Genomic DNA, 71868 nt, shown 5'->3' on the forward strand with positions numbered 1-71868 from the left:
AACCCCCCCCCCCGTTCGGCGCGAGACAACCCCGATGCAGGGGTTAAAAAAACAAACCGGAGAGTGCTTACCTGAATCCCGGCGGTCCGGCGTCTTCATACTCACCTGCTGAAGATGGCCGCCGGGGTCTGCTCCCTCCGTGGACCGCAGCTCTTCTGTGCGGTCCATTGCCGATTCCAGCCTCCTGATTGGCTGGAATCGGCACGTGACGGGGCGGAGCTACATGGAGTCGGCATTCTGCACGAGCGGCCCCATTGAAGACAGCAGAAGACCCGGACTGCGCAAGCGCGGCTAATTTGGCCATCGGAGGCCGAAAATTAGTCGGCACCATGGAGACGAGGACGCCAGCAACGGAGCAGGTAAGTATAAAACTTTTGATAACTTCTGTATGGCTCATAATTAATGCACAATGTACATTACAAAGTGCATTAATATGGCCATACAGAAGTGTATAGACCCACTTGCTGCCGCGGGACAACCCCTTTAACACAAGGACCTACACCGTTCAAAACTTCTGACATGTCACTATGATATGTCAAAAGTTTGTAAAAAGTTTAGTTCCCCTTTAACTGTACATGCTATTGATAAGATAACAACAATGTGAATATATTTAAAATCAGTTGCTTCTTTGTGAATATATCAGACCATTCGTAATGTTCCAAATAATGTCATCAATTACTGTTGCAAGTAAAAGTAAGTGAACCCTCTGAAATTATCTGGATTTCTGCATTAATAATATGTGATCTGATTGTTATATGAGACAGTTACAGACAAACACATTGTAACTAATAAGAGACAAACAGCTGTAATGTTTATATCCTTTATTGAGCACACTAAGTAATTATCCACAGTGCAGAGGGAAAAAGTAAGTGAAATCCTGTGTTAATGACTTCTCTAAGTGCTAATTGGCAAAAGGCGTTTCAATTAGGAGATTGTAAGAGCAGGTTTCACAGGTGCTTTGCCCATTAAATAAAGACACAAAAAGCCTAGTTACTAAAAAATCTGTTGCTCTTAAGAAAGATTGATTAGTGTGAACTGTGCCTTGATGGAAGCAACTTTGTATGTACGACAGTCATTTGCTACACTACGACAGTCATTTGCTACATCCATTGCTGACTAAATATGACAGTCTCTGATTTATATTATAAGTAATCCCAAGAATTTTTATTTACAGATTTTATAGCTAATGAATGCAACAAATCACACAGTGTTGACCTTCTTCATTATTAATGGATTTTCTGATTTTCCAAACCTTGAAGTTCCAATCTTCCTTATGGTTCTCCTTATTTATCTTATTACTGTTGGTGGTAATATGACCATCCTCCTACTAGTGTGTGTAAACCCTCATCTCCATAGTCCCATGTACTTCTTCTTGTGTAACCTGTCCGTCTTGGACTTGTCCTACAGCACAGTCACTCTTCATAAGATCCTTATTAGCTTTTTATCTGGTGACAAGACAGTTTCTTTACAATCGTGTTTGACTCAAATGTTCATATACACATCTCTAGTGTGCAATGAACTGTTAATACTTACAGCCATGAGCTATGACCGCTATGTCGCTATCTGTAACCCATTGCACTATTCCACCATCATGAGTCATGGTGTGTGTTCTTCACTGGCTGCCGTCTGTTGGGGGTTGGGCTTTGTAGAATCTTTACCTCACATTATTCTTATATCCAGATTCACCTGTTATAAATCAAACATAATAAATCACTTCTTCTGTGACATAGTCCCTCTGCTGAAACTTTCCTGTAACGATACCTCCCTGTCTGACTTTTTGATGTTTATCTGCGGACTCTTCCTCGCCACCTTCCCCTTTTTACTCACATTTATCCCTTATATCTTTATTATCCGTACCATATTGAGAATCAAGTCTTCCACTGGAAAGCATAAAGCTTTCTACACGTGTTCTTCACACTTCACTGTGGTCATACTTCTTTATGTGACACTTGTCTACCAGTACCTTAGACCAACTTCAATGGACACTCTGGAAACCAACAAGATTTTCTCTGTGTTCAACACCGCGGCAGTCCCCATGCTTAACCCACTGATCTACAGCCTGAAAAATAAGGATGTCAAATCTGCACTGAGACGTAAATTGTTTCAGATGACTGTGTAACTGTACAATCTGGTAGCTCTATGAGGACCATGTATATAATGTATATCTTCATGACTGTACTAATAATGTAAACAGTAAAAGCGTTCATCAGGTTGCACTCTAGAAGTCACTAACTTTTGAGAAGTTACATTTTCACTGCCTCCTTGCAGTCCTCTCTGCACAGGTTGAGAATAGTACGTATGGGATGTGGTTCTTTAATGCTTAAAGATCTTGTTCTTAGTTAAAGGACACTTGAAATATATTGTATTTGGAAGCAATTCAAACAGACGTGCCAATATCACATCCCAACGAGAAACATGTTGCTGTCATCTATCCACAATCTAGGGGATAAATTTATGACTGTTCGATGAGGCGTCACTGTTGGAACCCCCACTGATCAATAGAATGGGTTCCAAACCTCTGTTCTGGAGGAATCCTCAATGACTTGCCGTTCTGAGTGACGACAGGAAGCCATGCACTCTGAAACGGATGGTGCATCACTGACAGAAGAAGGATGAGGGCGAACAGGATTACCTAACTAGGTGCCCAACCACTGGAATGGCAGCAAGTATGTTACCAGCGCTCCATTGAGTCTCCTCACTGCAGGGGTGCAGTAACACCGCAGTGCAGAGGACGGGCGACATGGGACCCTCATTCTCGATATTGGGAGGGGTCTTAATGGTGAGACACTCACCGATCAGCAAGTTATCCACTATCCTGTGAATAGCGGATAACTTGTAATCTTGGTATAACCCCTTCAAGTGACAGAACCCAATCTCCACATTATTGTAAAATGAGGTTTGATGTCCAAACCTACTTCAGTGATGTCTAGGAAGAACAGGATATAAAAAAATTATGGTGTCTAGGAAACATAGGACACCCTAATATTAATAACCCTTATGTTAAACTATATTTTTATAGGCATGTTTATACAGGCAGATACATTGTTGGCTCTTTCAAACGAGAAATCATTCAGTCGTTCACATTCATTGTACATGTGAATGAGAACAACCGAACGATTGGTATTTAAACCGAACGATAGGTAATGAGCCAACCATGATTTATATGCCTGCAGAAAATGAGATATGAACGAAAAGTGTACGATTTATCGTTTATTGTTCAATCATTGGCTGCGTTTATTGTTCATTTCTGCTAGTGTAAACAATTTTTTGAACGGTAAGGCCCCCGATCCACGGGCGAGGTGGAATATCGCTAGCGATATTCCGTTGCCCGAGAGCAGTGGAGAGAACTGACAGTTCTCTGCGGTAAGCCTATCTGACAGATATCTGCTGCGATTTGAGTCCTGCTTCTCCGCTCATGAACAGGGGGCTGCACTTTTCATAGCAACGATATGGAAAGCGTGCACTGCGTTACTCGTGGACGGATTATCGACGCGAGTAACGCAATGCAAGATGGCCCGTGGACAGGAGCCCTAACACTGCCGAAGGATGATTTTGTTGAGGGCTCAAAATTAGTGTATTCTTATGTTTTTCCATCTGCTGAATTCAAAATTCACCATGAAAATGACAGATTAGCTCTTGCTTTGGAGATACACTGACATGTCATATTTTAGAGTTTAGATTTTTATTTTGTGGGAATCTTTTTGTGGGGGAGTTGTCACACCTCTCAACTGACATAATACAACGTTCCCCATAAGTTTGTAGGTTATAAACATAATAAATGTTGCTATGACTGAGTTTCATATTGTTTCTGTTTTTCTTTTTTTCAGAATTTCTGTTTTGGAGTGCTTTTGAAGTATAAAAGTTGCTCTATCAAAATGCCACAAAAATGTGTAAATTTAGTGAATAATTTTTGTTACATTTGTGGTGAAGTAGCATTTTCATCAGAGAAATGCAATCTAACACCTCTTGTGAAGACTGCCTATCATCATTTTTTAGTGTAAAGGTAGGGGACCAGGATAGGTCATGGGCTTAACATATATGTTGCAACTCTTGATCAGTTAAACTACGAGAATGGCAGAAAAATAAAAAACAATCTATGGCCTCTGCTGTGCCTACGGTTTGGCAGGAGCCTACAAACCATACAGATGACTGCTATTACTGCTTGACTCCGCCTAGACAGGATTGTCAATGAAGAAAACAGGAGCAGTTCAATACCAAATCTTCCATCTGCTATTCGACCTATTCCACAATCAGATAGTTTACCAGTTCCTACTCCACCCCAACATTATCAGCTTGAAGTAGAAAATGAAGAAAGTGTGGAAAAAGAAGAACCCAATAAGCTTTCCACATCCCATGACCCTGATTTAGAGGTAAAATGCACTGTACAGACGGAGTCAAGCGGAATTGAGTGATCTCATTCGAGACCTTGACTTGTCAAAGGAGAAGGCGGAACTTCTAGGGTCAAGACTACAGCAATGGAATCTTCTCCAACGTGATGTCAGGGTCTCACAGTACAGAGAACGTCAGAGGGATCGGCTTCTTTTTTTTGAGAAGGAAAACAATCTGGTTGTTTGCTGCGATGTTAATGGCTTGATGAAATGTTTGAATTTGAACCATGATCCAACTGATTCATGAACTAATCAGTAATTAAAATGTATCATTTTCTTTTAATCTGTTAACATAACATACTTCCACCTATTGTATATTACAGAAACTAGAGCGAATAAAAAAATTTTCTTTGTCATATTCGTTTTTTCGCACCCCAAAATTACTAAGATTTTACTCGTGAAGTTAAGGAAACATTCCAAATTATTTTTTTTTGTTGGCCAGTGTCCTTCCGTGTAGAAGGGCCTTAAGCAGAGGTGTAACTTCAAGAATCGGGGTCCCGATGCAAAATCTGTAACAGGGCCCCCAACAATAATACTTTATTCATACTAGTAGGCTCTGTTTATGCAGAAGATACACCTTATGGGCTCCCTAAGGGTCCTGGGCCCGGGTGCAAACACATGCCCTATTTTTACGCACCTGGCCTTAAGTAGTGCCGTGTATTATGTAAGCAATTAATGGATTGCTTCTTCAAGTTGCCTTGTAGGACTAATATTGTAAAAGATTTTAAAAGTTTCGAAGTATTAAAAAAATGCCCTTTTCTACAATGAAAGGTGCTTTATTATGAGGGGGAAAAAACTGTATAAAATTGATCTGTAGTGATCTGTAACTTAAAATTTTTTGTGCATACTACTGTTGTTCCCGAGCTAGGAGTTGGAAAATTTGCACAACTCAATAAAACTTGTACGTTTAAAAAAAAACAAAAAAAAACAAAACTTTTTGCTCATCCTGCCTTGGATATTGCCAAAATACATGAGCTCACATGCCGCGTCAAGGCTCCTTGTGTGTTGTGAGTCCCTACACTAATATAACGTGGTGTGAGAGCTCATGTATTTTGGCCAAAATCCAACTAGTACCTTGCATTTATTATAAATTATTCACATGCAGAGCGGTTTTTAAATGCCTGGTGGGGCCCAGGGTGACAGTACCAATGTGATTCACTTATTGAAGTGCAGGGCAGCCCGCCAAACTATTATGGTGTCTTTAATAGGTTGCTGGTGTGCATGGTGCACTACATGTATCAGAATGGTCTGTCACTTTGTATCCACTCTGTGCAGGAGTATATACCAAGCAGCCACCCCTCTCTATATTAAGAGGCTGTGTGAGTGGCTGTTTCATCGGTGTCCCTCACAGGTGTAAATAGCTCCCTCCATTTGGCATTAGCTACCTGCACGCTGAGGTGGTGCACGTTTTCCCTCCGGAGTCAGTAAGTATATGGCCATTTTCAGTTATTGTCCGATGAAAATTACAGCTCATCCTGCAAAAACACATGCTCTCAAAGGAAAATAAGAAAGTTACGTTTGTGAAATGGATATGACTCAATTTTACTTATTCATTTTATACTATGCTCCTTCCATTTTGTATGATATAGTCTGTGTTAATGTTTTGGACTTTTCCAAGATTTGCTCAAATGTATGGAAGAATAAAAAGGGACCTCGGTAATTAGAACATTCCAAGGTCTTAGAGTGAATGGACCCCAGAAAGCATATTGTATAGCAAATTCATTCAGCTCTGAGAATATGACTAAATTAAAAAAACTGTATTTTTCTAATGGCAGAAAAAGTAAATCACAAAAGGTATATAAATTTAGTAATCCCTGTAATTGTATTTATAAAGTTAAAGCAATCCTCAGGTCTTGGACAAACAAGGATGGGTGCAGCGCTTCTCCGACTACATGACGCACACTTTGCATTAATATGCATCAGTAGACTAAGACACTACATGCTGATCTGACTGGCCACAAATGCTTACATAGGCAACACTGGTCAATCAAAGCAGCGTATAATATCCTAGAGTACCAATGCATAGTGTTCATGAGGTAGTTACAGAAGCAGTGCGGCCATCTTTGTGCGGGATCAGAGGGTTCTGGAACAAGATTTGTCCCGGGAACAAAGGGGAGAGCTATAGCACCTGGAGTCATCCTTTTCCCGGTCTGGCCGTCAAGGTGTGTGTTCCTGGAGCACCTTTGCATTCTTCCAATATGGCTGCGGTGCTCTTGTTACTACTCGAAGCACACTGTGTATTTGTAGTCAGACACTACATGCAGCTTTTGGATTGACCAGAGAGCAGTGCCAATCAGAGTATTGGTTAAAGGGGTTGCGTGATTAAAAGAAATTTGTTTTAATGGCTGCGCAGGTGATACCCATGTCTTCAACCCTCCGAGACCAAGTTGAGCGGCTCCTGCTGCCACATCCCCCAAGTAAGTCAGGTGACAGCTCTGGTTGGCCGCAGCGGTGACCTGATTTCCAGCAGCCATCCACACCAAGGGACGGGACAGCGGAAGCCGTGCATCTGGGTTCCAGATGACAGGTGAGTATTATTTTATTTCATTACCTGTCCAACTGTTATATTTTTTTTCTTTTAATCACACAACCCCTTTAATGTCTTACACTATCAATGTACTACCACGGTACAATGTGCAAGAATCGCTGTGGCCATCTTGGGGATTTAAAAAAGGAACAGGCAATTTGGTGGCCAAACCAGGGAAAATCTAATTCCAAATTTTGTACAAACACAGTAGGTTCAAGTTAACCCCTTGGTGACACCCGCCATACATGTAGGACATATGTGCATGGATTGTATCAAGCAGGTATGGGAGCCAAGGTACCTTAATATGCAGCGAGTAATGGCTGTCTTTGACACCCAACATCCAATCACAGCGGTTAACCATTTAAATTTTGCTGCCAATTGTGCCAGTGACATTTAAATGGGTCCAAAACAGACCCTCTTGCAATGAGATTGTGGGGTGTTGTTCAGGTGTCATGGAAGCTGGGGCCTTGTGAAGCACCCCAGAGCTGCCATGTATTGCTGCCTGTTAAGATGTGCAACAATCACGTCTTAATCGGATGCCTGCAGAAAGAAAAATTTACTGCAGTATTGGGGCAGAGATGGATTTTTCTTTAGCTTCACTCTCAAGACACTTTTACACGGTATGATCATCATGCAAACAGCTCATTAGATCGTGCAGTTTGCACTATAATTGTGCAGTGTAAACACATGCAGTGAAAGAACAATCAGCAATAAATGTACACCATAAAATCATTGTTGGTCTGCTGCTGCATCTGTCTGTGTTAGTAGGCAGTCTTTCATCTATTAACGACTGCCTGTTTACTGTGAATGAAGCTGGGAGGGCTGGAATGATCTCTAGCCCGCCCTGCATCCATTCACAGAAAGCACAGGAGCGACCATCACTGGGACAGCTGTCAGGAAGGTTACTGACCAAAAGTTGTCTAATATGGAAAGGGCTTTAATGAGACGTGATGTCACAGGGTGCCGTGCTATCAGGGTGATTTATTTATACTTTGAATTACTTTGCAATGGGTTTTGTTGTGATAAGATAAGAGAATAACTTTCTAGTGGGTTAAGATAACTTTCTGCACCATGCTATCGCAATCAAGGTAAGATGTGTTGCATCTGTACCGCAGGCAATTGTATAAAGACTAGTAATTATTAAGACATTATAGTACCAGTGTTCTGGTGGGACATCACACACACACACAGTAGCTTGATTACCACACAAGACAAAAACAGCTTGGCTCCTCCCACAGCAGTGACATCACCACTGGTCCTTTAGCCCACCGGATCTCTGTGGTGGTGGTAGGTTAGTGTGTTCTATCAGGAGGTACTGTTGTACCTTAATGCCACCAGAAGCTAGGGGTTGAACAGGGCTTGCATGGAGGAACGCCCCTGTCACGCCCCTAGCTCCCATTTGGCTGATTTGCTGACGGTCCTAGCAGCGTCTGTAGTGATTTTTGGCTGTAACATGGAAGCATGTTTGTTACAGCTGTAACATGGAAGCATTTAGAGCTAATAATGTAAGCCTAACAGGAAAACAAACCCTGACCCTCCAGGCCAGGCAAAAATCAATACAGATGCTGCAGCTATTACTCTCCACGGAGCAGGCGTTCCCCTTTCATCTCCCCTGAGCAACCGCTACCTGCCACCTCCACTGACAGTGTGCATCGTGGTGGTGCTGGAGGAATCCCCCTGCTGTTACTGATCCTGCTCCCTCACTGATCCGTACGCCGACCTTTTTTCACCCGGTGTGCAAGACACCGCAGGTGGACGGAGGACGAAGGGCGAGACCAAGACTGGGGTTGGCTTGTGGGCTGGTGGGAACACACAAACAGCAGGGTGGCCTACATGCAGCCCAGCGGTAAACACTCAGAGCGCAGGACGGGAGGCCACGTAGACGCACGCTCACACTGACACCGTGGACGCCCAGGGATGCCAGGGCCAAGCGTGACAGTGGGCAACATGGCAGAGAGCCCGCACAGACGTCGGGCCTGACAGTGACAGCGCCGAGGCCGCACACACTGCGGGGCCGACACTGACAGCAGGGAGCATGCCACGGAGGCTGCATACACGCTGGCCCCAAGAGTTACTGCGGGGACAATTGCAGGGAGGCCACACGCACGCTGGCGCTTACAGTATCACCAGAGGACATTGCAGGGAGGCCGCCTGCCGTTGACAGTCATAAGTCCGCAAGGGAGTGCCAAAAAGCCAGGCGGAAGCTAGGGGCTTGACGGGGCGTAAACCCCAGCAACACCAGGTCAGCCCCTAGCTTCCGGTGGCGTCAATATATAACAGTACCCTGTCAGGACTGCCGAGTTGTGTAGGAAATTGTAGTACCAGTGTTTCTGGTAGCGCAATGCGCCACACACTTCGCTACATGACACATGCATTACGATCCCCACACATCACACACAGCTGTGCTACATGGTACATGCATTATGATACACACACCAGCCTGATTACCACACAAGACAAACACAGCTTGGCTCCTCCCACAGTAGTGACATCACCACAGGTCCTTCAGCCCGCCGGATCTCTGTGGTAGAGGTAGGTCAGTGTGTTCTGTCAGGACCGCTGAGTTGTGTCTGACATAATAGCGGTTTAGTTGTATTCTCATTTTGTTATTTTTGTCCTCCCCTTCCAAGAGCCCTAACTGTGTTGTTCTTCTGTCGGTCAGATTGTGTTTTATTTATGTTGTAGGACCTTCAATGATGGCACCAGGGGGTGGAGCAATGACATCACCAGGGGTGGAGCATAAGAATCACTCACATACATACAGACAAGTGGTCGTTAGTAGTTTAATCCCTTTACACGAGACAATTGTCAGGTGAACAAGAACTTAACAGCGGACCTACGGACTATCACTCAACTATGTTACTAACTATCCACAGGAGCGATAGTTGTTTAAGTGAATAGAGGGGAAGTGGGCCAGGGATCGCTTTGTCTGCCCACCTCCATTCACAATAAAGACACTTTCACACGGGTGTCAGCGTTTTTACATGCGCCCGCCGGCGACGTAAAAAAGCATAAATGGGCTCACATATCTAACTTTTGTGCGCCTGTTCAGTCGGCCCGAGCCCAGTGCATATACACCGAGCCCGCAATGCCGTTGGGCGGGGGAAGCCAGTTTAAGTCTGCTAAACTGTCTCCCCCTCGCGACTCTCAGCAAGGGGAGGAGGCAGGACAGGGTGGGAGCTAGTGTGCTAAGCTTCTGCCCCTTGTCGGCAGCCAGCAATGGGAGGGGGCGGAAGCTTAGCAACTAGCTCCGCCCCTGTCCCACCTCTCAAATTGAAAACAGACAGCAAGGGGCGGAGAGAAGAGGGATGGAGTTTAGCAGTCACGCTGCTAAACTCCCTCCCACTTCTCTGCTTTGGCAGCTGTCATAGGCTCCTATAGGAGTCTATGCAGCGGCCACCGTATTCCGGCCAGGAAGGTAGTTCCAGGACTATCTTTGGTGCCTGGCGCTTTTACGCTGCGGGAATATGTCCGTCTGATCTGATGCATTGGAATCCAATGCATCAGATGGTAGCGTATATTAGCCGGCCGTGTAAATAAAGCATAAATAAACAGTCGCTGAAAGGCTGAGCTCTTGCTAAAAACCAAGCGACTCTGACAAGTGAGCGATGTCAGCGTGTACACGGGCAGATCATCGCCCAGATTCGCTATTTCCAGCAAAAATCGCCCCTTGTAAAGATAATTTTAGCGATCAAATGATCACAAGTGTAAGTTAAATAAAGTTTTTAAAATTATTTTAAAAAATATGCAAGTTTAAAATATTTTCTCATATTTGTAATAAAAACATCAAAACAAAAAAAACATAAGGGTGGGTTCACACAGGGCGGAATTACCGCGGAAATATTGCGGTTTTTCCGCTGCGGATTTGCCGCAACCTAGCCGCATCAGCGGCAAATCCGCACCAAAAGTGAAACGTGAACTGCGGTTTTCACTGCGTATTTCTCAGCGGATCTACATCAGCGGAATTTTCATGTTGTCGCAGTTTTAGGTGCGGATTGGCGTGCGTATTTTAGGTGCAGATTCTAGCCTTGGGGGAAAAAAAACAAAAACCTGTTTCCTGTGATGTCATTGTCCCTGCCCATTTCAGCACAGGGAAGGGAGGATCCGTGGCCGTTTTGTCTATCACCAGCAGCATGGAAGCACGTCGACTGAGGCTCCGCCGTGCTTACCGGCGCAAATTCCTCCTGCTTGTTGTGTTGATGCAGGCAGAAAAATAAAAATAAAAAAAGGTGAGCAATTTCTCCTTACATTGTTGTTGAAAGTGTTTGTTGAAACAGTGTGCACTAAGGCGTGATTGAGGCCATGTCTTTTAATAATTATTGCCAATTTTCTACTACAGACCGATCGTGTTTCACGACGCCACCGTCGTTTTTCTGGGACCACCCGTTGCTCATGGAAAGTGGGACCAAGGGTCATTTTGCTAGTCTCTTCCAGGATTTAAAAAAGTAATCCCAGTATTGCACGTGAATTGGTTTGATGTTTTTACAGAGAATAGTTATTTAATTTTGCTCGCTCTCTTTCTCTCTCTCTCTGCAGCCATCCTGAGAAGTTCGTATCTTTTTGTCGCCTGCCCATGGAGGCCTTTGAGCGCCTTCTGGAGCTGGTGCGCCCGGACCTCACCTTCCAAGATACGCGGATGAGGAAGGCGATCACTGCAGAAGAAAGGCTGCTCATCACCCTTCGGTAAGTAACATTTGTTATTCCAATCACTTAATTCTGTCTTGTATTTTGTGAATGCACACCATGGACGTCCGTATAGGACTGCGCTTATTATGCAATCCTATTTCAGCGGCTATGTTAACGCCCGGCCCGCTTTTTTCACAGTCCTTTTCGTGTTTTTTGAAACAGTCCCGTACAGACCACCACCGATTCTTGACGTCTTTAACTGCAAAATAAAAGATGCGTTTTCAAAGACGTCTGCAAAACAATGTAATCCACCTACCGCTGCAATAAAGAGTGTGGTTAAATACAGGACAGCGTAAGTACATCAAAGAAATGGCACCGAAAACGTGACGACTAGCCGGGTCAACTTACGGATCTCACTTTGCAGGGCAGCACTTGCAGAGTCCCAATCGGGATACATTCCTGAACAGACCGCAATCCAGGCGTCCGCCTTTATGTCCCGGTCGCTGTAGCCCGGCTATGAGGCTTGCTTTCAACCTACAAGGAAGAGTCAAAACAACAAGTTAGATTGCATTCCCAGTGGCAGCAGACAATTTACTCACCAAGAGTATCATCCTGCCGACGTTGATCCCCATCCTTTGGTACCACGCCATAGCACGGAAAGAGGGATGACTGTCCGATTGGAATAGACTTGCCGGCTGGAGATAGTGTATGTCCTGCTGTGAAAAATCAGAAAATAATTCAATTTCAGCGGATACACGACATGCTAATGGGGCACTAGCGCGCAATAGGAAGTCGCCAAAAAGAACGACGACGCTCACATGCAAACGAGTGCCATGCCAAAGGGTGAGCAATTTAATAAAAGCCAAAGTGCTAAAAATGTTGGCAGCGTCATCAATGCGACACGGGGAGCAATGCCAAACCGGAAATAGTGCGACTAAACGGGGGCCTCGTCCGTGCAAAGGAAGGCCATGCAACAGGGGAGCAGTGCAAGGGAGGAAATTAGCAACTACACGGGGTATTGATACAAAAAAAAAAAAAAAAAAAGGAGCAAGCTATGAGCGCGATGCTGCACGTAGGGCTCACAAAAAGCCTGGGTGGAGCAGAGCGCTTGCCGCGCACAACGAAGATTGGGGATGTGGTGCGTTACCTTATTTGGCCGAGGTGGAAGATTGTGCCGCTGCTGGTGGTTCAGCTGCCGGTGGTGGTAGCGGTGGTCCAGCTGGTGGTCCCGCTGGGTGTTGTTATGCCGCTGCCGGTGGGCAAGCTGCTGGTGGTTGTGGTGCTAGCCCTGCTGTCGGTGGTGGTAGGCAAGCTGCTGTTGCGGCTTGTGGTGGCGCCGCTGCCGACGTTGGTGACGCTGGCGGTAGCGGTGGTGGGCCAGCTGGTGGTTCCGCTGTGGGTGGTGCCACTGCCGGTGGTGGGCCAGCTACCAGTCCCTTTGCGGGATGTGGTGCCGCTAGTGGTTGTGCTGCCGCTGCTGGCGGTGGTGGGCCAGCTGTTGGTTCCGAACACGCTCGGGGTTGTGGTGCTGCTGGGGGTTCTGGTGCCGCCACTGGGCGTGGTCCCGCTGTCGGTGGTGGTAGGGACGGTGGGCAAGCAAATTGTTCTGCTGGGGGTTGTGGTGGACCCGCTGGGGGTTGTAGTGCCACCACTACTGTCGGTGGTTTTCCCGCCACTGGCCATAGTCCCGCTGGGGGTTGTACTGCCGCTGGGCAAGCGAGTTGTTCCGCTGGGGGTTGAGGTGCCGCCGCTGCTGGCAGTGGTTTTCCCGCCACTGGGCGTAGTCCCGCTGGGGGTTGTAGTGCCGCTGTCGGTGGTGGTAGTGGCGGTGGGCAAATTGTTCTGCTGGGGGTTGTGGTGGACCCGCTGGGGGTTGTGCTTCCACCGCTGCTGGCGGTGGTTTTCCCGCCACTGGGCGTAGTCCCGCTGGGGGTTGTAGTGCCGCTGCCGGTGGTGGTAGTGGCGGTGGGCAAGCAAATTGTTCCACTGTAGGTTGTGGTGCTGCTGGGAGTTGTGGTGCTGCCGGTTTTTCCACCACTGGGCATAGTCCCGCTGGGGGTTGTAGTGCCGCTGCCGGTGGTGGTAGTGGCGGTGGGCAAGCAAATTGTTCCGCTGGGGGTTGTGGTGCTGCTTGGAGTTGTGGTGCCGCCGATGCAGGCGATGGTTTTCCCGCCACTGGCGGGGTGGGGATGTGGCCGGCTCTGACCCAGTATTTTCCCCTGGGCGTCGATGGTGTCCCTACCGGTGGTGGTGGTGTTCCTGGTGCTGCCAATGGGGGGGTTCTGGTGCCGCTGTTGGTTCTGGTGCTGCTGCTGCTGGAGGAGCTGCTGCTCCCTGCTTCCTCTCTGCACGATGTCCCAGGCTGAAATGGCGCCAAGCGCCTAAAATGGCCACTGTACCACTTCCTGTGAACAAACTTTATTGCCTCTCTTTTTTCATGCGAACATTCTGCTGCGGAACCGCTTTGAAAAACCGCGACAAAAAAAAAAAAAAAAGCAATTGCGGATTTCATAGCGGTTTTAGCTGCGTTCATGGGGGCCTATGGAAAAAAAAAAAAAAAGCACTGCGGAAAGGTCGAGAGAATGCACATGCTGCATCTTTCAAAACCGCGACGCAGTTGCTTATCCACACTGCGGCTCTGCGGAAAATTTTACGCCCTGTGAGAACGGCATTTTGGCCAAACACATTTGCACTGCATTACACTGCAAACGCAACGGAATGGCCGCAATGCGGATATGCAACAGCAATCCGCGACAAATAAGCAGTAAATCCGCCCTGTGTGAACCCAGGGTATCACCACATTTGTACGTGAAAAAAAAGATTTCCAATACATTAAATAGTACCACTAAAAAAATACAACGCAGCCCACAAAAAACAAGCCCTCATGTAATAATGTCACTGGAAAAATTGAAAGAAAGTTATAATTTTTTAAAAGTTGGAAAGAGCACAAAAATGAAGAAAAACAAAACGAAAGGGGTTTCAATAAGAATGGATTAAGACAGTTTTTAACAGCCTAGAGCAATTCCATTGTAAAACCCTGGTTGTTGTCACACCTAGCTTTACAGCTGTCCAGAACTACAAGTCCCAGCATTCCCTGTTAAACGCCAACCACGCACACTACCGCAAGTATAATGCTTTGCAGTGGTGTAGGGGCTTATCATATCATCGCTGTAGATAAGACATCTGTGTAGAAGCCCCACCAGCCCCATCATCACAGGAAGTGTTATTTAACAGCACCAGAAAAGTTTCATTGGTAGAAGTGTTGTCTCACCAACCCAATGGCATTATGTGAATTGTAGTCCTCCCACCATGAGCGTACGTAGAGTCCAAAAGCAACATAAACTACATATCCCAGAAGCCTCTATTCTCCGCCCTGTGCTGTCGCCTGGAGGTTAACCAATGAACCTGCACAGAGTATAATATCCCTCCGCCTCGCAGCACGTATCCCTCCGCCCACCTCACAGCCTCAATCCTTGATTACAAAAAGGTAGGCAATGGATTGTATGTTGGGGTGAATGTGGACGGAATGTGTCACGCGGGGGGAAGTGTAACCACAGCACAGCAGGGGTGTTGTTACTTTGGACAAGCCGGAGTAAGAGCAGCAGCCATGTTGTATGTAGGCAGCAGAGTTGAAGTTACAGACATTGCAACTTGTTTTTATGGCACAAATAAACCCCAATTCTATAGGAAGTGATTATTTATAATCGTAGGTTCGTGTCGGCTGCGATCACACCGGCGCTCGCGCTCCCTTCAGCGTCTCCGTCCCTCTGCGCCGTTTTTGGAAGAGAGAAACTGAAACAAAGAAAAAAGCGACTTGTTTCTGCGTTGAGCAGAACTCCGTCCCGCTGTCACTAACTTGGTGCGCTCCAGTAGTGCGCCGCCGGCGACCCTCAGGCCGGTCTGACATTAACGACAAAATCGCGTGATGCGAGAGTGCGTGAAAACGCTGAATTATGAAACCCATCCTTTTCGGTGGTTTCCTTCACATTTGTGATCTTTTCACTCATTCGATGCTGCATGAAAATAAAATGGCGGCGTGTCCTATGTTTCTGCGTTGTTGCTGGGAGCCGTCACATTTTGCTCTGGACGCGGTACCAAACCTCGGCCATCTTTCTGTGTTTTGCTTTTTTGTTAATCTCATGTTCCCTATGTCGCCTGCCTTGAACTTGTGATTTTCGCGCAATCCCTTTTCAGCATTAGAAACTCCTGTTCTCTTTCGCGTGAGAAAATTGCAAGCGGCAGCGATATTCTTGTGAGAAAAAGCAGCGCTGACGCCCACAAATCGCAGGAAGAAATGGGATTTATTTTATTTTTTATTGATTTCTATTCCCTGATTTTTCTCAGGCCCCTTCATATGAACGTATGCGTATTTGCGTGTGCATGAGCTTAGCAACTTTTACAGAATAACCTTTTTTTTTTCACGCACAAGGCGTGTGCATTTATGTATGGGGGGGGGGGAATTAGCTAATTAGTCTGAGTTCCAGATGTGTTCTTTTGCGTAGTTTTGCACTGTTTAATGCGTCTTTTAGTGTATTTTGCGCATCCACCATTAATATCTATGGGGACTGCGTTTTTTTTTGTTTGTGACTGCGCATGTGAACGAACTTGATGAAATCAATGGGTTCTACTCTCTGCATATTGAGCACGTGTGCGCCAATACGCCGGTGTGAAGCCGCACTGCGGGTTGTTTCACACATGTTGTCTTTTGTAGCATTTTAACTGGTGGTTTATTTTTGCACCTAGAAAAAAACCTATGGCCAGCATGCTGCGCTAGTTTGTCTGCCAGATCCGCGGTGGAGGCTATAAACAGAGATGTGAACAGGCCCTTCTTGAAAAAAATTGGACAGAGGCAGGAAATGTTTCAAAATAAGCAGTCTATTATCACTGCCCCTCAGGTCTTTGCTTACTTGGTGTCCGCAGTGTTGGTTTATATACACATCTGACCCTTGCAGCCAATCACTGGCCTCGGCGGTATATGGCTCAAGATTGTTAAGGCCAGTCATTGGCTGCAGTGGATGCGGACAGGTCCCCGCTACAGTATGTAAACCTATGCTGGCGGTGGGGAACTATGATTATGGCCTTTGTATTTTTAAAGGGACTTGTGAGATATAGTTTATAGGCTTAGGGTGTATTCAGATGTCCGTATATCAGCCAGGTTTTCACGCCCGGCCGATATACGGCGTCCCTTTCCGCAGGGGGAGGAGGAGGACTGGACGAGGAGCAGTGCTCTGAGCTCCCACCCCCTCTCCTCCCCTCTCTACTGTTTGCAATTGGAGAGGCGGGACTGGGCGGAGCTAAGTTCAGCCCCATCCCACCCCTCCTATTGCACTTAGCAGAGAAGGGGTGGAAGCTCAGAGCACTGCTCCTGGCCCGCCTCCTCCCCCTGCAGAAAGGGAAGCTGTATATTGACTGGGTGTGAAAACCCGACTGATATCCGGACATGTGAATAAGCCCTTAGAGAGGTTGTGCCAGGATCACGAGTTATCCCCCTATCCACAGAATAGGGGATAACTTGCTGATCAGTTGGGGTTTGACTTTTAAGACCACTACCGATCCTCTGCCTATCACTGCAGGGGTTGCTTCACCTGCCACAGTGTTCGTGGCCACCACTCCATTTATTTCAGTAGGGCTGAAAGTAATGCCCAAGTGCTTCCCGCTTGGCTATTTCCAGCAGTCCCACTGAAAATGAATGGAGAAGCAGCGACCAGGCCTTTATCCAGTCTCCTCCTTACTGCAGGGGGTGTAGTAAGCCCGCAGTGTCATGCAGAGGGAGGACACGGGACCTATAATTTTGGGATCTCATCTTTTGGCCCCCATCGGCAGCTCCTATGCTGTTGTGGCACTTCATTAACCATTGCAGTTGTTCTACTTTTGACTTATGCATATTACTTCAGAAAGTCTGCCATCATAATTATGGTCAATCTTCTCTCCAGGGCAAACACCATGACAAAGTGTATTGTGAAGAACTGCCACAGTGATTCTACGTGTGACAGTAGCGTCACATTTCATAGCTTTCCAAGCTCCACCCAGTTGACTAAACTATGGCTCCAGCAGACGGGTAACGCCCTCAGCGACATAGATACGTCAGCGCAGAATCTTCTACAGTCCAACAGAACTGGGGGTCATCACATCTGTTCCAAGCATTTCTCTCCAAAGTGTTACATGTTCAACGGCACAACAATGGTTCTGAAACCGGACGCCGTCCCTACTGTATTCCAAGATGTGCCAAACGTCTCCGAGATACAAGATGACTCCAAGACTCCATCCTGCACCAAAGTACAAAGGGAAAACCTTTCTAATGTCATCTCCTCCCTTCCCCAGTCTTTTGCACAAGTCTTTTCCCCACAAATGGGACCAACCTGCAAAGGTCTGATCAAAGGAAACCGAGAGCTATCGGAGTCTGGAGACCTGAAACCTGATTTAATGTTGACTGGTAAACCTATGGTGGATAAATCGGTCGGCACAGATCCGCACTGTGGTAAGAAGGATGGCCGTGCGCAGCAGTCTTATTGTTGGGCCACAAACCGGTTTAAATTGTTTCTATTCAATCTTTTTCTTTAGATTTCGCTGAAAACAAGAATGAGAATTTAATGAATAAAAGACTTTTAAAACTGGCCATGGAAATCATCTCCTTGCTGACCGGAGAGGTGGGTGCTGCTGAGTGTTATAGTCTGTTCCTAGACCCTCCAACATCCCAGCAGATGACTCGTAGCGCTGTATTATGGATCCATAATATGACCTGTGCATGACTCTTTAGGGTCGTCCTCCAACCTTGTGAAGCAAATGACCCCTCTGAGCAAATCTACATATTTTTGATAGCATACCCTTTTTCCGGTATTGGGGATGGATGCTTCCTCTCTGGTGCTGGCGTCACTAACCCTTCAGCTGAGTGTGGACTCAACCAGTTTCACAGTTTTGATAACTAAGACCCATTCTTCCATATTTGCTTGTGCCCAGTTATAATCTTTTCACATTGGTGCCTCCATCATGGATTTCTGCATAGATCTTCTCATCGGTGGTGTTTAAAATGCAACTCATGAACTGATGCATTATCTCTGTTGTAAATTGTTTGAGCAGGGCCTTAGGTTGACATGATGATTACACGGGTAGAATTAGGCCCCCTGTCCATGGACGTGATTTCACCGGTGGTAAATCGCCGGCGAATCACGCCGTCTGAAGCTGTCCATGAGTGGAGAATCATTGCCACGATTCTCTGCGGTCAGCCTATCTGTCAGATAGGCTGACCGGCGGAGATTTGTCTGCGGCTCCTGCTCCCGGGATACTGCATCACCTGTGGACAGGGGGTCTTAGTGCTGGTATGATGATGATAGGGTGGTTTCGCATCTGCACTGGGGATTCCACTTCCTTGCTCCATTCCGAAAGCAGGAAAGGGGAATCCCCGTGGCCAAACAATTCTGTCTCTGCACAGAAACAAACAGCACTGGCGGGACCCCATTGACTATACTGGGGTACGCCCACTTTTCACACAGCTGCCCGGTTTTGGGGCAGAAGAAAAATCGCTGAATGCAGCGCTTTTTCTTTTGGTATTTGCAGCCAGATCTGTGACGGAACCTCTGACTGACTGGAGGTTCTGACGCAGATGTGAACCCGTCCCTAAACAATTTATTTCTGTGCTAGCAATCGGCTGTTATGATCTGACATAAAGTTACATGAAAGGCTGCAAATGACTGCATCTGACGTTACTGGAGATGTTTTCGATCTCTACACTCGTGGATATACACTTGTAATTTGCTGTATGTACTCCAATCCACTATATGAGCTTCATGTATGAAAATCCGTGCAGGCCAGGACTGGAATCAGAATTCTGACTATATAAAAATTTTTATTTATTATTTGCTTCTCCCCCCCCCCCCCCCCAAGACGGTTTGAAAATAGCAGATCAGATTGGTCACTGTGGGTAATGCCCCCAAGAATTGTCTGTTCTAGTTTACATGCATGAGGCTAAGTGTGCGATCACTTGATCATCAGAATAATACTAAAACATATCCACTTTTTACTTTGTAGGAATATGTGATGGTAAAAAAAAATCTGACTCCACCGAGCGATATACAAAATGGGGAGGTGAGTACTGATGTGTTATACTGACTACTGGACAAGTGGCAACCTGGAAATATGTAAGAAGGCTGCAGTACCCACTGTTATATTGGACAAAATACAGCCACTGTCCATGATAATTAACTTCTATAAACGCAAAGGATGCTACATTAAACCCTTTCCTACCCTAGACCACCAGTAGAGTATTAAAGGGGTTGTCCCACTTCTAGCTGTTTTGCTGAAGGAAGTAGATGGCATCATAGATTGTGCAGTGGTCCAGATTGGTACTGCAGGCTGAGTCCCAATCAATAGGACTCAGCTTGTAGTAGCAGCTTTGGCCACCGCGCAATGTACAGAATTGTCTGCTCCTTGCAGCAAAACAGCTAGAAGTTGGACAACCCCCTTAAAGTGGTTGTTAGGACAGCTACAAATATAGATGCGTGTGTGTCTGGGCCATAAGTGATACACTTACAGTTAGATGAATGTTTGGGCCACTATCACATAGGCACTTGAGAAAACACAGAGGTTTTTTTTTTTAATGCAGCGACTACTCCATTGATGTATTTTTTTAATTTTTTTTTTACAGCGTTTAACTGCGTTTTCAGCACAGTTATAAATGCAGCGACACAAGCTGATAATGCCAGAACTGAAAAAACGCAGTAACCATATTCTACCTCTCCTCATTCATTTCAATAGGCAAAGCATCGCGTTTTAAATCGCAGAAACGCATGAAAATAGAACAGACGGCGCTTGAAAAATGCTGCGTTTTAACGCTTGTCTGAGAAGCCCCATTGAAATGAATGGTTCATAAACCCATCTTTATTTTAGCTGACTGGACGATCCCCTCTGAAGGGGTATTCCCAGGATTGACTTTTATCACCTATTCGCAGGCCAGAGAGACCTCCACCAAACTTGAGCACGGGGGGTCCATTGTCCCCCTCTCCTCCTCACTGCTGGGGGTGCAGGTGCCTGAACAGAGCGGCAGCCGAACATGCACGGTGCTGCTGAATTCATCTTGGGGGGGGGGGGGGGGGGATTGATAGAGGTGATAAGGCGCTTGTACTCGGCTATTTCTGTCAACCACATTGCAATGACCGGAGTGAACCGCACATTCTTGGCGGACACTCCATTGAATCTTCACGTCACTACGGGTGGGGTGGAGGGGGAGTAAGCCTGCACTGAGGAAAATGGGGGGGGGGCATGGGACCACCATTCTTGGGATAGGTGATAAACGTCCATCTTGGGAATACCCCTTTTAACTAGCTAGTTACCATTAACCCCTAAATCTTCACAGGCCACGGCAGAGTCTAAAGCTTCCCTTTTGTTAGAAAGTCCAGAAATATTGATTTCATTGCATTCAGCATCCAGATAAATGTTTGTTTGGATGCTGTGCAGGACTATTTACCTGCACGCTGTACAGCAGGGTTTACCTGGCAGATGCTACTAATCCATTTCAACCCTTTAGTGACGAGCCTATAGTGTTTTTACGTCCGACACCCAGTCGTGTGTCAACTATGACATTGGGATTTAAATCCCTGGAACGATGTGCGATGAGATTGCAAGGAGTCATGTGGGTCTCATGGCAGTCGAGGGCCTTCTGAAAGGCTCCAGGGCTGTCTTGGCAGTATGCCTATCAAGCCATGCCTGGGTGAGGTGGCTTGATAGACCGCCTGCTTGATCGCAATATGAAGTAATGCTATGGCAGTACATCATACTGCAGGAATGATCAAAGTCTCGCAAGTCAAAATAAGATCAAAAAAAGTTTTTTACTAATTAAAAAAAAGTAATAAAAGTTAAAAAAACAAAAACCTTTTTGCCATATTTAGAATAAAAGCATCTAAATAATAAAACAAAAATACATATATGGTATCACTGTGTCTGTAAAAGTCTGATCTATCAAAGAAATTCATTATTTATACCACACGATGCTCCTTGTCAGAAAAAAAAAAAAGCACACCAGAAATGCGCTTTTTGGTCACCCTGTCTCCAAGAAAAAATGCAATTAAAAAAGCGATCAAAAAGTTGCATGCATTTCAAAATAGTATGCAAACTACAGGATGTCCCGTAGAAAATGAGCCCTCGCACAACTATGTCGGCAGAAATAAAAAGGCTATTGTGTGCAGAAGATGACCGCAGAAAATAATTTAAAAAATTAAATACCTTTGAAAAAAAAATACAAATATTACAACAGCAAAAAAAACTGTTTGGTATCGTAATTCTACTGACACATAGAATAAAGTTATCATGTCATTTTTGTTGCATTTTGTGCGCTGTATAAACAAGACGTACCGAAAGATGGCCGAATTTAGCTTTTTTTCCATTTCACTCCACTTAAACCTTTTAAAAAAAGTTTTTCGGTACATTAAATAGTACCATTAAAAAATACAACTCGTTCCGCAAAAAACAAGCCCTCGTACAGCTACATTGATGGATCGATAAAGGAGTTACGATTTTTTTTTTCTTTTAAAGGGGGGGGGGGGGGGACAAAAGGGCCTAGTTATTAACCCTTTGCAATCCAATTTTAGATTCAGGGTTTTCTAGGGAGTTTTCTCTTTCTGCCATTATACAACTGCGCCTTCTGCTGGCTAGAGCCAGTACTGTGGAATGGGACCTGCTGGAGAGGCCCCCAACAACTGAGCGGCCAGTAATATACAGTAAGAATACCCTGCCGGACGTCTTCTGACATCGGAGCTGTACAGCCTTCAATCAGAATGTCTTCAGATGTCAGACAGTGGATTGGAAAGGGTTAAAGGGGTTAAGTACTAGACAGCAGTACATATCTGGTGACATTTTTGACTGTTTAGCTTGGAGACCACAACACCCAGTCCTTAACTGTCCTGCTCACTACCTACAAAGGGAACATTAAATGCATCCCATTAATGCTGGTTTCCCAGATATGCTGACAGTGGAACTATTGCAGTATTTTGCACAAACAGACTGGGAGGGGGACGTCATTTTGAACCATGATTGTTTTTAGTCCCAGGTACCTATAAAATGTGGTGACGTCTCAGTCTATTTCACCATGGAGGAGTGGGACTATATAGAGGAGCACAGAGACCTTTACCAGAAGGTGGTCATGGAAAATCATCAGAGATCCTGCAGTCCTGTCCTAGAAGAACCCGGTAGGAATTGGTCAGATTTGGACTTCTAAAACCTTGTATAGGTTTCTATGTGATAAATGTAAAAAAAAATTCTGTTTCACATATCAGAGATTTGCACTGAAGATATAAACACCGTTTTGGTCACTGAGGAGGAGGACGATGGTAGCCAAAGCCAAACCGAGACCGAAGTGGTGGATCTGTCAACCAGCACTTACGCAGGCGAGTGATTTTTGTATTTTCATACCAGTAATCTGTGATATTACACTGGCCCAAGGAAAAATGTTATTTTACAGACTGATGGCCCATCACGGTGTTTGTTGGTTTTTACAGGTGAATTCGGCACAGACTCAGTATCACTTAGTCAAGCAGTAGAGGAGACCTATGTGTTGAACTCTTGGGAAACCTCTGTTGTCCATGAGGCCACCTGTGCAGGTGAGTAATTAGAATATATTGGTGTGTCAGGCATTATAATATTCCACATAAAGCCTATGGAAAGATCTACATAAAACACTCATTTATACTCTGTCCTTCTTATAATTTAAGCCATCTTAGAGTGATTCTCCAGACTAGTTTACTATGTAAATACACTCATTGTAAAAGGAAAAATCAAGCACTGAGAAGGAGTTGTCGGAATCTAATGAAACTTTACATATATGATTGTAACGTTGATATTAAGTAAGTGATTACAGTTTCAGAGCAAAAGATTCATTTGTGGGAAACTGACCTCTTGAAGGGAGGCTCTAGTACCCTGCTGTGCTGCCTCTAGCTTGGATACAAGATGTGATACTGGTGGGCATGGAGGCTCTAGTACCCTGTTATACCACCTCTAGCTTGAATGTACAATGTGATATGCGCTGGCATGGAGGCTCCAGTACCCTGTTGTACCACCTCTGGCTTGGATATACGATGTGGTATGGGCAGGCATGGAGGCATACAGGTTTTGTATGGTATCTTGTAGAGTATCGCTCCACATTTGCTGTAACCGCTTTTAGATTGTGCAAACTCATAGGTAGTCAAAGTAGGCATCTAAGATTGTCCCATACATGTTCTTTTGATGATAAATCTGGGAACCAGATAGGCTACAGAAGTGTAACAATGTTGTGGAAACGTTCCTGTGACCCCCTTGCTGTGTACGGCCGAGCATTATCCCACTGGGCGCCTCTTGGAAGCCGCCATCTGAGGAACACATGTGGCTGTCATTGTTCCTCGTACCACTACAAGGGGAATCGACTGTCGTATGAGATGGTCCCACCACAGACCATCGCACCAGCAGTGGGGGGCAGTGTCCACAGCAAAGGCAGGATTGTGGCGCTCACCCCTTGGTCTCCAGACATGAACACATTTGTCATTAGTGCCCAAACTAAACCTTTGGTTTGTTTCTGAAGACAACCTGGTTCCACTCCGCAGCAGTCCAGTTTCGTCATTCATGACACCTCTGCAAACTGAGGCGATGGCTGTCAAACGCCGTACTCTTATTGGGCACCGTGAAGCCAAATGTCCTTCAGCCAAGTGCCTGGAAATGGTTCCTACAGACACAAGGGCCTGTAACAATGGTGCTACTTGTCTCTCGATAGGGGACCACGAAACAGTTTGTCGAGCGCATCCTGAGTCTGGTCGCTTTGTGTGCCTTCACACATCCACTGATCCCAACCCCTGCTAACAGTCTGGTCATAACGACCCAGCTGGCGGGCAGTTCGTGAATATGAGCATCCAGCTTCTCGCATTCTTATAATGCGACCCTCTCAAATTCTGTTGACTGGGTGAAATCTCTTCTCTGCGTCGTAGAGGCATCTAGTGGTCAACAAGTTCCACACAAGTGGGAAAAAGAGGTCACTACACACAAGGAGCCTGTGGAAGTTTTTTTTATAGACCAAGGGTTGGACTAATTGTAGGGTCTCAGGTGACAAGACTGTTCATCTAATCACACCACAACTCTAATCCTTGACATATATGCCTGAGATGGAACTGCATGCCGAGTTTTGCAGTAACACGACAACTTCTAGGTGCTTGATTTAAACAAAAAAAAGTATGTAGTAGTTACCAAATGTTCTTTTCTTTACTTCTGCTTTATATTGTTTGTAGTTTTTAATCATTCTATCCTTGATTTCTCCTTGAATATCGATCGATTTAAGTCAGTTAGTGCTACTTTAAAGGGCCTTTTACTTAAGCTGCATAGGGATTATTAATATGATGGCTCAGGCTCCATACAGTTTGCACACACCCTCTAGTTTCACAGGAAGACTTTGTCCCATTTGGCACGGTCTTTCAGCCAATTATCTGCCCATGTAAAAGGCCTTTTAGTGTTTAGAGTTCTGATATCCAGTATAGTGTCTGTTGTCGACATTGGCAAGAATTCATCAAGGCATTTGCACCAGTTTAGTGCAAGTAAGTCATAAATTCTGGCACACATTATGTTTGTCCAAAACGTACGAATTTGTGCCCCACTCGGCACTTTTCTGAAAGTAAGTAGGGCATGGTCACACAGGCCCATTAGACTTACTAAAATTTTGCTCCAGAAACTGGCGTAAATCATAGCTGAAGTCTAGCTGTCTCATAGCTGGCATAGACACAGAGGGGTTGCCCAAGTTTTACTTTCGGTCTGTGCTAAAATTGGGATCGTTACCAGAGCTGCTCCAATGTTTCCTGGGGAGAGAAGAGAGGTAACTATTGCCATTTTTTTAACAACCCCTTTAAGTCTGGCACATGGGACACTTCGAACATGCGCAAAGCTTATTGTGCATAGCATTCAGTCTATGACCGGCCTCACATGAGTGTGTCGGTACAGCATATTCTGTGCATGGGTAATATGCTGTACTAATCTGCCATAGGCGGTCATGTTGTGAGCACAACAAAAATCTCAGCATGTTCTATTTTGGCGTGTATTATGCACCCATACATGCCAAGATAGTAGATGATTATGGGCATCACGCAGCCAGTACACAATGTCATTGGATACTGGCTGCATGCCGCAGGCGTATAATTCGGAGACTGCATGCTGCCAGGTACGCGCGTTTAAGCCCTGCCTAAGGGCCCTTTTTATATGAGCTGATGCTCGTGAATGGACACTCATCCGATCTTTGTCCCATGTAAGCAGTGATCATCTAAACAATGATGGAGCAAAGGCTAGTTTGTTGGCTAATCGCATCTTTAGTGAAGACTGAAGAATCCACATTTTTGACAGCACATCTCGCCATTTAAATAAGAGACGTGCTGCCAACAGCAATGAAGGTGAATGGGGGGGACTAATGATTGTATGAATGATTCTTCGTCCTCCATCGTCTGAATCTGCCTGTGTAATGGCCAGCCAAACAATCACTGATCCCAATGATCAGCACTTGTCAAATGCCAAATAACTATTGTGTAAAAGGGCCCTTAAGAAGCAGAGCTGCATTTTATAGTATGAGGAGGGCCACGAACCAATTGAGTCTCTTATTGGTCATATTGGCCAAAATTTCCATCTTTCAAAATAGAAATATGTGATGCATTTTATGTAATATAAAATATATATTAATATTCTAATATATTAATTCTTATGGCTCTCTTTTCAGAGGATGACCTGCAAGAAGATTCCTATGCCTTGTCTTCATCCTCTAGCAACCTAGCAAAACATAACACCTCATCCTTTCATGGATCTCAGCTAGAAGACTGTGGAGAAAATTTTTCTATTGCGTCCCCTAGGCATACCATGGACAACCTGGCGTATACATCTACATCAGAGCAATGCGAAGACCAAGGATGGACTGCTTACAGTAGATATGTCAGTGATGCCGATTACACATCAACCGAACACCTGCAAATCAAAGAAGAAACCAGTCAATATAATTACATGTATGATGAAGAACCCACGTATGCCGATCATAACCCCGTCCGTGTTTGTGAAGAACAAAATCAGTTGTTTGAGACCATGAACAATCTCCTCATTCACCAAATGGCCCACGGCCAGTCATCTTCAGTAGATAAGCCGTACGCTTGCAACCACTGTGACAAACGATTTGCCAAAAGGTCTCATCTTGGAATGCATCTAAAGACGCACACAGGAGAAAAGCCATATGCCTGCCCCGACTGCGGGAAGAGATTTAGTCGGAGATCAAATATGGCAACCCACTACAGAACACACACTGGGGAGAAGCCATTTGCTTGCCCTAAGTGTGGTAAACGCTTCACCCAGAGTTCGCACATGGTGACGCACCAAAGGACTCACTCTACAGATAAGCTCTTCACTTGTCCTGAGTGTAAGAAATGCTTTACAAAGTGGTCATATCTCAACTTCCACTTACGAACTCATGGAATAGAAAAACTGAGCGTACCTTGATGGTGGATTGACCTGTTGACACCTTCATCTACCCCCGTGTAGACCTTAAGACTAACTTATCCTGAAGTGCCAGGCTGGTTGTGCTCCAGAAGATGCAGAGAGAGTTGGTGGTGGGACGTGACTTTAAGTCCCTTTTATGTGACTGTCCTTTTGACAAATATGACTTTGATGGAAGCCAGGATGGCTATATTTGCAAAAAATGTGGGTCTCTTTGAACATTACATGTTTGAACCTTTGAAACCGTTTTTTAAGCACATGAGCAGGCCGCTCCATGTCCATATGAAGATTACCTTTGGGTATCTGCAACTCGCACTGCACAAGTTATTTGTTTGTTGCTGTACTATTTTACATTAGTAATACAGTTCTCCATTGTGGTCTTGTTTGTTTGATGGTTTTTATATTATACTTTTTGCTTGTTGTTTCAGCATTACAGAATGCAGCATGTCCCTTACTCCTCTCTCACCATTGCCCTATGGAAGAGGCTGGACACTTATCATCCACCTCTAGTTGACAGCAACATATTAATTTCCATAAGGCTCAAAAGCAGCAGAAGGGACTTAACATATGCTACAGCGTTGTGGAATATGTTGTCATATATGTCAAATAAAACTGATATGAAAAAAAGAAATCTGTAGGTTCTGCCTTACTGATCCCTGCGTAAAGGTCTTAAGGTGCAAAGCTTTACATGGGATGGCTATCGTCCAAAAGACTGAATCTAAACGATACTTGTCTAATAGCAAGACTGTCCTTTATTACAACCAATCAGAGCTAAGCTTTTATTTATTAAAGGAAACCTGTCACTAGTTGCAGGATAAGCGAGTGGCACTTGGAAAACAAAAAAGTAGAGCTCATTCCATAGCCTTATATTTGATGTGGTTAAACTGCATTGGAAAAATGAAAGCTGATTGGTTGCTGTGGGCAACATGGACAGTTTAATTATTGGTTTTGATAAAACAAGGCCCAATATGCTAGATGCAATGGGGCAGATCTATTAATCCTGTCTAATAGTGTAAACCAAGAGCAGCAAGTCTAAAAAAAAAATACCAAATTTATCACTGTAGCTCATGCTAGATGGTAATTTCGATGCATCTTTAGACTTTTTAGTCTGTTTATACCAGATGCACTAAACTTACCATCTAGCATGAGCTACTGTTTGTGACACCCTAAGCATAAGGGAAGCGTGGCTCTCCCCCGTATTTCAGTGAATAAAGCTGGCACTACCACTTCCTGCGGTGAACGTTGATGACTACTTCCAGCCCGCTGCATTGACAACGGGCTGGGCAATCAGCTGATGAATAGTGGTCCCTTTATAAATAATGAGGGGAAGATTGTAAAGTGTGATGAAAAAGCAAATCTATTAAATAGTTTTTTTTTCTCCAGTGTATTCACAGAGGAAAATGAAATGTCAGATGAGATGCAGAGTGCTAGAGTAAACTCTCCACTAAATGTCACCAGTTTAACCCCAGAAGAAGTGCAGAGCCATCTTAAAAATGTTTTAAATAGACACCCATGGGTTCTAAGAGAATTGAGAAATGTGTTTCTTATATTTAAGGACTCTATATAGTAACTTTTGTGAATAAAATGTTTGAAGGGTTTCTAAGAGATGCTATCATGGAGTACTTCAAGGAAATAAATGTCACCATTACACACTAAATGGGAAACCACTGGGCAAAGCTGACATGGAAAAGGACTTGGGGATTTTAGTTAACTTGTAAGCTTTAGGCTACATTCATATGGGCGAGCCAACGTGCGTTTTTCACGCCGATGTGAGATGTTTTTCGTTCAAAAATGCATCGTTTCTGTGCAATTGCGATCCCCAGACACATGTTTCATGCATGTCAGGATCGCAATTGTTTGCTATTGATTTAAATAGGAAATATCACACTCGCATGTACATCGCACAGCATGTGGGTGCCAAGCGATGTCTTGTCATTTGAAAACAATGGGTGAGGCGTTCCTATAGAATGCCAAAAGATAGAATATGCTGCAATTTTTTTTTATCCTCGCAGCATCTCTGTGGGGGAAAGAAATTGCTAATGTGATTAAGTCCATTCAAAAGAATACAGTGTGAATGTAGCCTAACTGGAGCAACGAATGGGAGTTAGCTGCTGCCAAGGCAAATAGAATCATGGGGTGCATCAAAAGAGCTCTAGGGGCAGATGCAAGGACATTGTTCTTCCTCTTTACAAGTCACTGGTCAGACCACACATGGAATATTGTGGACAGTTTGGGCACCGGTACTCAAGAAGGACATATCAGAGCTTGAGTGGGTAGAAAGGCAGGCAACTAAAGTAATAAACGGAATGGGCGGACTACAATACCCAGAGAGGTTATCAAAATTGGGGTTATTTAGTTTAGAAATAAGACGGCTGAGGGGCGACCTAATAACTATGTATAAATATCTCAGGGGACAATACAGAGATCTCTCCCATCATCTATTTATACCCAGGACTGTGACTGTAACAAGGGGGCGCCCTCTACGTCTAGAGGAAAGGATGTTTCTACACCGACATAGAAGGGGGTTCTTTACTCTAAGGGCTCCTACTGATTGTCAATGGGACTTTCTAATGTTAAAAACGCATTGCAAGTTTTGCGGTTTTTAACATTTCGAAAGTCCCATTGACAATCATGTTAAAAAAAAACGCAGGTGGGTAGGAGCCCTAAGAGCGGTAAGACTGTGGAACTCTCTGTCTGAAGACGTGGTGATGGCAAACTTGATAAAAATTCAAAAGGGTCCTGGTTGCCTTTCTTGAAGATTACAATATTATGTTATAATCTCTAATTACTTCAGAAGGGTCGGTGATTCTGAAATTATTCCGATTGTAGTCGGGAAGAAATTTTTTTTTTCCCTGGCATTTACCTCCATTGTTTTTTTATTTTTGTTTTTTTTTCTTTGCCTTCCTCTGGATCAACATAGGGCTGGGGGAGGGGGTGGTAATAGGTTAAACTGGATGGACGTATGTCTTATTTCGGCCTAGCATACTATGTTACTACCTATCTGCATTATAGCATGTGTCCATGTTGTACTGCTGTGTGCTGCTGAAGGACTCTGTATCTGGGATAAATGCTGTATTAGCAGGCCAAGAGAATACAGTATCTAATGGAAATACCATGAAGCAGCACACAGAGTACCTAGGGGAATTTTCACATAGACGCAAATTGTTCCACAGAATGCTGTGAAATTTGCGGTCATGGAAATCTGCACCAAAAATCCATCTAAATGTAGATTTTAATACCGGATTGCTGGCAGAAGTCGCCCATTTTGAATTTGGCATATGTATGAATATATATTAGCCATGCAAATTTTGGTGCAGAATATTCCACAGGTCAACAAACTCCTCTGCGTCCTGCGGAACAATTCTGCCTGCCTGAAAGTCGCGAAGGCTCAGTAATATGAGCTCCATAACCGCCATCATTGGAAATACACAGAATTGTGAATGGATACCAGTAAAGACCGCCATAACCTTTACAAGGTCCATATCACGCAGAGTGACTTTAGATCTCCCTCTAGGACACAGTGTTTTTTTTTGGAGTTTTGATCTTTTTTGGGTTTGAGCAGCCTCTATGTTCTAGTCATGATAGGCTTAGGCTGTTTCCACATGAGCGAAATGATTGATATCACGATTTTGTGTCACAAACTTTGTAGCACCACGTACGAGAATTTTTGGGGAGGGAGGTTGGAGAGTTTTAAATATATGCCCTGCCCAAAAATAAACCCTAGCAGCATGAAAAAACAAAACGCATACATCACCTAAGATGCGCTGTCAGCTCCACCGCGTCTTCTCCCCGGTACTTGTCTTCATGGATCTCTTGCTGGTCAGGGATTTGAAAATCCCCGCCTCCAGGAAACGTTGCCTCTTATTGGCTGAGCGCCGCGGCACTGAGCCAATCACAGCCAGCGCTCCATGAACCAATCACAGCCATTCCCCGATCCAATGAATGAATGTGATTGGTTCATCGAATACTGGCTCTGATTGGCAGTGCTTCCTCGAGGTAGGGATTTTCAAACCCCTGACCAGGGAAAGATGCCTGAAGACAAGTGCTGGGGATCAAGGAGAAGACGCAGCGGAGCCGGACAATGCTTCTTAGGTGATGTATATGTTTTTTAATGCGGCTAGGGCTTATTTTAGGGCTCAAACAGTAGTATTCTCTACTGTAAAAGTTGCATTGAAACACATGGGGAAGGCTCCCTAAGGTAACATGGACTACAAAAAAATCGAAAATCGTGGCTGTTTAGAGCATGCCACGATTTTGTATTCTCCCAGTGTTGCAGAACCCATAGGAAAGCATACATACATGCGATTTGTAGCACTGTCGCATAGCAACAAAATTGCGCGACTTTGTCGCCCGTGTGGAAGCGGCCTAAGGGCGCCCACCCACTGGCGATTTTTTTTCCCTGCGAAATTCGCAGCATTTTTTTCTCTGCAGGGGTCTATGGGACTTGTAATGTTAAAATCGCGATCGCGCAAAGTCGCAATTTACCGCGAAATCGCGATTTTGCGCGATCGCGATTTTAACATTACAAGTCCCATAGACCCCTGCAGAGAAAAAAATGCTGCGAATTTCGCAGGGAAAAAAAAACCCCAGTGGGTGGGCGTCCTAAAGCAGAAGTAATTATACCATATCTCTATACTAGTGGGGCAGAGGTACTAATCCTGGCCAAGGGTACTTTTACACTGAGCGATTTATAGTCCGTACGGGTGAATGATGACCGGGCTCGCCATGCAGCCTGTTTGTATAGGCAGATGAATCATTTGCTAGTTTGTTCACAAGTCGTTCAGTCGCTCACATTCAGGCTGGGTTCACACAGGGTGGATTTGCTGCGGTTTTGTGCGGTTCTCCCGTTGCGGTTTTGCTGCAAAAGAAATGCTTCTGCGGCAAAACCGCTTCAAAGGTTAATTTTGGCTTGCAGATTTTCCTGCGGAAAAATCAGCGTTTTTTTCCGCAGCGTTTTTTACTTTTTGCCGCGGATTTTGCTGCGTCCATAGAGGTCTATGAACAAAAAAGCACTGCGGAAAAGACAGAAGAATGGACATGCTGCATCTTTGAAAACCGTGCCGCAGTTGCATCTCCGCACTGCAGCTGTGCGGAAAAAATCCGCACTGTGAGAACAGCTTTTTTGCAAAACTCATTTGTGCTGCATTGCACTGCAAACGCAGCGGTTTTGCCGCAGTGCAGATATGCAACGTCACTCCGCAGCAAATCCGCCCTGTGTGACCCCAGGCTCACTGTACCGGTGAATGCGCACGACTAAATGATCGCTGTTTACAAGCAACGGTATGTAAGCAAGTGAATGATTATTTTTATGTCTGCATAAAATGAATGACGGACGGACGAATGCATTCTCATTCAATCGTTGGTCAAACATCATCGTTCAATTTTGAGCAATCCAGCGATTTTTACATTTTTTAAAATAATTGTTGCATATAAAAGCACCGTAAGGGCTGCGGTCAGCTGAATGCACAATTGCGCACACTTCAGCGCAAGGGAACGAGGTTTGATGATGTGATTTGCGTGTGTATCGTTGCTTAGTACTGTACTTTCTGCACACGCAGGGCCGGTTCACACGCACGTATGACACATCCCTTCCGTGATCTGAAAGGCTACTGAGCCTAATGAGGTCCAGATGGGTTCTACGTTTAATGGAATTGCGCGTATAATAAGTATGCATTTGCGCTTCTATAGATTTCTATAGGGGCCTTAGTGCGCAGATACGCAGGAAAATATGTAAAACACGTTCATGAGAACGGACCCATTAACAGCGACGGGTTCTGCTCTCTGCGCGTGTATATCTTACGCACACAAATACAGTTGTCTGAAGCCGCCCTTAAACTGTATTTACACGGACAAGCATGATATTGCGCTTTTTACGTGAGACCTATAGAAAAATAGGACATGCAACAATTTTCAAAACTCAGACCATCAGTCGAAGTTAAAAATTGCTTGTGTGCATTTATGCCAGTTTCATACGGGCGATACAACCGCGCGATTATTGTGCGGTGCGAGAAAACACAGATTTATGAAACCCCACGCTTTTCACTGATGCGATGTGGCGAGATTTAATAATCGCAGCATGTTCTATCTTTCTTTGTCATCGCCCATGTTTCCCCACGGAGCCTTCGTTTTATCTCATCGCAATGCACGAACTCGCGCCTTTCATGTGATGCGATGCGTTTTTAAAACTGGAAAGTCCTATTGTCTTTCGCACAAGAAAATCGCAAGTGGCAGCGATGTTTTTGCGAGAAAAAGTAGCGCCGACGCTCAGACATCTCATGAGTAAAATTGCGATATTGCCGCGATTTTCCTCGCTCAATAGACTTTCACCGCCTGCGTGTTATGCACGGAAAATACGCCCGTGTGAATGGGCCCTAATGTAGACATAAAAATCGTTGGCTCGTTCACTAATTATTCAGTTCACACTGCGCCCGTTCAGTCGTTCACTTATACAGCGAATGTCACCGATTTCTGCCTGTCTAAACACGCTGCACGGGTGGACTCAGACGCCATTTGCTCGTTCAAATGATAATCGTTTGGTTTCAACGAACCCCTATCCAGATGCGGGCGTCCCCAAACATCATCTGAGGTAACGCCATTTATGATCAATTCACGTGCTGCTATCCCATGACTTCTGGCATGTCAGTGTGTACTTATTACTCTTAGGCTACCGTCACACAGGCGAGCGCAGTACCCCGATCCGTTATCGCGCTTGTCCAGGTGCGCTTTACCCGCGTATGCGGGGTGTTTTTCATGTAAAAACGCCTCGCATCACTTCTGTGTAATTCCGATCCCCGGCCTTTGTTTGACGCGCATCAGAGATTCGTCAAGTGTTTTCCGTACATCACATCGCGTGCGCGCAAATGTCTTTGTCCCATTGCAAACAATAGGCGGTGTGCTCCGAGGGATGCGAAAAAATAGGGCAGGCAGTGGTTTTTTACCTCATAGCATCGCTGTGAGGTAAAAAATCACTGATGTGTGTTCATATGCACTGGAGTTTTGTCAGGTTTTGTCCTGTGACTGAGGGGCCATTACAGTAACAGTGAGGAGCTATGCCATTATCTGCTGTCAGCTGGCCACATGACATGGGAGAAGTGATAACGTGGCCTGCACTGTCCCCACACAATAATGTCGGCTGAGCGCCTGAGGAGGACAGGATGCGGGTCAGTGTGGGTAGGAAGTAGACGCGTCGGGGGCAGCAGAGTCCTCCGCGCATGCGCAGTGCAGGTTCCTGGCCCCCGTTACATCTCTTGCACTACATGACCCATGATCCTCTGCGAGGTGCAGCAGCTGCTTCTTGTTGTGTTGAAGTTTAGGTGGCGTGGAGGGGCAATGTCTCCGCTGAGGATGGTTTGTACATGTAAGTGCTGCTTCTTAGTGCATGGAAGGCTGCAGGGACTGCTTGGACATGTGTGCATGGCTGTAGATGGGGATGGGCACTGCTGGATGGATGGATGGCACTGTGGGCAGCAGGACCTTCTCCTTATATAGGGGTGGGCATTGGCTGTGTGTTAGCTCCTCCATTTATTACTATTTCTCTAGTGATGCCCCAGTAGCGCCAGGATTGGATACACTTACGGTATTTGCACACATTACCGAAATGTCCTGGAAGTAATTCCGCACCAAATCCGTAATAAAATCCGTATTCTACTTTGTTGTATATTTTGGGGCGAATGAAGCCACGGATTTTTCTGATTGCAACGCAGCGAATGAAATCTGAGATGAAAGTCATCAGCGCTTCCGTGACGGATCGCGGTTAGGTTTTGAAAATTCGCAGCAGGACGAGAATCCATTGTCAGTAAGCGCTTATTCACATGGGCGTAAATACGCAGTGAATAAAGCCCATTGGTTAGGGTTAGTCACATGTGTGTATTTACGCAGCGTATTTCAGTCGTATTACGCACCAATTAGCTCATATTAAATCAATGGGAGCATGCTTCAGTATTTTTTTTTTGCGTGCTCAGAAAAATACGCACACACGAGCGTGCACAAACACATTGCAAACCATGCAGCGCCAATTAATCCAGCCTAGGCCTCATGTCCCAAAGACGGATTTGATTCGCAGCATCCGTGCGGAAGATCCGCATTCCAACAAATCGCCCATAGGAAGTCAGGGAGCGTCCGCACCTCCGTGCACGCATGAGGATTTTTTGTGCGGAGAAAAAAATCGCAGCATGCTCCGTTTTACCGCTGATTCCGCGCAGATGGACGCCATTGATCTCTATATAGGCAAGCGATCCTCAATGCAATTGCGGATTTGTATGCAGATACCTATCTGGTTGCTTGGAGACCAAGCGGGGAGGAGGGGGAAGGTGTTCCCTTTTTTTTTTTTTTTTCCTGCGCAGAAAAAAAAAGTTGCATCCGCGATCGCCGGCGAGCATTTAAAACTCATTTCCACACTGACTCGCAGGACTTTCGCTGCAGAAATCCGCGCATGCCGTGGACATGAGCCTAAGGCTGGTTTCACACAGCCGAGCAGGATATCCGGCTGTGAAGCTCAGCCTGATATTACGCGCCTGCAGTGATCCCTGCGATCACTGCGAGGCGTTTTAGTGGCAGGTATTTCCCATTGTTTTTAATTAAAAAATCTCGCATCGCACACACGTTGCACGCCGTGTGATGTGTTTTCCGGCTCTGTTGAAAACAATGAGCGAGGTGTTCGAGGGAACGGCCAAAGATGGCACATGGGTTTTAAATTTTTTTTCATTGCCCCGCGATGCGGGGGGGAATCGCTCATGTATATTATCTTATTCAAAAGCTTGGGATTCATATTCATCCAAGATTTGTACGTCATGCTACGCACAAATCTTGCGCAATTTACTCAGGTTTGTGAAAGCTGCCTAAGAGGATGCGCACACGTAGCAGAAATGATGCAAAAATTACACAGCATTTCTGCATAAAAAAGGTCAAAGTCGGCAGCACCCAGCAGCGTCCAATGAGCGCTGAGCCGCTGGTCAGGTGGTACCACTTCCGAATCGTGATCAGTGGCCCGGCGCTCGCTGCAGGCTGGCGTGTGATGAGGCGCAATGTATTGCGAGGTGAGGGGGAGCGCTGTAGCTGCTAATATACGGAGCTGATTCCTGGGCAAATTCAGGAATGTGGATTTTCAATGGGTGATTAGCATTAATAGTCCTGTATCTGGAGCTGTCCACGGTTCCCGTCAGGGGTCCGATTAAAATCTTGAGAATGGAACCCCTGGGCGGAACATATCTTGGCCATTATAGAAAACATATCTTGGCCATTATAGAAAACTGCAGGTTCCCGTTTATTTCTGGGCATTCTGTGGTGGACTGCTCTTTTCTTTCCAGTATAGAATGCCGGAAATGAACGGAAACCTGAAAAAACGGAGATTTGCTGGTCTCCATTTCAGCAGTTTTCTAGGACGACCAAGATAGGTTCCGTCCAGAGGCTCCGTTATCAAGATTTTAAGTGGACACCCTGACCGGGACCCATTGACGGGGTTGAAAAGAGATGTGACTGAAGCCTAATTCACTTACAACCACTTCCTACTACAAATCCACTATTTTCTAGTCAGGGGTTTAAAAACCTCCCCTCCAGGCAGCGCTGGCTCTGATTGGCTGGGCTGCAGCAATTGAGAACCAATCACTGCAGCACTCGAACCAATCACAGCCACTCTAATGAGTAGGTAAAGTCTACATAAAAATCCAAATCTGTGTGTTAAGCCACATGCACATGAACAATATTCACACACGCGTTGTGTGCAATGTGCACAAAAGTCACGCAACTATAAAATGCATTATTTTGAATGGATTCATTCACACGAGCTCCCTCGCCTCGCTCAGTGTTTTCAATGGGACCTTTAAAGACATCGCCTGGCACTCTCATGCCATGTGATGTGCATGCAAGCGTAATGCGATGTTTCCCATTGAAGTCAGTGGGAAATACTTGCGCTCCTAACACGCACATGAAACACGAGTGAGGATTGCCATTTCACAGAAAGCATGTGATTTCTAACAAAAAAAATGCTTCACGTTGCTGTTAAAATCACACGTTGGCAAGTGCAATATTGTGCTCACCTGTATGAATGTAGCCTAACCTGTAGGTTTTGTAGGATAATCTGAAAAAAAGGCTTGGTGCCTGGTTAGCCAGTAGAGTAAAGTGTGATTGTTCCCAGCAAGAGAAACCAAGCAATCTTGTAGATATGATGCCTTTTAATGTTTAACAAAAATACATGATGTTTCAGAAAGCTTTCAGGTTCTTCTTATCGACCCTTCATCAGGTCACCTGATGAAGCCAAAGATGGGAAATGAACGTACATAAATTTTACCACTCATCAGCTTATTTAAAAAGGGCCATAAGGAGTTGTGCCAAGTTTAGAACTTGTTCCCTATCCGGAGCCACAGAATAGAGAATATATGAATGATTGGTGTGGGTCTAATCGCCATGAACAACAGGAGTCCCTTGGATGAATGGACTGACAGTTTAGCATGCTGCACTCTATTTATTTCTTCTCTGCAGCCCTATAAAGAACAAGCATTGCTTTTAGGGAAGAACGTCTTCAACATCCATCGCTACACAAGCGATGGATGTTGAATAGAGATGAGCGAGCGTACTCGGAAAAGCACTACTCGCTCGAGTAATTTGCTTTATCCGAGTATCGCTGTGCTCGTCCCTGAAGATTCGGGTGCCGGCACGGAGCGGGGAGCTGCAGGGGAGAGCGGGGAGGAACGGAGGTAAGATCTTTCTCTCCCTCTCTCCCGCCCGCTCTCCCCTGCTCCCCGCTGCGACTCACCTGTCAGCCGCAGCGGCACCCGAATCTTCAGGGACAAGCACAGCGATACTCGGATAAAGCAAATAACTCGAGCGAGTAGTGCTTTGCCGAGTACGCTCGCTCATCTCTAATGTTGAAGTCTCGAAAAAAGCAGGTTTCATCACCGACACAGAAGGGGGGTTCTTTACTGTAAGAGCAGTGAGACTGTGTAACTCTCTGCCTGAGGACGTGGTGATGGCAAAATACATAGAGGAGTTTAAGATGGGACTAGATGTCTCTTTAGAGTGCTATGATATTACAGGATATAGGCATTAGGTGACCAGCGGGGTTGTTGATCCGGTTCTTGGGGTTAGGTCGAAACTCAAACATTGATCCAGGGATTATTCTGGCTGCCATATGGAGTCGGGAAGAAATTTTTTTTCCTCCAAATGAGCTGAATTGGCTCGTTATTATTTTTTTTTTTTTGCCTTCCTCTAGACCAACAAGGGGTGGGGGGGGTGTGACAGACTGAACTAGATGGACATTGTCTTCATTAAGGCCTCCTTCACACGGGCGACACCACATCGCTGTGAGAAAATCGTAGCGATATCGCATCGCTGCACCGTGTGATATCGCTGCGATTTTGTAGCAGCAATACTGCGATTTTGTAGCACTACAAAGTCGCATGTGACGCTACAAAATGGCGCCACTTTGTAGCATTAAGTGCGAGAATTTTTTTTGGGGGGGCTTGATATATAAGCCCTACCCCGAAAATAAGCTGTAACTAAAGGAGAAAAAAGTATACATCACCTCTCCTGTGCTGTCCGAGGCGCCGCCGCAGTTTCTCCCCAGGTCCCACCACTGATTATCTTCATCTTCTGGCTGGGGATTCAAAAATCCCGGCTACTGGGAGCGCTGGCTGTGATTGGCTGACACTTAGCCAATCATAGCCAGTGCTCGAAGAATGACTGTGATTGGTTCAATCACTGCCATTCATCGAACACTTGCTGTGATTGGCTAAGTGTCAGCCAATCACAGCCAGCGCTCCCAGTAGCCGGGATTTTTGAATCCCCAGCCAGAAGAGAAGAAGATGATCAGTGCCAGGACCAGGGGAGAAAATGCAGCTGGGCTGACAGCGCGGGACAGGTGATGTATGTGTGTGGTTTTTTTGTTTTTTTTTTCCAGTAGTTAGGGCTTACATTATAGCTTTGACAGTAGCATTTGCTACTGTCAAAGTTGCATCGCATGCAAACCGCGTTTTCATGCGATGCAACAGAGAGGAAGGCTCCATAGAGAAACATGGGCTACAAAACCTTGCATGTCGCAGGCATATCACCGGACCTGCGGGGTTTGTGTGTCGTTTTGTAGCATGCTACAAAACATCTTGTGTGAAGGAACCCATAGGAAACCATGGGCTTCTCATACATGCGATTTGTAGCATTGCTACAAAATCACGCAACTTTGTCGCCTGTGTGAAGCAGGCCTAAGCCTAACATACTATGTTACAAGGTTTTCCAAAGCTCCATAGTGCAGAGTCGACATACACCTCCATATGGACTCCACACATATGACTGCGGAGTGCATGAGACCTTATTGTGCCCCTTTATTCCCCCAGTCATCGCAGTAGGCACCCTATACATTTGGTATATACATAAAATATGCTCATGTTTTTAACTTTTTTTGTTTCTACTAGATTGAAGATGGTCCAGTTGTTCATCCAGTGGATCCCTTTTTTCTTCTCATCGGCAAAAATTTTAATTGTAAATGGACGATTGATCCCCTAAGTGACGTTGTTACGGTCATCAAAACATTCAATTAAAAAAATATTTGAATCCATCAAAAATGACTGAAAACTCAATTCCAGCCCCCCTAAACCTGACATCACACAAATATCATTGTCACATTTGTGGTGAGAGCTTTAAAAGTGAATCTGCCTATAGATCCCATGAACCGATACACACCATAAAAACAGAAGAAGAGTCTCCGACACATGTTATCGATTATGACGATTCATCCCTGCTCCTGCCGAAAACAGAACCAGTACAGTGTTCAGAATGTGGAGATTATTTTTCTTCTATTTTCCAACTTCACGTCCATTTTAAAACCCATGTAAAGGAGCGACCGTTTTCTTGTATGAAATGCGGGAAATGTTTTAGCTGGAAGTCAAATCTTAAAAGACATTTGAAGATTCATATGAAGGAAGACTTTGTGATCACAAGATGTGTTAATGGAGAGACATGGCAGGAAATCCAGACCGAACTGAGACCATTTCCCTGTTCTCAGTGTGGAAAGACGTATACGTGTATTACGTCACTGAAGAAGCATGAGAAGCTCCACACGTCACAGGGAGCATTTTCCTGTCCTGAATGTGGAAAACAGTTCTCATCAAGTTCTAAGGTGAAGAGTCACCTAAAAACACATTCTGGTGAGAAACCGTTTCAATGCATGAAATGCGGTAAACGTTTCGGCTGGAATTCTAATCTGAAGAGGCATCAAAGGGTCCATATCGGAGGAAAGGGTTGCAAACCATTTAATGGACCTTCAAGCTCTAACATGGACCCCCAAACGCTCAACGAATGCGCGGAGCTATTCACTAAGAATGTCTACTACGTGAGTAACGATGAGATCCACACGGTGGTGAAGCTCTTTCCATGTTTAGAGTGTGGAAATTATTTCAACAGTTGCTTACAGCTAAAAAAGCACCAACGAGTCCACAAAAGGCGGAAGGCTTTTATTTGCGATGAATGTGGGGTAACATTTTCTTGTAAATTTAAGTTCCGCAGTCATCAAAAAGTTCACACGAAGGAGAAGCCGTTCAAATGTCTTACATGTGGAAGATGCTTCGGGTGGAAATCGAACCTTACGAGACACCTGAAGATTCACGCCAATGAAAAACCTTTAGTCTGTCAAGAATGTGGTAGAAAATTTTTGTGGAGCTCAAATTTCAGAAGACACGTAAAAATTCACTTAGGGCAAAAGAGCTCCGTGTGCCATCAGAGTAGGTCAAATCTGACCTACAAGAAGATTAGTCCCATCGCAACCAAAATGGTTCAGACCAGATATAGAGAAATCCCGCATTCTGGTCAGGACGGTTATTTTATATCCATTTCTGGAAAGCCGCATAAAATTTATTCAGGAAAAAAATTGTACGGATGCATTAAGTGTGGTAGAAGATTCCGGTCGTATTTTAATCTTTTTCTTCACAGAAGGATTCATATAAGATCAAAACAGTTTTCATGTTTTCAGTGTGGTAAAATGTTTTCGGCTAAAAGACATCTTCTTCGTCACGAGATCATTCATAATGGGGAGAGTATCGTCATTTTATGAGGAGAAAAAACACTTTTCGAATTCTTTTACGTTTCCTTCGACAACGTTCATGATCATGCTAGGAAAAATTCACATAGAACTTGTTTTAAAAGACCAAAAACTTAAATTAGACGTTGCTTGTGTGTCAGATTTGATGTATATATGTTTTGTTGAAGTGGTGAATTTAATGATTTCAGTATGAGACGGTTGGGTAGCTAGTAGATGTCCACCCTGTGACACCGGTAGGAAGGACAAATGAAACAGAAGTTGAGTTGGTTTTATGTTCTCCGTTACTGCAAAGATTCAACTTGGGATTGTATGAGGTGTTTACATGCAGTAATCTTTATTCTGCGTAACCAATTTCACTATATCCGCGGTGTGCAGCTGCAGCCCATGATGCTATTGTGTGTAGCTGACTCCAACTTCAAGATAAAACATATATTAATATATACTAATCTTGATGTTACCATTTTACTAAACTAAGTGACTAATTATTATACATCAGCCATTTTTGAAGGAGTTGGAGTATGGAAAAATATAAGAGTTCAAGTGGAAAGTTTGGCTCACCAATTGTAGCTGTTCTCCTGGCATCAGCGTTCACATCCTGGGAGCCATGATGCCATGAGGTCAGAATGGTGATGCTGTAGCCTCTGATTGGCAGGCCGACTTCCGCTGTCAACAAAGACCAGGAGAACCGCTGGGCTGCAATGGTGGATTGCCGAGGACTACTGGTAAATACTGTTGTATTTTATTATTTTTACACATCTGCACCTGACTTTAAAATTTACCCAAACATCCCCTTCAAGAGAATACTTCAGGTAAAACTACTACACTGTGTTGCTTCTAATGCAGGGCCTAGAAATGGCAGAGATGCATGATTATGCTCTGCCCCTCAAGCTCCGGTATAATACAGTATATTGATTTTGCTAATCTTGGATAAAACAAAATTGGTGATTTGACTGAAAAGTATGGTGAAAGTTCACAGGGGAAAGATGTAAGCCTTAAAAAATGTCTACGTGTTTTCTGTACACCAAAGGACCCTTCAGGTAACGTTTCTAGATAATCAGTCTTTTCCCCAGTCTATTGTAGTTTTTACACGGCTTTCTACATATTCCCACAACTTGTTTCAGGCCAACTGTCCGAACCTTTTGTTTTTTCACTTCTTACCTTTTAATTTCACACAGTGGAATGGGTTATGTAATGTAGAAAGTGTTTTCGTAGTCCCAAATATTGTTAAATTCACCCACGTTCAGACACTACGTTTAGTGATCATGTTTAAAAAGTGCTGCCAAAGTGTTGCCCCAGGTGTATGAAGTTGTATACTTATACATCTATGACCTACTCCGATTGTAAAAAAAAAAAAAGTATACCGCATGGTATATGTTTTTGTTTTCTGGCCTACATACGCATCGAAAAGCCTTTTAGATACAGTTGACGTAAAGATATACTAATGTGCATCAACCAATCATAACAAAATGAGATTGTCATGTCATACGTCTGACCGACATTGGGCATGATGGAAGTGTACTCTAAATGTAAGCATCTTGACTCATGAGGGCAACCTTCGTCCTTCTGCCAAGTCAGAGAGCCAGTGAGACAGATGGAATTTGATAAAGCGACTGTAGCATGGTTCATTCTGTTCTTTATAGTACATAAGTTCTGTCTTATTACTCAGAATCTAAAACTGTGTTACTGTATCTTATTTCTTTTAACTGGTTTCAGCCCAATTTTTTTATTTTTTTTTTTTAAGAAAAAAATAATCAGTGTTTTTTAGTACTAACAAGCCTTTTTGTCTCTTCTCAGTAGCAATGCGGAAGACTGGAGTACTATAAGACAGATTGGTTGCTATGGATTCCTTGTCTGACCAACGCATGAATAAGGATGTAGCTCATAGGCTTTGCATCCCTAGCAACCTCTCTGTCTCCTCTATGAGGATGATCAACTGGATTGGCAATTGCCGTGCTGAAGGCAGCAAAGAGAAAATCAGCTTGGCAATATAAAATTAACGCCATTCCACCATTTCATCCCGTGTTACTAAGGAGATATTTGTAGAAGTAAATAATGGAAAAGAACCAATAAGTATTAACTTCAGCTCTTACCTTCTCGATTTGTACAGCTTTATTGCTATGTTTTAATAAACACTATTTAGTTGTTTTTATTTGTGTGTAGTTGTATCCTTTTATTCTCAGAAATAAAAAAAAATTGAAAAGTTTGGTAAAAAGGTTTATGGGATATCATCAAGTAATCGATCTTCTAAACATTTCCCGTATTCCCAAGAGGTAGCCTAGTTATTGGGGTCTGGTAGTTAACGGTCCCTCTTCACTTAAATTATGACAATTGCATGAGCTCTATATTCGGGGGAAAAAGTTTTTAAAAGATGGGTTGTATCAGAAATGGTAATTTATGGTGATCAGCAATCGTACAGATTACACTCGTGTCGTTATTTTGCATGGGGTACCAACCTGTCCTTTTCATTGCACAACATTACAATCTTCTTATACTCCTCCTTGTTTTGCCACTGATACCACGGTTTTTGGGTCAACCATGGACTCTGTTCTTTACCGAATAATCTGGCCCCTCGGCATTAAAAGAGTTTTCCAGGAATTCAAGATAAGTTATCCTTAGGATAGATCATCAATATCTAATCGGAAGGGGTCCATTGCTCGGGACTCTCACTGATTAGCAGTTTGAACAGACCAGGGATATTCATTTGTCACGTCGCCTAAGTACAGCTCAGTCCCATTCAAGTGAGTGGCACTGAGCTTCTATACCAGGCACTTCAGCTGTGAGATGTGTAGCACTGAGTGCCACAGCTTCTTCAAACAGTTGATCGTTGAGGGTCCCGTGTAGTGCAACCCCACCGATCGGATATTGATGACCTATACTAAAGATAAGTCATCGATATTAAGAGTTCCAGAAAACACCTTTAAAAGTAATTAGTCTCTTACTACTACTATAGGCATAATGTATTTGGGCTAATAAAGTTCTTTTTGGGAGCGCTTATCTATTGCTTTTATATTTTGTTGCGAGCCTTTGATCTTAAACCTTTAGGCGTGCTCTTAATCGGCCCTCTGCCACTTCTCTGATGCCCAAATAATGTGTCTGCCCCAAGATGATGATATAGTGTGATTCACCCTTTCCTATCCCTTTACATTTTATTACAAAATGTACACTGCCTTATAGAGAAAACATGAAGATTTTGTTGCAGCATTATGCATATTTTAGGGTATGTTCAAACAAGTTATGCAAATGGTTGATGTTTTGGGCGAGTCACATGATCTGGGAGTGTGATAAAAGGGGAAAATTAGTCTGTGAAGCTAATTTTGGAGACATTGTCACACCCACACAAACTGCTTTGTGCTGTTTTTTGGGAGGTCTAGATAAAGATTCCGAAGTGAAGATGCCATTGAGAGCCATTTCATTAAACGCATGAGTTTACTAAACGGTTCATCATAGGGCTAGGTACAGCTGGTTTCTCTTTGTGTTATATTGGGGCAGAAAATTAATGGGATAACACAACTAGGGGTCAAATTTGGAGACGTTGGCCAACAAAATGTGCATCTTCGTAGTGGGACTAGAGCACTGAGATGTATCCAGTATCATGAAGTAGCGGCTCCACAATCCACAGCTAGCAACATACTGCAGCATGTACGGACAGAGTTGGATGCTCCAATACCATCAATTATAGTTTCTCATTGCGACAATGGCCCCTCACAGCAGACCACCGTTATTAAGGCTTGCAGTGGTGTCACTCCAGAGCTACCTGGCGTGATGAATTCCACAGTGTGATATCAGTTTAGCAATGAATTGAGATTCTGTCTCGGCATTGATCATTGAGTGAGGGTGTAGAGACAATGTGACACTTGGGCTCATCCTTTTGCCATTTTAGAGCACGACATAGCTTGTCAACTTGGAGTCTTCGTTTGGGGTGCCATCAGCATCAACAGTCAATCACTTATAGTACACATCAGGAACACATTGACGGCACGCCATTATGGTAATGGGGTGCAGTAGCCAATTGTACTACCATATCTTGAGAGCATGCCCAATGCCATTTTCCAGAAGGATAACGTATAACTTCACCTAGCGAACATTAGCAGGCATGCTTTTCAAGGTGTCCAGGTGATTCCTTTGCCAGCACAATCCATTCAAGAATTTGTGGGACACAACTGAACGTTGAGTGGATGTTCTCCCAGATCCTCATAATGAAGCTGAACTGTGGAGTATGGTCAATACCACTTGGTCAGCAACACCCTAGGACAGTCCTTGAACACTTGTTGAATGATGCCACATCGTGTTAACGACAATATTGCCCAACATGGTGTCCCCACTATTTACTGATTATTCTGGTTACTGGACCACAGAAGACGGGGATTGTTTGCAACTATAATAGATTGCTCAGAACTTAATTTACTATCTGTTGAGTTTCATCTCATTTTGAGCATTTTTTCGTGTGGCATTTTCTCTTTGCAAATGTGTATTTTACCCACAAGTTACATATAACAAGCCGCCCATTTCAAATCTCTCTGGAAATCTCAAACATATATGGCATGGTACTATAACAAGGATGACACGTTCATGAAGCTCAACATTAGAACTGCAGAATGGTAATATGCACCCAATACTAATAAATTGGCTCTGCCCAAAACGAGTCTTTGAATGTGTAAGAAATGCAGAAGCCTACATCCTCCGGGTAGGCCATTAATATTCGGGTCCTTTTACATGGAACCATGTGGCTTCTGATGATGAATGATGATGATCAAAATTGTCTGCTTGGTCTTCACATAGTCCGATTCAGACTCTTATTGGGGAACAAACAATCGTTCATGCCGTAGTGTCATCATTATCGGCGGCACAACCCCCATTTACACAGGAAGATGTGCTGCCAACCACAAGAAATTTTTTTTTTTTGTACCGCATTAGCGATGTGATCACCTGACAAACAAGCATTGACTCTTTTGGCAAGTAATTGAAAGGTCATCGGTAGTTCGGCAACACATTCAAATGGGCAGATTAGACAATCCAAAGTTTGTGCCCAAAAAGCGACCCATGTAAAAGGCCCTTTAGATAGATGACGGTCGGACTTTGGTACTCCCAATGATCAACTTTATGAATGGACCACAGAGTGCGGAGGACTGCTGCACCCTCTTCATAATTTACTCCATAGTCTAAAAATCCCATAACCCCGTTTAAGATATTTGACTTATGATAAAATGGCAATTTATGTAGGGGCTTATTCCGACGGGTTTTCACGCCCGGCCTATATACACTATCCCTCTCTGCATGGGGAGGAGGCGGGCCGGGAGCGGTGCTCTAAGCTCCCGCCCCCTCTCCGCCCCTCGGCACTGTTTGCAATGGGAGGGGCAGGACTGAGTAGAGCTAAGCCCCTTCGGAATAAGCCCTCAAGGCAAGAAAAGAATGCTTTTCGGTTTTTACGTGACATTTTCATACATATTTTTCATAGTTTTAATTTGAAAGCGGTGCAGTCAGACATACTTCAAACTTTACAGCAAAGTATAGAAAAGTTTTAATACAAAGTAGTTTTTTTTTAAATGCACCTTGCTCTAGATTCTGGTGCTTTTCTGCCATAGGTTTCTCTGGGATGTCAAAAACACCTGCACAAAGTATCACAAAAAATCCCATTAAAATGCTTGAAACGTATTTTAAAATGCTGAGCGAAGAAGCCTAATTCTCTGCCATAGAAGTAAGAGGTTAACGCTGCAAATCTCAGCTAACAAGGTTTGTTAATCAAATAAGGCACAGGGGCAACGGGGCAGTCAAATGAGTCTGCAGCAGCAGCTAATGACATCCCGTTAATTCCGGGATTGTGTGTAGTACAATATATACAAACACTATACACACTCTGCCGGAGCCGTCCGTTTGAAGAATAGGTAATGGGACACCTGTATGGTCGGTCGGGAAATAATACCGAATAGAAAAATCCTTTTGAAAAATGAACTGTCCCGTCACGTAACCCCCTCCCCTCCCTTTTCTATGTCTGTCTGATGGTTTTGCATGGGAAGGAAGAGCCGTTGTCTCTGTGTATTTGATCAGAACCTCTCAGCTTCATATGCAAACTTCTGGGACATTCAAATGATTAGAAGCCATGTATGAGAGATATTAGGACCGCATAGATCCTAATATCTCCCATACGGAGAATCTTGCAGTAGCAGTACTGATTGACTGGGTCTTCTGACTAAGGATCTTCTGGATTGTCCCGACAAGGTAGGTTAACCAGATGGAGACACCAAAATGAAGAATAGATGGCCTATAGTACTTTAATGAACAAGGTGCTGCTGAGGAATTACAACTCCTGGCATGATCTTCTGCACCACCTTCTAAATTCAAGGTCTATGCCATGAAGACCAGTGTATTTAAAAAATCATCATAGTGGCACATTTTTTTACAAAACTGATTTTTTAATTATACTGTAAGGATCTTTATTCTTCATTCCTTTTTTTTTTTACAACCAGGGATTATGCCTCGTTCATTCTTGGTAAAGAGACACCGAATGATTATGGGGGCCACAGGATGGGGGCATCTTGTGGATGCTGAAAGAGGAGATCACTATATCCCAGGTAAGTTCAATTGTCTCAGATTAGAAAGAAGGAAAAAATCAATTTTTTTCTTTTTTGAGAAACAGTGCCACTCTTGTTCATGTGGTGGTGTCTGGTATTGCAGCTCAGCCCTGTTCACTAGTAGAATGCCAGTTGATAAGAGTAGTGTAGAGCAAAAAAAGGGATCTTATTCCTCTGATATGCAGTTTAAAATACAAAAAATGAAGCTTGGCATCATATCTAAATATCATAAAGCTGTTGTAGTATTGTTAGGCTCAGTTCAGATCTAGGGGGATCCAGGGATTCCGTTAGGGGTTTTGCTCAAAATAATGAAAACAGGTTCCATCCTGGGTTTCTATCTCAGCCATTATAGAAAACTACTGATATGCAGCCAAATAGGTCTTCCTTGTTCCATTCATTTCTGGCATTTTGTGCCAGAATAGCGTTGTGGACCACACAATTCTTTCAGGCACGAAATGCCTGAAACAAAAAGAAATCTTCTGAAACAGAGACTAATTTTCATTAATGGCCAAGATAGGTTCTGTCCAGGCTCCGATCAGGGTTTCCATTTGGCCAGATTTTAAACAAAACCAGATCCCTGAAGAAACCAATAATGAGATGTGAACCGAGCCTTACTCCAATTTCTAAGCATTGATCCCTTGAGCAAGTGCCTTGGGGTCCTTTTACACTCAGTGATATCTTCCCAGTGAAAAGCACCTAACAATGAGATAGGTGCTTTGTTTACTTACCCTTCAAATAAGCCGATTCAGAATGTGCAGGAGACAAATGATCGTACATATGATTGTCTCCCACACAGTTTTACTATTGTTGGTAGAATGGGGAGCTGTGTGTCCCACAATGATGGTTTTTTTGGCTGCAATCAGTCAATGAACGAGCATTTGTTCATTCGTCGGCTCATCCAGTGCAGTTAAACAAGACCTAATGATTGGGCAAATAAACACTCCTATGAACATTTTTGTCCTGTGTTTGGATCTATTTTGTTTAAGCCTGAAGAAGAACCCTGCGTTGGTTCGAAAGCTCGCATTAACATCATGTTTTTTTGTTAGCCATTAAATGGTATCATATCTACAAGATTACTTGATTTCTCTTGCTGGGAACAATCACATAAACGCCCATTAGTGATTGAAAAAGGGCTTTAGGCTTCATTCAGACTTGTGTTTATACTGTCCCTATGGAGTGGATGCAGGATTGAAGGCGTCTTCAATGTTATTCTCTGCAGATGTTCTCACTTCTGATATTTTGTATGGATGGTTTTCTGCACGTATTGGGCATTTTTCAATTACAAGATGTCATGTAACGCACCATTTTCCCCCAAATAAGCACTATGTTGACTCATTTAAGAAGAAACACAGTGCTTAATATGGTATCTGTAAAGAACCAGTCACAGCATAAGGGCTTATTCTGACGACTGTATATCGGCGGGGTATTCACGCCCGGCCGATATATGGCGTCCCTCTCTGCAGGGGGAGGAAGCTGGAAGAGCTGGGAGCAGTGCACTGAGCTCCCACCCCCTCTCCGCCCCTCGGCACTATTTGCAGTGGGAGGGGGCGGAGCTATGTCCCGGAACTTAGCTACACACCCATCTCGCCCCCTCTCATTGCAAAAAGTACCCAGAGGCAGAGAGGGGGTGGAGAGGGGGCAGGAGCTCACTGCACTGCTCCCGGCTCTTCCAGCCTCCTCCCCCTGCAGAGAGGGACACTGTATATCGGCCGGGTGTGAATACCTGGCCGATATACGGTTGTCTGAATAAGCCCTAAAACTGTTACATATAACACACTGCATGTTTGCATGTGGCAAATTTATTGCAGATTTTTTGTAGCGGAAAAAAAACACAGCAAGTGGTGCAGATTTTGCTGTGGATCTGCAGCAAATTTCACTCCTTCAATTGCAAGGGTGAAACCTGCTGCAGATTTAACCCAAAATCAGAATCAAAATCCGCACTGAATGACTGCTTGCAATGTGAAGCTACATTTGAAAACACCGTAACAGACTAAAATTCATGCAAAAGTTTGAATTAAAGGGGTTGTCCCGCGAAAGCAAGTGGGGTTATACACTTCTGTATGGCCATATTAATGCACTTTGTAATGTACATCGTGCATTAATTATGAGCCATACAGAAGTTATTCACTTACCTGCTCCGTTGCTAGCGTCCTCGTCTCCATGGTGCTGTCTAATTTCAGCGTCTAATCGCCCGATTAGACACGCTTGCGCAGTCCGGTCTTCTCCCTGGTGAATGGGGCCGCTCGTGCCGGAGAGCTGGTCCTCGTAGCTCCGCCCCGTCACGTGTGCCGATTCCAGCCAATCAGGAGGCTGGAATCGGCAATGGACCGCACAGAGCCCACGGTGCACCATGGGAGAAGACCCACGGTGCATCATGGGTGAGGATCCCGGCGGCCATCTTGCTAAGGTAAGGAAGAAGTCGCCGCAGCGCGGGGATTTGGGTAAGTACTAAACGTTTGTTTTTTTTAACACATGCATTGGGTTTGTCTCGCGCCGAACGGGGGGCCTATTGAATAAAAAAAAAAAACGTTTCGGTGCGGGACAACCCCTTTAAGTTTTAAAGGGGTAATCCAGAATTATATAAACATGTCTGCTTTCTTCCAGAAACAGTGTCATATCTGTCAACAGACTGTGTCTGGTATTGCAGCTCATCTCCTTTGATGTAAATGGGGTTGAAATGCTTTACCACACACAATCTGCGCTGTTTCTGTAAGAAAGCAGCCATAGAAATGTAAGATTTTGGAAAGTTTTCCTGGGGTATGAAGTATGTCGAAGGAATAGATATAGATATGTATGTATAGATGATGGAATTATTTAAACATATTTGTATATCACCTATCATATTGAAAGCATTGCAAATAATTGTATTTGATGCTATTCTTAAGGCCCATTTACACGCAACAATTATCACTCAAAATTGGTTCAAACTACCAGAAATGAGCGATAATCGTTACATGTAAATGCAGGCATCATGCACTTTTCGATTGATGAATGATTTTAAGGTAAACTTAAAATCCAATGTTCAGCTAGTGAGAGATAAAGACCGCATGCTGTGTTCTCCACAGATGGCAATTAACATTGTATTCTGCCGAAACCCAAGAGGAGAACAATGCAGCTATGAGCACAGCTGGGTGTGTAATTAGCCACACGCTGGGCTCTGTAAACAGCTCCTGGAAGCCCTTTTACATGCAAATGAAGATGATAAAGTGTTAATGGTTATCAGTAGCTATTAACACTTTATGCAAAAAGATCACTAAAACTTTCAATTGTTTGAGAGATTATTTTTGCGTGTAAATGGGCCTTTAAACTTGTAGTGCATTGCATTGCATCATAAATAATAAAAAGAGATTAGCTGGCCATACACATTATGTATATAGATGTATATTGACCAAACGCACTGATTACAGTGGGTCCAGCCAATCTTCTAATGTGTATGGTGGCCTCTAAACCCCACCCCCCACCCCCAACAGCAGATGGAAGGGGAGATATGGATCGGGCAATTAGATTTCAACTACCCAATCCTTCTGTTCTCAGGAATATAAGCCACTGCCAGAAGAGTTTCTGCAGCAGATTCCTCCCCTCTTCATGTTCAGAACACACACATGCTTAGCCGAGCATGTATGTCTATGATGGATGAGATAACTGTAAGCTGAATGAGCATTTGGCAGATAGCTATCTAATGTGTAAGCTTTTTACAAGGACCAATTATCGGGCACAAATGTTTGTCTGCTTTTGACTACCCGATAATACATCTAAAGATACAAACAATGAATGCTTGTTCATCGGCTTGGCAAAAATAAACATACTGTCTGATCAGCTGCACGTCTCCATGTAAAAACCGGTGACCGATGATGGTATGGGATGAACAATCATATTAAAGGGGTTGCACCTGGATCACAAGTTATCCTCTATCCACAGGAGGCCCTAAGGTTGTGCGGGGTCCTTAGCTCAGCATAGGCCGTGTCCGACGCCCTGGCGGTTGCCACCAGTGTCTAGAATACTGTGTCCAGTTTTGGGCACCACAGTTTAAAAAAGACATAGACAAACTGGAGCAAGTTCAGAGAAGAGTTACCAAGATGGTGAGTGGTCTGCAAATCATGTCCTATGAGGAACGGTTAAAGATCTGGGAATGTTTAGCTTGCAAAAAAAGAAGGCTGAGAGAAGAAGGGGTGTCACTGTGCAGAGGAATCAAGCCTATTCCCATCTGCACAAGGAAAGACTAGAAGCAATGGGATGAAACTGAAAGGGAGGAGATGGATTAGATATTAGACAGTGAGGGTGATGAATGAGAGGAACAGGTTACCATTGGAGGTGGAGAGTTCTCCTTCAGTGGAAGTCTTCAATCAGAGGCTGGACAGACACCTGTCTGGGATGATTTAGTGATGCTGCACTGAGCAGGGGGTTGGACCCGATGACCCTGGAAGTCCCTTCCAACTTTACCATTCTTTGATTCTAACTGGGACTACATACTCATACTAGGGTGTCGACTCCAGGGCTTGTAGTTTCACTATTGGGACATAGGCCTAATAGTGAGCCTGTTACAGCTTTACAGGAGGGTTGGTAGTGGTTTGTGTCAAAACATGACAACAGTTCACTGATGCTCCAAGCAATTTATTACACAACAGGTGAACAAATAAACAAATCCAATGTTTTGGAGGTACGATGCTTAGTTCACAATGTGGCAGGCAAAATGTTGCAACTGTCAGGCAGTTGGGGACACAGGACCCCTGTTTTCCCGATTAGCAAGTTACCCCCTATCCTGTAACTATATTATACAGGTCTCAATTGTTGCAAAATTGCTAAATATGTATTAAAGAGATTTTCCCACTAGATATATTTATCATCTATCCACAAAACAGGTGATAAACGATTGAATGTTGGGGGTCTGACCTCTGTGGATAGCGCATAACATGGGCTTTTGGTACAACCGCTTTAATGATCATTTGTCCCTATACAAGCAATCCTTCGCTGTGTGTGAACATCAGTAAACGAAAGCTGATCAGCATACCTTGTTGATCGGCACTCAGTACAATTGGCTGATTCTCAGTCTGTGTAAAAAGACCCTTGGTGACATTGTCGATTTTACAGTGATGCATCTACCTCAGGCAGACAGATGTCACTGATGGCCGGAGGACATCAATGTTCTGTTACAATCAAATGAGCTCAAGTCCCAGCTATTCATCCTCACAATGGATCAATCCTTTTAATTCTTTCCTTTCACATCTTTTCCATACCCAAGAGATTGTATAGAAAGAATACATATTCACCGCACTGCTACTGTTTACAGAGAGGGATTAACATTCGTGAATCTGTGACTAGGCTCCAATCAGCAGCCATCATATCCCTTTCCTGCTGTGGTAGTACAAGTATGCAAATGCACAATCAATACTAGTCTGTGATGTTTATTCCTGCCTCTTTATTTAGGGTCGCCTGTGCTTATTGTATTTTTGGACTCTAATAAGCATGCCGGTTTAGACAACAGAAAATAAGAAATATATCATACCAATTAAAATTTCTAAAGAATTGAAGGAGTCACATGGAATCACAGATCCGTCACGGCTTCCGTTATGTACAATGTAGCTGAGATTACGGAAACAGCTGCTCTTGCTATTTAATGTTCTTTCCATAAGTCCCATAGAAGTTAAAAGGAGTTCTAGAAACAGTGTAGCATAGCAAGGTATGCTGTTCCCATTTCCAGAAGGGGGTTACATTTGAATACATGAAAATGGTATTTAGGCGTATTCCAGAGCTTAACCATTTCTCTTTATTAGGCAAATGCACATTAAAGGGGAAGAAACCCATAGCCATTTTCCCAACCACCTTACCAGGCGTTACTCAGCTGTATCTATATAACGCATCACTTGATATAGGCTTTTGTCCCCATTGGGCCTCACAATCTATATTCCCCATACTATGAGGTCCTATCGGACGCATGGGCATCTCAGTCTCTGACTAGGTGGATAAACCCGTGGGTGTCGCACTATTTGCCCGCAATCGGATTCCCACTGACAAACAGATGGATGGACTCGGACACATAAATCCTCTAACCTCCCAATCCTCCTCATCGAACTCCTTCTCTTCCACTGCTGCAGGTAGCACTAAACTTGGGTAGGATTCAACCGGGAGGAATGAGATGACTTGCCAACAGGGAGCTACTCTGCCGTGACTTTTCAGCTGGGGCAGTAAAATATGGCGGACCCCGCTTTTGCCGGTTACCTTTCTCCTGAGTCTTGCAGAAGACAAAAGAAAAATTGTGCTCTGGATAGTCCAAAATAAATCTATGCAAATGTTCAGGTATGGCCTGACAGGCTTCCACATTGTCCTGATGTAGAAGAATCCATAGGGGGAAAAGGAGACATCAGCAGCCCTGTTGGAGTGACAAAAGGGACACATCTCTGGGTCCCCAGATGTGGATAAACACCCAAGGAATCCACTGGGGCAGAGGCAGCTACCACCGCCGACTCCTCAGTCCTTATGCCAGCATGAAAAGTGGGAAACTGCTCCAGCCGAGGGGGCGATCCCATCCCCTCAGACGGCTGGTTGAACTCACAAGGACGCTTGGGGGGCCAGACGCCGCAGCCTTCTATCCCTGCTGTATAGAGTAGCATCCACAGGGGCAAGTCTCATCAACCAACTTGTCACTTTCTCCAGCCAAACTCAAGCCAGAAGAATCTCAAGACACTGGTCTCACAACTGGCAGTCACTCCTGTACCTCAGGTTCATCACCGAAGTAACTGGAACAGCTTGTAGCGCCATCTCAGTTGATGCAGAGTCTGTGTCTCGACTGCTCCTTTCAGCAAGCGCACCTTCCACCAACTGCTGAGCACAATGGCTAGACACTACAATGCCTGTCGTTAACTCCACCTCTGGGTGGTTCCTGAGGCCACCCCTTTCGGCTCTGTAGTGGGGGATTTCACTTACCCCCCTACTTTTCTCACACCCCTTATGGGCTTTTCTTGGCACGAAAAATTGGCCAGATTTTCTAGGATGAGGGAGGAAGTTGTCTGGGCGCCATTTTGAGAGTCCATTGTGAAGCTTGAATTTTCCGGCATTTTGTGAATATCCAGTAGTGTCACTTCTTGCAACAACACCACACAATCCTCTCTCATAACATAGGGCATCTTTTTTCACATACATTTTGTCCCAACAGGAAAGTTCACTTTCAGTCTGTAAATCTTTTTCTGTAATCCACCAAGGGTAGCAAGAAGAAAGTGAAAAGTCCACTTTATCACACTTCAGCAGACATGGCGCGGAGGTAGCATCCTGTTCATGATGCCAAGACCCTTCTACAGTGGCCAGGGTCAGACCTTTGTGGAGGGTGACAGCGGGGAACAAAATGGTGGGTCATGATGGCTCTTCCATCTCCTCTCGTCACATCCCAAAATGTGGTCTGTCCCGGCAGAATGCAAGAATAAAAACTAACAGCCATGCCAGTAGAGAAATGATAACTTATCTGTTCACGTGATGCCAGTGCCCCTTTCCAGTAACAAGTAAATGAAAGTGAATAAAGAGTCCACAGTCAAATTGTAGTTTTAAAACCGAAGGCACAGGGTTTTTACTGGGTGTTTCTAACTTTGATTTTCCAAGTACATTACTGCAACAGTCTTAAAGGGGTTGTCCCGCGAAACAAAGTTGGGGTATACACTTCTGTATGGCCATATTAATGCACTTTGTAATGTACATCGTGCATTAATTATGAGCCATACAGAAGTTATTCACTTACCTGTTCCGTTGCTAGCGTCCCCGTCTCCATGGTGCCGTCTAATTTTCAGCGTCTAATCGCCCGATAAGACGCGCTTGCGCAGTCCGGTTTTCTCCGTGTTGAATGGGGCTCCTCGTGCTGGAGAGCTGCTCCTCGTAGCTCCGCCCCGTCACGTGTGCCGATTCCAGCCAATCAGGAGGCTGGAATCGGCAATGGACCGCACAGAAGACCTGCGGTCCACCGAGGGTGAAGATCCCGGCGGCCATCTTCGCAAGGTAAGTAAGAAGTCACCGGAGCGCGGGGATTCGGGTAAGTACTATCCATTTTTTTTTTTCAACACATGCATCGGGTTTGTCTCGCGCCGAACGGGGGGGCTATTGAAAAAAAAAAAAAACCCGTTTCGGCGCGGGACAACCCCTTTAAGAACAATACTACTGGCACTTTTTCCTCTCACTGCCTTTCAACACACTTGCATTAAACAGACACTCTTTTCCCGAGATACAGTCGTCATCAGTCTCAGTTATCTGATGGCAGATTCTGGGGAGAGTGCTCCTGATGTGGAGAAACAAACACGGGCAGTCTTTTCTTACTTCTCACTTCCTTTTACTCATTAACCTAGTGACATTCACGGGGCAATACATTCACGCCAGACTTGTCCTCTGACCTGCAGTAGTGGAGTTGGGACTGTCCCTCTACTCCGTAGTTAAGCAGGGGAATGTGTGGCATTCTCCGCCGACGCCTACTCTAAGTACCGCCACTCACTTCAGGTTCCCTAAGTGGATATATCTCTCTGACAAAAAGAGACGAGTCCGGGCCTAACCCAGACGGAAGTGTCTGAGCCGCAGCCTCCTGCTCACACATCATCCTCCTCTGACTACATCTCTCTCCTCTCTGTACACACCAACTCCGCCCCCAACCGCTCTACCAATCACATCAAACAGAGCAAGTTAGGGGACAGTCACGCGGACACTACCAAGATTAGTGACAGTAGCACAAGACATTGACCCCGAGAGGTCACCACAAATGAAAACGTAGACACAAACACACACGGGTGCACACGGACAAATCCATATGTGGTAGACAAGCACAGAACTAGAGGGTCCCTAACTCTGGGCCACTACATCCTCCAAAAAAGATGGAAACCAGGTCAAATAGAGTCCAAAGTTTGCACCTCTAATGTCTGTTTGCCGAATTAAAGTGAATGTTTCCGCTGTGGGATTCGCCTGAATACCATTTTCAGGTATTTACCCATAACTTCTACTAGAAAGCTCAACGCAGTTCTAACACAATCTGAAGCCAGTTTCACTTGGGAGTTACAGAACGCCTGATCTTCCTGGGGCTACAGTTCTCTCGATGCTCAGGTAGAGTGCTTTATGAGTGCTCTGCCCAATTATTTAGGAAATGGTCGGGGAGGGATGGGGGACAGTCTGGCACTACCAGATGCAAGGAAAAAAATGAATATTCCTCATCTGTCTTTGAAAAAATCCATCTAGTGAAAAACAGTAAATAGAAGAAACAGAAGGCGGATGTAGATGCAGTTTGTGAGTTACAGCATACCATAAAAACCTTGCAGAGGGAATCCTGTAAATGGTAGCAAAAAAGACCCTAATATGCAGGTTATACAGAACAAGCTGCCCTGGAGGGATTGCAACTTTTTTAAAGATGAATATGCTTCAATGAAGGGAAATGGGATTTCCAGTTCTATATTATCACAATAATACTATATGTGCAGCTGGATGTCAATACCTTCTCTTTCAACTTTTATAGATTCAATTCTTTGGGCTCACCAGCCTCCGAGACCAGTGACATCGCCAGCAGAATCTGAGGTATGTAGCACTAATACTCTACCTTCATATTCCATCTTATTTCATAGAGCTGTTTTCCTTGTTGTAGAATTTATGGATCTGTGATAAAGAAAATGATTGCTTCTAGGATAGAATATCTCTTTAGTACAGAGCATATACATTAGCACATGGACCACCTAAGGCTAAAGGCAATTTACACAGAGAGATGATCGCTCAAAAACTGCTCAAACGACAGTTTGACTGACAGCTTTGAGCGATCATTTTGCATAAACTATTAAGTAGCTACACAGCTACTTAATAGCTTATTAGCGTGCAATTGAAGACTTTAGCTGAATGCAGTTAATAGCTGGAGGGCTCTTATCTGCTTTCAGCTCCTTTGTTCTCTGACGGGAAACAATGCTATCAGCACTACCTGCGGAGAACTCAGTGTGCGGTCCTGGTAAGACTGCACAATGTTTTTTAGGCTGGCTTGAATTTAATGATCAACTAGCAGTGCACAAAAAGTGCACGATGGCCGTGTGTTTAGATGCAACGATTATCGCTGAAAGGATCGCTTTTGAGCGATCATCACGCCATGTAAACAGGCCTTAAGGTGGTTGTGTAATTTTACTGCACTTTTCTTGCATTTGTAATTTTTCATTTTAATGTTTAGGTTTCTATTAAAAATTAGTTTATGCTGATGTCTAAAAAGACATAAGTGCAGATACTGGAGTCTGAAAATGGTGAATGTAGCATCCATAACTCAGGAGCCGTGGAAACAGCATAGCTTGTTGTACTACACCGTTTCTATAACTCCCATTCACTTCTATGGCAGTTATAGAAACCATGTAGCTTAGCTGATTCTGTACTTCCAACCACAGCATTAGGCAGGACAGTGGTCCCTGTTCTATAGCTAGGTGCAACTCAGAAGTGGCATCCACACCTATCTGACATTTAGAGAACATCCTGTGGAAATATTCTCATTTGCACAAGGAAAGACTAGAAGCAATGATCTGAAACTGAAAGGGAGATAGTACATATTAGATTTCTGACAGTGTGGGTGATCAATGAGTGGAACAGGTTGCCACAGAAGGTGGTGAGTTGTCCTTCAGTAGAAGTTTTCAAACAGAGGCTGGACAGATATCTGTCTGGAATGATTTAGTGAATCCTGCATTGAGCAAGAGGTTGGACCTGATGGCTCTGGAGGTCCCTTCCAACTCCATTCTATGATTCTATGAAATACACCCTTAAGGGGATCCCTTGATAGATATAGTTTTTCAGAATACAGGAGTTGGGACTATCAACTGAGCACAGCAAGTCAAGCTTCTACCATACAATATATGGCCAGACATTTCCCCTGCAGTGGCCGCAGCAGGGAAATTGTAACATTACATGGAACCGATTCTGATAATGGACAACTAACTATTAACTATTAATCTCACAGAGCAGCTCTCCTCTATTAAGTTTATTTGCTCTAATGGGGCATGTTCTAGGTATCTTATTTTTTTCTCCTGTTTTAACCACGGGTTTCTCCATAGGTGGCTTTTTTTGCCATATTTTAAGTCCTACCACAAAATAAAAAATGCCACATAAAACAGATGGTGATTTGAAAATTCTTAAGGTTTGAATGAGGTTTAAAGATCTTGCTGTCCATTTTGCAGATTCTAAAGTATGAATCATTTCCCCCAGGGTCCGTTCCCCTGCCGTGCTTGCAGAAAGACCTTTCCGCTCCAGCGCATGTTGACCCGTCACCTAAAATGTCACAGCATCCAAAAGAGACATCGATGCCCTTGCTGTGGAAAAGGCTTTAATGACACATTTGACTTGAAACGCCATATGAGAACACACACAGGTTAGTGTATACAATGTACACATTTATCGTTGACCCTTCATGCATATATAGGGATCCAAACTAATAAGGTTTCCTTAAAGGCAATGTGTCATCTCAAAATTACCTATTGCCCTTCAATGAAAGTCTTTAAACAGAGGCTGGACAGACATCTGTCTGGGATGATTTAGTGAATCCTGCATTGAGCAGTAGGTTGGTCCTGATGACCCTGGAGGTCTCTTCCAATTCTTCTATCATTCTATACCCGAACCAAGTTTTCATCTTTTTTAGGGATTTTTTTATTACCAATGTCTTATACAAATATCCTGAAATTTTGCAGTTTTCACTCAGAACTCTGAACCTCTAAATCCCATGACACTTCCTGTTCTGTAAAGACAACTTTTCAATTACAGGAAAAATTACAGTAAGAGGTGATACCTATGTATAGAAAACAGAGAATCCACCATTCATAATAGATGATAGTCACAGCTCACCTCCTTCCCCTACCTGCACAGGTCACAGATCATGTCCACAATATTAGAACATAGAGGTCAAGAAAAATCGCCTATATACAAGTTCCTAAACCAGAAAGTTAAAGACAACCTCACAACATTATCAAGCCTTGAGTCATATTTCAGAATTACATTTGGAAATTGTGCATAAACATCATTTAGTGTGATTCTAAAAGCCAATTGTTGTGTCTACTAGTCTGCAGATCACATTGTGAATTTCACTTCCAGGAATAAGACCATACAAGTGTCCAGCCTGTGACAAGTCCTTCACTCAGCGTTGCTCGTTGGAGTCTCATCTGCGCAAGATCCATGGCGTATTACAAAGCTATGCCTACCGCCAGCGGCGCTCCAAGATCTATGTATGTGAAGACTGTGGGTTTACATCGCCCAATTCGGATACCTACACCCTACATGTCCTTGACGTGCATCCAAACAACCCAATGCTCTCCAAACACATAAGGAAAAGAGGAGCAGGAGTCCACAGAACAGAGATAGGAGTTCTCCTCCATCCAACACCTCGTTACCTACCAAATCTTATCCCTAACAGATGACTGACCACACAATCTTGAAGACTATAAATTACCGGTGTAAGACCTGAATCCAATGAACCCTTTAACTCTAAATCAGGACTCCACAAAAAAATAAGAGGTAAAATAGTAAAAAAATAAAAATTTATGTAAAAATGAAAAAAAACCTACAAAGAAGCAAAGACTGAACTGCTAGAAAATCACAGCGTCGACTGCAGTGGGAGCAAAAGACATAATACAGGCTGATTGCATCCTAGAAGGAAAACAATGTACTGTTAATTGTAGCTGCTTCACTGCACCGCTGTATGGGTCTTGTATAAATGCAGTTTAATTTAAACACTAAACAGAGATACAATAAAATACACAAAAATAAAAGTATTCCAGGCATTCCTTCCTTTTTTATATTAAATAGTTTTTATTTGGATTTTCATCACTTTTCTTATTCAGCAAAAAAAAAAGAAATAAACAAAACCAAAGTGTTGCAACCCTCCCCTCTTTCTTGAGTCTCTCTCGTGTGTCTAATATATGGATCGTCCAGCATCCTAATTAAAAGCAGAAAAGTCCATGAAATTTTACATCCTTTCAGATTATCTCTTTAATTTTTATCCCTTTGAGAATAGTCACTTGTACTTTCAATGAGCTAATCTTCAGTGAATGCTGTACTTTACCCATCCCCCATGTATATACAGCAGTGTTATACCACAATACAATGTAGAACTACAATAGCAAACATTATAAACAGACAACTAGCTACATTTAGATACACACCTTATGATTATTTCATGGGTCACTACTTTGCTCTCTCTTGTGACTAGGATATACCCTACATACTATTTCACTTGTACACTCAGTTTACCCAATGTGCAAGTTCAGTTGTGCCAAGCCAAATACATGCAACCATTAGGACCATATGTTACTGTATTTGTGTACTGCTTTACGTTTAGGGTATATGCCTTTTTCCCATGGTAGAGTCGGTTGACTGTATCCTTAAAATTCCCTTAATGTAGGAGAGACTCATGCAGCCAATGCTGCGATATCAATGTTCTTGCGGTATACAAGAGTCTCGCTACCGCTAGTTGTTCATGCTCCTCCACTGGTATATCAGTTATATATCCTAGGATACATACTAATGGAGTAAACTCCAGATTTATATTATATACCGTGTTAATCAGAGAGTGGACCTCACTCCAGTATCGGTTCAATTTTGGACAACGTCACATCATATGTATCAGTCCCACTACTTGCGCTTTGCAGCGAACACATAAAGGGCTATTCCTGCAAAAAGCTGGAGTATGATATACTATATGTATCAAATATGTTTGTGACAGTCTATGTGATTCGCTTAGGGACAATTTAGGGGTCATCTGTAAGATTTCATCCTAATGTGAGTCTTCTATGGGACCAACATCAGCCTCCCATTTATTCCTAATCGAGGATTGATTCTGTAGATTTAAGTGTCCTTGTATATAATTGTATAACAGCGATATCTTCACTGCTGTAGTGGATGCCGTACCTATAATGTCGGCTAATATAAAATTTGTAGTCTTCATCTCCCTGGAGCTCACCTCCGTCTGGTATACATATCTCAACTGCAAGTACCTATAAAACGGTGGGTACGGTAAGTCATAATCACTTTGTAGTTGATCGAATGCCTTTATAACTTCCCCCAACAGTATCTGAGAGATACACTACCGTTCAAAAGTTTGGGGTCACCCAAACAATTTTGTGTTTTCCATGAAAAGTCACACTTATTCACCACCATGCGTTGTGAAATGAATAGAAAATAGAGTCAAGACATTGACAAGGTTAGAAATAATGATTTGTATTTGAAATAACATTGTTATTACATCAAACTTGCTTTCGTCAAAGAATCCTCCTTTTGCAGCAATTACAGCATTGCACACCTTTGACATTCTAGCTGTTAATTTGTTGAGGTAAGCTTGTGAAATTGCACCCCACGCTTCTAGAAGCATCTCCCACAAGTTGGATTGGTTGGATGGGCACTTCTGGCGTACCATACGGTCAAGCTGCTCCCACAACAGCTCAATGGGGTTCAGATCTGGTGACTGCGCTGGCCACTCCATTACCGATAGAATACCAGCTGCCTGCTTCTGCTGTAAATAGTTCTTGCACAATTTGGAGGTGTGTTTAGGGTCATTGTCCTGTTGTAGGATGAAATTGGTTCCAATCAAGCGCTGTCCACTGGGTATGGAATTGCGTTGCAAAATGGAGTGATAGCCTTCCTTATTCAGAATCCCTTTTACCCTGTACAAATCTCCCACCTTACCAGCACCAAAGCAACCCCAGACCATCACATTACCTCCACCATGCTTAACAGATGGCGTCAGGCATTCTTCCAGCATCTTTTCATTTGTTCTGCGTCTCACAAACGTTCTTCTTTGTGATCCAAACACCTCAAACTTGGATTCATCCGTCCACAACACTTTTTTCCAGTCTTCCTCTGTCCAATGTCTGTGTTCTTTTGCCCATCTTAATCTTTTTCTTTTATTGGCCAGTCTCAGATATGGCTTTTTCTTTGCCACTCTGCCCTGAAGCCCAAAATCCCGCAGCCGCCTCTTCACTGTAGATGTTGACACTGGTGTTTTGCGGGTACTATTTAATGAAGATGCCAGTTGGGTACCTGTGAGACGTCTGTTTCTCAAACTAGAGACTCTAATGTGCTTATCTTCTTGCTTAGTTGTGCAACGCGGCCTCCCACTTCTTTTTCTACTCTGGTTAGAGCCTGTTTGTGCTGTCCTCTGAAGGGAGTAGTACACACCATTGTAGGAAATCTTCAATTTCTTAGCAATTTCTCGCATGGAATAGCCTTCATTTCTAAGAACAAGAATAGACTGTCGAGTTTCAGATGACAGTTCTCTTTTTCTGGCCATTTTGAGCGTTTAATTGACCCCACAAATGTGATGCTCCAGAAACTCAATCTGCTCACAGGAAGGTCAGTTTTGTAGCTTCTGTAACGAGCTAGACTGTTTTCAGATGTGTGAACATGATTGCACAAGGGTTTTCTAATCATCAATTAGCCTTCTGAGCCAATGAGCAAACACATTGTACCATTAGAACACTGGAGTGATAGCTGCTGGAAATGGGCCTCTATTCACCTTTGTAGATATTGCACAAAAAAACAGACATTTGCAGCTAGAATAGTCATTAACCACATTAGCAATGTATAGAGTGCATTTGTTTAAAGTTAGGACTAGTTTAAAGTTATCTTCATTGAAAAGTACAGTGGTTTTCCTTCAAAAATAAGGACATTTCAATGTGACCCCAAACTTTTGAACGGTAGTGTACATGTAACACCTCTGTTCTTCCAATATTCAAAATCTTTCACTTTATTTAATATCGTCGACCAGGGGTATCCCAAATAGAGGTATATTGCGTACAACATTCAATCTCTTCAATAGTTCTAGCTTTCCACCAAATGTTGTGCATAAGGGACAGTGTTGGAAACTGTTGGTCGTTACAGGTATTTCTTCCTTAATTACATCACACACACTATGACCAAAGAAGGGAGGAGATTAATACTGAGAAATCTATGAAGAAGTCTCCTGTATGTCCCCAAGAGATAGATGTCCTCCTCCTTGTCCTGTGTGTGGCTGTAAGACAACTGGCTGCAGTAGTAACCTCCTCCCTCTGCCCTGTCTGCTACAGACTATCAAGTCCCGAAACCCCCTCAGTCGGTCTCCTTTGCAGTCAGATATCACCAATTCCAGCACTGAATTCCCTGCCAATAGCCTAGAAACTACTGTGCATGGACCAGATTTCAAAACTGGAATTAGTCATGTTGAACAGCAAAGGAGCTATCAAAACAGAAGGAGAGGTGTGGGGAAGAAATTATGGCCGAGAGTATAATTATCTACCATGATGGAGCCTCAATTGCATGTTGATTAAAACTTTGATTTATGTGCAATTAGGCCACGGTATATATCAATAAAAGTGTGTTTCTAATGTTGAAATTGAGAGACAGACAGCAGGTGGCGCTATTTTAACTTTAGTCATGAAATTTATTAAGGGAAATCTGTGCTTTAGAGCTCATACACGTTTAATATCTGAATAAAATTGCACAATTGTTGTTTATACTAACTGCATAAAAAATGCAAGGTTTTTAGTGCACATTTTGATCAAAACATGTGGGACCATCCACCATGTCCAAGCCAACTTTATTGGATGGCTACCTAGCAAAAAGCCTCCAAATGAATGGGAAAGCTGGACACCTGGCTATATACTGTACTGAAGCACCCAGAACAAAAGTGTAGGCAGCCACTCCCACACAAATGCTTGTTTAATATCTGGGGATATAAATAGTAGGTGGCGCTATTCTAACACAACTATTGAAATCTCTGGGGATAGAAACATTTATCAACAAGTGTAAATACAAAAATGTTTATAATTATAGGCTGAACTTACCTATAAACAATATTTTTTGTGGAAAAAAAACTCTTTAAAGATACAACTAAAACAGATGTGTACCTCAGCTCGAGCACTGTGAGACTGGAAGAACAAGGCTTCTTGGTGGCACACCTATAGGAAAGAGAGGAGATACAGCCAAGACAGAAAACGGGAGATTGTGAGAGAGTTCAGTCTATTCAGATAGCATCCCTTACTTTGTGCAAATGGCAAGATAAAACAATGCCTCTGTAGCGCCATCTATTGGACGGCAGCATTCCTGCAAGTCAATTTCAGAACTATTAACAAGCCTTGTAACCATGAGGCTGGGTTCACATGGGGCAAAATTGCCGTGGATTTTCCGTGCGGAATTTCCACACAAAAGTTTCGCATGCACTCTAAAGCCCGAGACTAAGTAGCAAAGTGGACAAGATTTGCAAAAATTTTGTACACACTCTGTGGAAAATCTGCTGCGGACATGCTGCGCGGAAACTGACACATGGCCTGGAATTCAAATCCACAACATGTAAATTTATTACCGTTTCCACTGCGGGCTCTCGTCTCTCTATGGGGAGAGATTCCTGTAGCGGAATACTGACAGACAAGCCTTATGTGAAGGAGTTATAAGGTGCCTTTACCTTTGATTAGAATACTGATCATTTTTGTTACTTTGACTTCAGTTGGGAGGTCTTACATGATAACCTATCTACACAAACTCTCCTAATTTTCCAGTGTAGAGCTGAAACTAAAACCTGTGTTTTGGCTTGTCCTAAGGTTGTATAATCCCATATGCAATGTCTTGGTGTAATATTATCTTTCTTTCTTGAAATCATCCTTCTCTCTTTTATCAAGATCCTAGGAACGATAAAGAATCAAATTCTATTACCTGCCTAGTCGCGTGATGTCTTCCCTCTATAAGTATGAGTGATTGAGAGCAAGGAGTGGTCCTTCTACTTCAACGGCTGAGAGAGGAGGAAGCGTGTTGGCCACATGGGGGTACCTTCAACCCTCATGTGGTGAAATGATGGAGGAAGAGGAGAGGGGTGCTCTCTTTGGGGAAAGACTATACCATCCCCTGATGCACTCACCCCTAGGGGTGGTCTCCTTAACACCTTAAGGACCAGGTTGTTTTATACCTTAAGGACCAGACACGTTTTAGGGATTTTACCCATGTGGCGGTTTTACTGCTCCATTTTTTTTCCTTTAGCTACCAAAATTATTTTTGATGCATTTTTTTTCGTGACATATAGGACTATTTTTTTTTATATCTTTTTCACTGACTTTTTTTTCTGTTTTTCAGTTTTATTGGGGGTAAGATTTTTTTTTAACATTTATAGTTTTTTTTAAAATAATTTTTATATTTACACTAAAATAAAGTATGGAAATGGGTTCCTCTATTTATTTCGGACGTTTTGATATATAGTATGTATGGTTTTGGTTTGCAGGGCGCATACGGCGACGGTTTTTGTTGGCGTCTGCTTTGTGTTATTCTCTTTTTTTGTATGTATTGTTGTTTTATTCTGTTATTTTGTCTTACTGATGTATGCAATTGTGTTTTTTACTATCTATGTCCCCCATGACGTCATATAAGACCTCTGGGGGACATTCCCTTTTTTTTTTTTTAATTTTATTTGACACTTTCCCACTATAGTTAGGGCGTCCATAGGAGCCCTAGTTATAGGGGAAAGCAACCCCTGTGGTGACATTAGTCACCTGCAGAGCTGCCAGGGTCTAAGTCTGACCCTCCAGGTCTGCAGTAGCAGAGAATCCCGGGAGGTCACATGACCCCCCGAGGCTCCTGTAGTGAAAGTACATCTTACTTTCACTTTGTTCATACAGTGTTCATTGAGCACTGTATATCAGGGAAGCAGAAGGCAGGAAGGGTTAAAAACCCCTTCTGCCTTCTGCTCCGGGTTATCAGCTGTCACTAACAGCTGATAACCCGTTCCTTCCTCTGACTGATTGCAGAGGCAGGAGACTTAGAGCACCGCCGTAATTTTACTATCGGCGCATGCGCCGGGCACATCCGCCGAGCCGAAGCAAGAAGATCTGGCCGTGAGGAAGAGAAGACGTGCCCGGCCCTCTGCGGGTAAGTTATTCTTATTTAAGGTCTCCCGCGGATCCGGACGGCCTCCATAGGCTTCAGTAGAAGCCTGCGGGAGCCGTCCCCGCAGGAGACCCGCACGAAAATGGAGCATGTCGCGTTTTTTCACATGCTCCATTTTTTTTAAATTCACTTTTTTTGACCATCCGCGGGTATTTATCTACCCGCGGGTGGTCAATGCATCCCTATGGGGTGCGGATCCGCGGGCAGGAGAAGAGTTAAAATCCGCTGCAGATTTTAATTCTTCTTTTGTTCGTGGACATGAGGCCCGACAGTGTGCCGAGCACATCCGCCAGACCGCAGAAAAAAGATCTGGCCGTGACGGAGAGTAGGCCCACAGAGTCCGACAGGTAAGTATAATCTAATTTCTTGGCTTCATGTCTGCGGGGCAGAAGGGACCCCCTGCGGGATTCTGCATGGGGAATCCGTGCGGGCCCGAATTTCCCAGTAGACATGAGGCCTTAGAGTCTTTTTACACGGGCCAATAAATCATTGAGATTTCCGCATCCAGCTGGAATCAGAACGATTATTGTTCAGTGTAATTGCATGTCCCGACCGAACGACAAATGAGAATTCACTTGCTTCTCATTCATCGTTCAGTTTCTGCAGGCATAAAACTGAACGACGGATCGGACTTATGAACAACTGTCTGCTTACTGCGAATGGAGTCGGGATGGCTGGAACGATCCTTGACCCGTTCTGCCTCCATTCACCAGCCATGCTCGTTGCTGTGTAAAAGCACAGGAAGGACCATCGCTGGGACGGCTGTCAGGCATCTGAGTCCAACAGGGCATCCCATGTAAAAGGGCCCTTACAGGAAATTCATTGATGCTAGGCCTTGCTATCTTTCTCTTCCTCTGTTCTCTTCAAATGGCCATATATCCTGCAGCTCTCCTTTCTCTTCCTCCCCCTAAAATACAAAACGCCTCAGAACCCTTCTCTCCTCACAGAAAACTGCTTCAGTTGACATGACTCCATTAGCCCCTCCACGCTGCCTGTCAGCCTACAGGAAAGCAGGCAGTCAGAGAGGCAATAAATTACACAGCCTGGCTGTCAGCCGGAGACCCCCATGCCCAGCAGCACCAGCAGGACCCTTTTGTACATCAGAGAGCGGGGCCTCCATCACACTGCAGTAGCCTTCTCCCTCCCCCACTGCTCATCCTACCAGCAGGACAATGGCCCTTTTCACATGGTTGAGAAAATACTGCGAGATTTGTGCATTTTGAGACGCACAAATCTCGTACAAATATGAACCCCATTCTTTTGAATAGAGTCAGACACTAGTGATGATTTCCCGCATGGCACAGTCATGCGATGCGAGAAACAAATCGCGGCATGTTCTATTGCACTGCATGATCTCGCAGCACCGCCCTATTGAAAGCAATGGGAGAACTCCGCAATCCTCTGTTGCAGCTTTCACAACCGCGGCAGAGGATCCCTTCAGCGAGGCTGTTTTCCCATGAAAACGCCTCGCATCTCTGGAGAATTCACATGGTGGTGATATGGGACCGGATTCACGGTGCTCGCCCGTGTGAAACTATCCTATGTGTCTGTGGTGGGAGAAGGCTTCTCTCCCTCAACAGCACTACACCCCATTTCTCCACTGGCACTCACTAACCTACACGCCATCTTTCCAGCTATCAGGTAACTTATAACCTGATAAGAACAATACATTAACAATTAATAAACCAACAGTGACATTATGTATTCAACATGGGGTTATACTGTAGATATAACCAGCCCTAACGACCATTCCTGACAGAGCTGGATGCCCTCGAAGCCCTGCTAGTCTCATCCACCTTCATCCCTTGCTGCGGAAACACTGAGTACATGCCAGTCACAGACATGACGGGCGCCCAGCCCTAACCCGCTGTGTGTCACTCACTGACTGAGAAAGAGCCCTCTTAGCCACACACTCGCTCTTAGGCCGGATTTACACGGACGGATTTGCGTGTGCAATACGCAGTTGTTGGGGGTCACAAGGGGACCCGTCAGCTGATGCTGTCTGCTTCCCAATCTGTTTGAATCTTGCGAGTATACTCGGAGGAGATCAATGGACACCACACCGTATGTGTTAACCAAAGAAATGCCTGTTTAATGTACAATGTATTCAATCTTTATACAGTCCTGCGAAGCGAGTGGCTTTATGCCAGATACAATTAAAATTAATAAGCACATATATTGATTTAAAACATCTCGGCCTCTTATCAGTATGTCCTCTTCTGTGTAGGTGTTAATCGGGAGGTACATTCCTGTGAGCTTGTTAGTAAGTTTCAACTAGAATTATTTAGAGATAAGAACAGCACAGAAACCTAGCGGTAATCCAATTAATATTTCCAGGTGGATCATTCTAACTGAAATCTAACATTTTTCTTAAGTGAAAGTTGAAATTAATACAAATATATATGTGTATTATAGCAGACAAGCAAAGAGACAAAATGGAGTCTTTGTGGTCCATTTTAAAAGCGTCAGCCCTTACACGTATTTGCGGTTAAGCTTAAACCTTTAGCAGAAGAAGATGCAGATTATAAACACATAATTATTCTGTGAAATACACTTATCTTTCTCTTTAGAAAAGCATAAACACGAATTAACCCCTCACACAGTAAATAGAACCTATTGCTTTTAATGGTTGGGAAGTCCTGCGGATACGCAGCTGGACCGATTTTACACTCTGTTTTCGATGTAGAAATGCTGCGGAAATTCCGCCCCGGGTGAACTCCAGCTAAGTACAGATCTAGATACATCCAATCCAGATGACATTAAAGCTGTATATCATCAGTATTTCATCTGTTTATGCCTCCATATATTTTGTTTTCTACTGGACAAAAACATCTGTAATTGCACAATAAAAAAGTAATACCAATACGGCGGCAAGTATGCAAAAAGTAGGTCATGCTGCAGTTTTAAAAAACGGCCGTGAAAAATACAATACATATACAGTGTTGGTATGAAAACCAACTTGGGGCTCCTTCACACTGGCATGGGCGATATCGGGTCATGAATCATGGCCCAATATCGCCCTTGCTATCGATGTGAAAGCCCCGTGGATGCAAAGCGTTTTTATGTGAAAACAGCCTGGCATCACTGCGAGGATGCAGGGAATCCCCCGCCGCAGCTGTCACAGCAGCGGATTGCGGAGTTGTCCCATTGTTCTCAATGGCGCTGAGCTACGCGATCGCACAGCTAGAGAGAACATGCTGCGATTTGCTTCCTGCATAGCATCGCATTGTGGTGCCATCCGGGAAAACATCGCTGATGTGGGTGAACCAATTCAAAAGTAACAATTCATGTTTGTGCGAGATTTGTGCTTCTCACAACGCACAAATTTCGCACAATTTTCTCGCCACTGTGAAGGCAGTCTTACAGATTTTTAATTGCTCATTGGCACCTACATTTTATTATATGTAAGGGCTTTTACCCACTAGCGTTTTTTTAACACTGCGATATCGCTGCTTTTTTTTTTCAATGGGACTTTCTAATGTTAAAATTGCATCGCTCAAAAATCGCAAGTTTGTGCTTTTGTGATTTTTAAGCGATGCGATTTTAACATTAGAAAGTTCCATTGAAAAAAACGCAGCGATATCGCAGCATTGAAAAAAGAAAACGCTAGTGGGTAAAAGCCCTTACATTGCAACTTTTGCAAACCTCTTGGAGTAAAGTTACTTGCAACTCTTTTCCACATAGGGAATTTACAGAATTTGTATCTACATATGGGATAGCGTGCAGTAATTAGTGGGTGATCGGTTACAGATTTTGCATTGGGTCCCAAGAGCTTTGAGTTATGTTTTTGTCTCTTAAGAACCATCAAAATGCTTTGGTGCTGCTCATAAATTTGTACTACCGAGGTCTTAAAGGGGTTGTCCCGAGGCAGCAAGTGGGTCTATACACTTCTGTATGGCCATATTAATGCACTTTGTAATGTACATTGTGCATTAATTATGAGCCATACAGAAGTTATAAAAGGTTTTTCACTTACCTGCTCCGTTGCTGGCGTCCTCGTCTCCATGGTTGCCGTCTAATTTTCGCCGTCTAATGGCCAAATTAGACGCGCTTGCGCAGTCCGGGTCTTCTTATCTTCTCAATGGGGCCCCGTGTAGCTCCGCCCCGTCACGTGCCGATTCCAGCCAATCAGGAGGCTGGAATCGGCAATGGACCGCACAGAAGCCCTGCGGTCCACGGAGGGAGAAGATGCCGGCGGCCATCTTCACCGGGTAAGTAAGAAGTCACCGGAGCGCGGGGATTCAGGTAAGCGCTGTCCGGTGATCTTTTTTAACCCCTGCATCAAGGTTGTCTCGCGCCGAACGGGAGGGGTTGAAAAAAAAAAAAAAACCGTTTCGGCGCGGGACAACCCCTTTAAACACATGGGCATTTTTTTTGTCCTGCTTTGCAGCTTGTATTGACTTTGGCTTCACTACTCTACCAGTATGTAATTCCATCTACTCTCCAGTAGGTGTCACTACTGTAAACTTAATTGTACAAGTTCAGATAATTGTGCATTAAGCAAATTTGTTATGGCTGCTTCAGACGGGTGTGTCTGCGCTCGTTTGCTTGCACAAAACACAGAGAATAGAACCCATTGATTTCACCAGGCTCGTTCTCATAAGCGCGTTTTGTGAGTGCAGATTTTGCTTGTGCAAAAATATAGGACATGCTCTATTTTCCTGCATTTTGCGCAGCAAGACTGCCATAGAAGTCTATGGCAGGGACGAAATTATGCAAGAGAAAGGGTGTGTCACTGCATGAAATGCAGGAAAAGAAGACAGCTGGACTTCAGTAGGCTTTAAGAGCCAATCAATTCCATGTAAAGGGAGTATCATGTGAGCATGTGAACTGACCCTGCATGCGCAAAAAGTGCAGTAATAAGCACTGACATGTGCACAACACCCTGATCACCTAGCTCTTAAAACATCATTCATGCACAAATAAGCTGCGCTGAGGTGAGCATATTTGCACTAACGCTCATTTGAAGCCGCCTGAATCTGTTTTCCCTTTGTCCTAACAGCAGCACAATGGTGGGGTATTTGCCCCTGTGAACTGACAGGACAGATTTTTAACAAAATAAATAAGTAAATACTAAAAGTAGGCCCCGCCTCAAACCCCCCTACATACGGGTAGTAACTCTCTGACTAGTTAATGATATTATAAAATAAAAAATAAAGAGATGATTGGAAACTTGTGCTGCTGTTAAGACTAAAGGAAAACAGATTAACAAGTATAATCAATGCTTTCTTGCTTCCCCCAGCAGTACAACCATGGGGATCTAGCAAGTAATAAGCCAAGGGAGGGTCCTCCGACAGAACTGCATTTAGAATTGGGCGCTCAAAGGCTGCTACTCCTGAAAAACTTTCTTTCAATCTGTAAACGTTAATAAAGGTGTTATGCTCACAAATGTACTTTAATGGAAATAAG

General features: G+C 44.0%; 5 protein-coding genes across 5 annotated transcripts; 4 read left to right on the forward strand and 1 right to left on the reverse strand.

Moving 5' to 3' along the window:
• The first annotated feature begins 986 nt into the window (after nucleotides 1-986).
• Nucleotides 987-2119, forward strand: LOC136581066 (olfactory receptor 8D1-like). The gene has a single exon (XM_066582058.1). The coding sequence runs from the start codon at nucleotides 1187-1189 to the stop codon at nucleotides 2117-2119; it is 933 nt and encodes a 310-aa protein (XP_066438155.1). The 5' UTR covers nucleotides 987-1186.
• Nucleotides 2120-10621: 8502 nt separating this feature from the next.
• Nucleotides 10622-14213, reverse strand: LOC136581067 (uncharacterized). Its single transcript, XM_066582059.1, has 4 exons — nucleotides 14196-14213; nucleotides 12689-13779; nucleotides 11950-12257; nucleotides 10622-11800 (listed from the first exon to the last, which is right to left on the reverse strand). The coding sequence occupies exons 1-2, from the start codon at nucleotides 14211-14213 to the stop codon at nucleotides 12730-12732; spliced, it is 1068 nt and encodes a 355-aa protein (XP_066438156.1). The 3' UTR covers nucleotides 10622-11800; nucleotides 11950-12257; nucleotides 12689-12729.
• Nucleotides 14214-14946: 733 nt separating this feature from the next.
• Nucleotides 14947-27729, forward strand: LOC136580498 (zinc finger protein 436-like). The gene is made up of 8 exons (XM_066581101.1): nucleotides 14947-15028; nucleotides 17475-18019; nucleotides 18103-18188; nucleotides 19567-19623; nucleotides 22574-22718; nucleotides 22806-22916; nucleotides 23028-23129; nucleotides 26246-27729. The coding sequence occupies exons 2-8, from the start codon at nucleotides 17485-17487 to the stop codon at nucleotides 27007-27009; spliced, it is 1800 nt and encodes a 599-aa protein (XP_066437198.1). The 5' UTR covers nucleotides 14947-15028; nucleotides 17475-17484; the 3' UTR covers nucleotides 27010-27729.
• Nucleotides 27730-34276: 6547 nt separating this feature from the next.
• On the forward strand, nucleotides 34277-43178 carry LOC136580499 (oocyte zinc finger protein XlCOF6-like). Its single transcript, XM_066581102.1, has 2 exons — nucleotides 34277-34363; nucleotides 39408-43178. Exon 2 carries the CDS (start codon nucleotides 39557-39559, stop codon nucleotides 41039-41041), a length of 1485 nt encoding a protein of 494 aa, XP_066437199.1. The 5' UTR covers nucleotides 34277-34363; nucleotides 39408-39556; the 3' UTR covers nucleotides 41042-43178.
• A 4320-nt stretch (nucleotides 43179-47498) lies between these two features.
• On the forward strand, nucleotides 47499-59975 carry LOC136581068 (putative transcription factor ovo-like protein 3). The gene is made up of 4 exons (XM_066582060.1): nucleotides 47499-47598; nucleotides 57477-57544; nucleotides 58774-58936; nucleotides 59653-59975. The coding sequence occupies exons 1-4, from the start codon at nucleotides 47499-47501 to the stop codon at nucleotides 59973-59975; spliced, it is 654 nt and encodes a 217-aa protein (XP_066438157.1).
• Nucleotides 59976-71868: the final 11893 nt, after the last annotated feature.

The sequence above is a fragment of the Eleutherodactylus coqui genome, chromosome 10 (genome assembly GCF_035609145.1).
Source record: "Eleutherodactylus coqui strain aEleCoq1 chromosome 10, aEleCoq1.hap1, whole genome shotgun sequence".
NCBI lineage: Eukaryota > Metazoa > Chordata > Amphibia > Anura > Eleutherodactylidae > Eleutherodactylus > Eleutherodactylus coqui.

Coding starts and splice junctions, on each gene's coding strand:
- LOC136581068 (XM_066582060.1), top strand. CDS start 47,499: ATGCCTCGTTCATTCTTGGTAAAGAGACACCGAATGATTATGGGGGCC. Junction 47,599..57,476: donor AGGAGATCACTATATCCCAG/GTAAGTTCAATT, acceptor ATCTGCTTTCAG/CTCCTTTGTTCTCTGACGGG. Junction 58,937..59,652: donor CCATATGAGAACACACACAG/GTTAGTGTATAC, acceptor TTTCACTTCCAG/GAATAAGACCATACAAGTGT.
- LOC136580499 (XM_066581102.1), top strand. CDS start 39,557: ATGACTGAAAACTCAATTCCAGCCCCCCTAAACCTGACATCACACAAA.
- LOC136580498 (XM_066581101.1), top strand. CDS start 17,485: ATGACAAAGTGTATTGTGAAGAACTGCCACAGTGATTCTACGTGTGAC. Junction 18,020..18,102: donor CGGCACAGATCCGCACTGTG/GTAAGAAGGATG, acceptor CTTTTTCTTTAG/ATTTCGCTGAAAACAAGAAT. Junction 19,624..22,573: donor GCGATATACAAAATGGGGAG/GTGAGTACTGAT, acceptor GATTGTTTTTAG/TCCCAGGTACCTATAAAATG.
- LOC136581066 (XM_066582058.1), top strand. CDS start 1,187: ATGAATGCAACAAATCACACAGTGTTGACCTTCTTCATTATTAATGGA.